Genomic DNA, 69282 nt, shown 5'->3' on the forward strand with positions numbered 1-69282 from the left:
CAGGGGGTGACGGGAAGGCGAGGCATCAGGCCAAGGCACGAGCTCATTAGGAGTCAGGCTCAGGGTTCACTCACTCTGAGACTGTGAATCAGTCAAGACCAAGACGGAGTAACATCCTTCATTCATCTTCTTTTCTCTCTCCACAAATCTAGGGCGACTCAGGAGGCCCTCTAATGTGTGCTGGGGTAGCCCAGGGTGTCGTGTCCTATGTACGGCTGGATGGCAAGCCCCCTGCTGTCTTCACCCGCATCTCCCATTACCGAGCCTGGATCAATAAGATCCTTAAGGAGAATCAACCCAGGAGCCTGGACCAGCCCAGAGGAACCTGAATCTGACCCTGAGCAGGTTTTCTGCACATGCACATCAGAGTTAGCCATCTGACCTTTAAATGAAATGCTGCCACATCCCTAAGCTTCAAAAAGATTTCTCCACAGAGATGCTTCCTAAATGTCAATAAAGACCCAGCTTCATATTTGAATGTGTCTCCTCTTCCTGTTACTTCTTAGCCCAGGCAGCTTGTGAGCATTTAATGGTGTGGTCTGGTGTGGTGTGGTGTGGTGTGGCGTGGCGTGGCGTGGCGTGGCGTGGCGTGGCGTGGTGTGTGTGTGTGTGTGTGTGTGTGTGTGTAAGAGAAAGGAAAATTGAAGAAAATGGAAAAGGAAGAAAAGAAAGGATTTCCTTGGAGAATTAGTTTTCATATTGACATTTCAAATAAGGAATCAACTTTGAATTTTGGTCCATACTCCCAGATAAAGAATTAGGGAAAATTGTTATGCATGTACAAACTATGGTACTTACTGTTGAATGTAAAACATTAATTTCCCAATAAAAAAAAAGGAAAAAAAAAGAATTAGGGAAATAGGTGGGGATAGATAGCATAACGGTTATGCAAAGATACTCTCATGCCTGAGGCTCCATAGTCCCAGGTTCAATCCCCACACCACCATAAGCCAGAGCTAAGCAGTGCTCTGGTAGACAATACAAAATAAAAGTTAAAAAAAAGAAAAAAGAATTAGGGAAACTTTCAATGGACGGATGGGACATGGAACTCTAGTGGTGGGAAATATGAAATACCCCTATTATCTTACAATCCTACAATCTTGTTAATCATTATTAAATCACGATTAAAATTGTTTAAGACATCAACTTTGATTTATCTCTAGTAATATTCAAAATCACAGAGAGAATTTTATTTTATTTTTACTGGCACCGCAGTCCACCACTCCCAGTGGCCACTTTCCCTTCTTTCCCCCCATCTTTGTGATATAACAGAAAAAAAGTTGAGAGAGGAGGGGAAGAGAGAAGGACAAAGAAAAAAAGACGCCTGCAGGACTGCTTACAACTGGAGAAGTGCCCCCACACACACCAGAGCTGGGGGCTGTGGGCCTGAACCCAAGTTCATGTGTGTTCAACTGAGAGAGCCACCACACGACTCCCTAAGGACATTTTAAGTGGCTAACAAGATATAGGATGTTTACAGCACCTCTGGCCTCTCCCACTATCTATCAGTGCCAACAACCCCTTTCCACCACCAAGCTCAGGTAATAAAAAAAGGTACTCAGACAGTGCTAAATGTTCCCCCTCCGGGTAACAGTTGAGAACCACTGGTTTAGAAACAAGAGAGAGAGGCCACTGATACCACACAAGGCCCTCCTCATTTGTGCAGCTTGATCTGAGATCAGAAAAGAACTTGTTACAAAACAGGTACCTGGAGGAGATACGTGGTAAGGTGGCTAGCAGCTCACACACCTACTCCCACTCCCACTCCCACCATAAGGGGGAGCAGCACCCAGCAGGCAGTCAGCTGTGCCGGCTCAGCAAAAAGGCTGCCACTGGGCTGTGAGGAGGAGGCTGCACAGGGGCAGGGGCAGGGGCAGGGGCAGGGATAGGAGAAGCCATAACTGAAAACACCCTTTCCTTCTTGGGTAAGTGAACCCCAGAAATCAGATGAGCACTCTCCAGGATTCATCTCTAAAAAAAGAACTTGAGATACATACAAACATTCATGTGTAGGGCAGGAGAGATAGCATAATGGTTATGTAAAAAGACTCTTGTGCCAGAGGCTCTGAGGTCCCAGGTTCAACTCCCTCACCATTATAAGCCAAAGCTGAGCAGTGCTCTGGGGGAGGAGGTGATGTATGTATAAATAGCTTAATCTCAGGTTTTTAACAATAATAAAAAATTAGAATGTCAGACTAGGAACTAATTCTAGTAGTACGCATATGAGTCACTATTTTAAAATCTTTTAAAAATGCCTTTTCAAAAACATTTAGTCAGGTGATAAAAACTGATATAATGTAGCGCCTTCTAAAAACAATCTAGGACGGGGGGGGGGGGGGGGGGGGGGGGTCGGGCGGTAACTCCCCGGGTAAGCGCATGTGGAAAAGCGCAAGGACCCGAGGAAGGATCTCAGTTCGAGCCCCCGGCTCCCCAACTGCAGGGGACTCGCTTCACAAGCAGTGAAGCAGGTCTACAGGTGTCTCTCTTTCTCTTCCCCTCCACTCTCCATTTCTCCCTGTCCTATCCAACAATGATGACATTAACAACAACAACAATAAAACAAGGGCAACAAAAGGAAAAATAAATAATTTTTTTTTAAATCTAGGACCAGCAGACTAGCTCTCTTGGATAGTGTACTTCTTTGCCATGGGCACAGCCCAGGTTCAAGCCTGGCCTCCATGGCTTTGAAGGAAGCTTTGGTAGCATGGCGCCCTCCCCCTTTCTCCCTCTCTCTTTCCCTCTCCCTCTCTCTCTTCTATCTAAAAAACTTAAAAATTAAAGCATAAACTTGGGAAAATAAAAGAGAAGCAAGTAAACTATAAGGCTTGTGTAAACTATGATAGTTGAAAATCATATAAATAAGGGCAGGGGATAGATAGCATAATGGTTATGCAGAGAGACTCTCATGCCTGAGGTTCCAAAGTCCCAGGTTCAATCCCCTGTACCACCATAAGCCAGAGCTGAGCAGTACTCTGGTTTAAAAAATTTTATATAAATTATACATTATTTTTTAAAAATACTAAAAATAGGACAGATATCTCTATGTGTTCCTTGAAGGTCATGATTATATATTGTTTCACACATAATTTTCATCAGTAAAATATTGCTTATAATTTTGAGAGGGTTTTTTTATTAGTGATTTAATATTGATTTACAAATTTATAAGATAACAGGGGTATAATTCCACTTTGTTCCCACCACCAGAGCTTAGTGTCTCCATTGGGATGCATTGGATCGACCTTCCCGTGGTGCATCCCGGGAGTACCCATTCATTGGGGAAACTGACGATCCTTCCTAGCCACATGGATCCCAGTCACTTTCAAAGCCAGCAACAAGCTCCTGACAGCTTTCAAGCTGTTGGTCCTGCTCTTCGAGTCCACCCTGTCCAACGTTTGACGTCTCGTCATCCAATCTGGTCTCCTACGCCTACACTGAACTTCTCTGTTCCAGACTCTTGGAAACAGAGTTGGCAGTCAGCTGAGGTAAAGAACAAACACCTCATCACAGACCCCTGCAAGCGTCAACCCGGCTTTGACCTAGCACGTTATGATTGGGCCCTCCTCAATCGCTATGGAACAGGCCATGGCCGGTGCGCCGCTATGTTCCATCGCTGGAGAGCCAGAGACAACCCGAACTGCCCCTGCGGCTACAGACAGACTATGACCCACATAGTCAATGACTGCCACCTCTCCAGATTCAAAGGAGGTCTTTACATCAGGCTCAACCTGACGCTGTTGACTGGCTACGGAAGAAGGGCAAACGCTATAAGAAGTGTCTCCATTCCCTCCACTAGTTCCCCAGGGTTACAGATATGGGTTGACTTATTTCTATATCTATCTATATTTTTATATATTTGTCTATTTATTCTATGTTCCTGCCTTTTCTTCCTGTCTAAGTCAAACTTAAACCTATTACTACTTCCAAATATCCTCCTTTTTTTTCTCTTCTCTATCAAGGTCTTGATGGAATTGGAGTTCAGAGGTCTCTGGTCATCTTCCCCTTAACATTTCTCCCCCTCTAGGAGTAAGGACCAAAATTCTTTATGGGGTGCAGAAAGTGGGTGTTCTAGTTTCTGTAAATGCTTCTCTGCTGAACATGGATATTGGCAGGTCGATCCATACCCCCAGCCTGTTTCTATCTTTCCCTAGTGGGGCAGGGCTCTGGAGAGGTGTTGGGCCTGGTGGTGGCCGGGTATTTATAACTATGGGAATGATAGGAACAGGGAAATCAAGCCGACTGATCCACAGACAGATTTCCCACCTAAAGTGAACCTTCACCTGTCTCCTGTCCCCCTATATACTTTGTACCTTCATTATCTAGCTTTGTATGAAGAATCCGAGCACTGGAGAAGATTTAAGGTCTTCTTGATGAAGATCTTAAATGTTGCAAACGACTTTCAAGTGGTTATAAGTAAATGATTACCAAAACAGTGTTTAATAAAAATGAAGTCCCTACCACAAGAGCCTATATATAGCATAACACTAGAATATTCAAGAATATTTTACTCTTATAAATACTAAGCAGGGGGTGGTGGGGGTGCAGATGGTGGTGTACTGGATAGAGCACACACATTACCATGCATGAGGACCCTGTTTGAATTCCCAGTTACCACCTACAGAGGGGATAAGCTTCACGAGCAATGAAGCAGTGTTGCAGGTGGCTCTTTATATCTCCTGTTCTATCTCCCCCCTTCCCTTTCAATTTCTGTCTCTATAAAAAATGAGTATATTAAGCTCTAATTGCTGCACAGTATTTCTCCCTCAATATACAACCTACATCACTTGAATTCCACTCAGCATCTGTCCTCTAAGAAAACTGAGAAATGTTAGACATGTACAAACTATTGTATTTACTGTCAACCATAAAGCATTAGTCCCCCAATAAAGAAATTTTAAAAAATGACTGCCGTTGCAAGTTCTTATAAGTGGAAAGCTGTCTCTCAGCAGTGGGCATTTGATGAACTAGTCAACCAAGTACAAAAAAAAAAAGTTTATGGAAGTATAGTAAAAATAGTGCAAAATATAGCACAGGCAAGCCGCTATATTTATCTATAAAATGCAAAAGGAAAGTACAAGTCAACAGCAAAAAAAAAAAGAATTAAAATTAATAACTGATTATAAATGAGCTAAAAACTTGAACTTACGTTGTTTTATAAAGGACCTGCAAACGACCAATCAATACACAAAACGCACAACACCACTAATCGTCAGCAAAATGTAAATCAATATAACAGTGAGATCTCATTTCATACATCTTAAGATGGCAAGTGGGGGGGGGGGGAAGTGTGACTGCAGAGGTAAAAAAAAAAAAAAGGGAGTCGGGCTGTAGCGCAGCGGGTTAAGCGCAGGTGGCGCAAAGCACAAGGACCGGCAGAAGGATCCCGGTTCGAACCCCGGCTCCCCACCTGCAGGGGAGTCGCTTCACAGGCGGTGAAGCAGGTCTGCAGGTGTCTATCTTTCTCTCCTCCTCTCTGTCTTCCCCTCCTCTCTCCATTTCTCTCTGTCCTATCCAACAACGACGACATCAATAACAACTACAACAATAAAACAACAAGGGCAACAAAAGGGAATAAATAAATATAAAAAAAAAAAAAAACAGCAGTGGACTGTAAAACTTACATGTGTGAGGTCCCAGAAGCACTCGCTGTGTATACCAGAGCTAAACTCCGGTTTTTCTTACTCTTGCATGTGTTCTCACACCCTCTCCCTCTCCTCTATATATATAGATGATAGATAGATAGATAGATAGATAGATAGATAGATAGATAGATAGATAGATAGATATACAGATAGATACCAATATATAGTTAATAAAGCTTTTCAAAAATCATGCAACTGAAAAGTTGGTCATCGGGTAAAACACATGACTTGCATGTTCTAATAGCTCACACCACATATGCCACATCCTCTGCTCTACCGTCTTTTTCTCTCATGAAACAAAATTAATCTGTTTTAAAATAAAAGATGAGTAAAGGGATAGAGTTGAAACGCTCACACTTATCATTAGACAGTAAGATGAAGCAGTTAAGTGTACCCACTCTAGAATTGACTGTCTGGGTTCATTTATATCCCGACACTACCACTGATTAGCTGTGAGACCTTGAGCAAAATATTTTAACATTTTTTTGTGCTTCCGTTTCTTTTTCTTTTCAGTGGTTATATTTTTTTCATTTTTTATTTATGATTAATAGAGGGTCACAAGATTGTAAAACTGCCTACAGGGTATACTTCCACACTGCACCTACCTCCAAGGTTCTGGGTCCCCACCCTCTCATCTCCCAAAGATGATAGATAACCACCACAGTTCTCACAAACTCTTAAAAATGGTTTTTTTTTTTAATTAGGCCTTACAAAATAATAGGGGTACAATTCCACATGGTTGCCACCACCAGAGTTCTGTGTCCCTGTTCCCTCCATTGAAACTGCTCTCTCATCGCCACAGATGTGGGTTTACTATTATTTCTGTATCTATCTATAGCTATCTATTTTTCCCCATTTTTTTCTACACTCCTGCCTTCTCTTCCTTTTTAAGTCACAACCTACATATATTGCTACTTCCAATGTCCTCCCTTTCTTCCTCTTCTCTCTCTGGGTCCAGATGGAATTGGGGTTTCAGAGCCCTCTCTCTCTCTTTTCATTTTTTATTTGTGATTAATAGTGGCTTGAAAGGTTGTAAAATTAGAGTATAACTGGGCACCACACCCACCACCAGAGTTCTGTGTCCCCACTCTCTCACCTCCCAAAGATAACCACCAAAGTTCTTACAAGTCTGAGAAACAGTTTGCTTGCTTCCAGTTCCCATGGCCTCCCCCAAGCTCATGTGTATCAGTTCTCGAGAGAGAATCAGCAGCTCTTGAAGAGAGGCTAGGAGTTGCCTATTGATCAACTGCTCCAAGTAGCTTCTATTTCAGGAGCTCGAGGGGGCCAGCCACAGTGTCTGCAGTGTCTCAGATTCTGTGTGTGAGAATTACTTGCAGTGCTGCCATGCAGACTCTGAGGGGGGGGATGCTGAAAGCCTGGCCTCCTGCACCTTGGTCACACTGGTGTAGCCCTAGCTGGCTTCCCCTGGATATCGCCTGGGGGTCTTCACAAGGTCCTAACTCTTAGGCCTCACTCCTAGAAGTGCTGATTGCATTAGCCCAGGTGCAAATTGGGCATTGGGCTTTTTTTTTTTTTTGTAGATAATTCTACTTTTATTAATTTCAAGGTTAAAGTTTTTTTAATTTATCAGCTTTCATAGATTTTTTTTTCCCCCCTCTTCTCTCTCTGGGTCCTGATGGAATTGGAGTTCAGTGCCTTCTGGTCATCTTCTCCTAACATTTACCCTTCTGGAAGTATAACCAAAATTCTTTATGAGGTGCAGATAGTGAGAGTTCTGGCTTTTGTGATTGTTTCTCCACTGGACATGGGCATTGCCAAGAAACAGTTGTGATGCCAGGGGTCAAAACCACATGCAAAGTAGGTGCTCTGCCTCTGATTCCAGTCTGACTGGGTGCTTTCTCTGTAACATCTGCAGAAGAGTTCACAAAGTAAACTGAGAGGGCACCTACACCAGAAAGACTTTCTTTTTTTTTTGGTTTTTATTCTCTTATATTTATGATGAAAATCTATGATAGATGAAACTTCAAGTTTCTTAGCACAAGTTATGTAAGGGGAACTAAACTGGACTGGGTCACAGGATTCTTTTTTTTCTTTATTGGGGAATTAATGTTTTACATTCAACAGTAAATACAATAGTTTGTACATGCATAACATTCCCCAGATTCCCATTTAACAATACAACCCCCACTATGTCATTTATCATCCTTCATGGACCTGTATTCTCCCCACCCACCCACCCCAGAGTCTTTTACTTCGGTGCAATACGCCAATTCCATTTCAGGTTCGACTTGTGTTTTCTTTTTTTTTTTTTAAGTCATCCCATAGGACTCTGTTGTTGTTTTCAGCATCTCTTTTTTTTTTATTATTTTTTTTATTTAAGAAAGGATTAATTAACAAAACCATAGGGTAGGAGGGGTACAACTCCACACAATTCCCACCGCCCAATCTCCATATCCCACCCCCTCCCCCGATAGCTTTCCCATTCTCTATCCCTCTGGGAGCATGGACCCAGGGTCATTGAGGGTTGCAGAAGGTAGAAGGTCTGGCTTCTGTAATTGCTTCCTCGCTGAACATGGGCGTTGACTGGTCGGTCCATACTCCCAGTCTGCCTCTCTCTTTCCCTAGTAGGATGGGTCTCTGGGGAAGCTGAGCTCCAGGACACATTGGTGGTGTCTTCAATCCAGGGAAGTCTGGCCGGCATCCTGATGACACCTGGAACCTGGTGACTGAAAAGAGAGTTAACATACAAAGCCAAACAAATTGTTGAGCAATCATGGACCCAAAGCTTGGGAAAGTGGAGAGGAAGTATTAGGGAGGTACTCACTGCAAACTCTAGTATACTTCTGCTTTCTTACTTTGGTGCCATACTCCAAACTCAGTCAATTTCTGCTTTGCGTTTCTACTTCTTTTTTTTTTTTTTTTACATGCATAACATTCCCCAGATTCCCATTTAGCAATACAACCCCCACTATTTCATTCATCATTTTTCATGGACCTGTATTCTCCCCACCCACCCACCCACCCCAGAGTCTTTTACTTTGGTGTAATACTCCAATTCCATTTTAGGTTCGACTTGTGTTTTCTTTTCTGATCTTGTTTTTCAACTTCTGCCTGAGAGTGAGATCATCCCATATTCATCCTTCTGTTTCTGACTTATTTCACTCAACATGATTTTTTCAAGGTCCATCCAAGATCGGCTGAAAACAGTGAAGTCACCATTTTTTTACAGCTGAGTAGTATTCCATTGCGTATATATACCACAACTTGCTCAGCCACTCATCAGAAAGACTTTCATTTAGACTGTGGAACTAGAGCACGTAGGGTCAGATCCCTAGGCCAGAAGAGCAGGAGAGACCTGTGACTTTGCAGACTCAGCACTGGACAGCCACTCATGGCAGCAGCTATAAGTTTGACCTGCCAAACCCTGCCACCCAGTGCCCAATGCCCTGATTTAGTCCATTGGCCACAACCCCATCAAACAAACTTTTTTTAAAAAATTTTTTTAATCTTTATTTATTTATTGACTAGAAACAGTCAGAAATCGAGAGTCAAGAGGGAGATCGAAAGGGAGAGAAGCATGCAGCACTGCTTTACCACTCTCAAAGCTTTCCCCCTGCAGGTGGGGACTGGGGGGAGGGGAGCTCAAGCCCGGATCCTTGTGCATGGTAACATGTGCACTCAACCAGGTGTGCCACTACCCAGACCCTCAAACAAACTTCAGGTGACCCCATGACCAGGAAAAGCAAGAGCAGCAGCAGCAGAGACGTGATCAGAAGCTGGTTGTACCTGTTGCTTGCTTCTGCCTTACTAGTGCTAAGAGACAGCAATAAGGAATGTGTGAGACTTACGCTTCAGAACATATCACATGGAGCTCAGTCTGTGGGAAACTGACACCCCAGGGCCACACAGGCACGGACCCAGATGAGTTCCCAAAGATAAAGAAAAGGAGAAAGAAGATACCACTGCTGAAGTCAAAACCCACTATCTGCACACAGGCAGTGTGTCAAAGCAGAAGAGTGTGCATGCAATCAAAGGGGTGTGTGTTAGTATGGGGGTTCTGAGGTCTTTCCTGGCAGATCCTAGCCTTTTCCTCTCCTCACAGAAAATACCTCTTTACTAAACATTCCATCTCAGCCCACCAGGCCAGAAAGAAGATGAGAAGCTAACAGATCTCTGTCCAGATTATATGATTTGTAGCCAGAATCATTATTTACAACATCTATGTCCTTTTGATTAAATGGTTAAAGACTGCCTGTCTTCACTCAACGTTTCAGTTGTTTCAACTTGTCTGGCTCGTTTACATGTTTGGCTTTTTCAGATTCTGCCTTTGTTGCATGACTTGAGGGCTATCAAACACAATGGCTCCCATAAAGTGGAGTTAGCTAGATGGTTTAGGGGTCACTTCCCCATCAATATATCAGGCACAAAAGCAAGAAGTTTTTCGCAATTTTCACGATAGTTTTCCCTGATGAATATCTTCCTCCACGTTTATCACGCACACGATCTTATCTTTGCTGCCTCTGAACCGGGTACCATGACCACAGCCAAAATTGCATGCGACTCATTACAATCCCACCTCTGGGCCTCCAGATAATCACATCAGCCTGTTCTTTGGGCATTTAGCCTCAGTTTACTGACAGGCGACAACAGAAAACAGTACCCCAAAAGTTCAGTGGACAACTACTTGCAACAGGGCAGGGCTACAGCCAATCAGTAGAGGGTGGAGATGGCTGCAGAGCTGCCAAGAGCAAGAAGCCAGACTGCCCCTCACCATGAACAGGACCTGCATCCAAGTCCTCCGGTCCCTACCAAAGGGGGTATTTACAAGTGGTGAAGCAGCGCTTCAGGTGTCTCTCTTTCTCGCTCCCTCTCTATCCCCCCTTCCCTCTCAATCTTCCTCTGCTCTAGAAAATTTTTTTTTTTTAAATCGGGAGTCCGGTGGTAGCACAGTGGGTTAAGTACACATGGAGCAAAGCGCAAGGACCGGCATAAGGATCCCAGTTTGAGCCCTGGCTCCCCACCTGCAGGGGAGTCACTTCCCAGCTGAAGCAGGTCTGCAGGTGTCTATCTTTCTCTCCCCCTCTGTCTTCTCCTCTCCATTTCTCTGTCCTATCCAACAACAAACAACATCAATCACAACAACAGTATAACTACAACAATAAAACAAGGGCAACAAAAGGGAATAAATAAATAAAATATTTTTTAAATATTTTAAAAGATCACTGAAAGAGAGCTAAAGCTGCACCTCTGTTAGGGTGAGTTGTAGCTGCAGGGCAGGAGTTGCAGGATCCCTGCGGGCCCAGGTTAAGCGCACATATTACAGTATGCAAGGACCCAGGTTCAAGTTCCTGGTCCCCAGCTACAGGAAAGAAACTTCACAAGTGGTGAAGTAAAGCTGCAGGTGTCTCTCCGTCTCTTTCCCTCTCTATCTCCCCCTCCCCTGTCAATTTCTGTCTCTCTCTAATAATAAATAAATGATAGGGAGCCAGGTGGTGGTGCACCTAGTTAAGTGCACAGGAACAGGGTTCGAGCCCCTGGCTCCCCACCTGCAGCAGGAATGCTTCATGAGTGGTGAAACAAGTCTGCAGGTGTCTATCTTTCTCCGTCTCTATCTCCCCTCCCCTCTCAAGTTCTTTCTGTTCTATCCAATAAAATAGGGAAGGAAAAAAAAGATGAAGAAGAAGAGAAAAGAAAAAGGGGGGGAAATGCTGCCAGGCATAATGGATTTGTAGGGCTGGCACCGAGCCCCAACAACTGGAGGCAAAATAAATTTTAAAAATAATTAAAATTTTAGCACAGCTATATACAAGATGCTGGGTATTATACCCCAAACCCTATCAAAGGGGCTTTGCAAAGTTAACCCTATCACCAAATAATGTGACGATAACAATAACTATCCATTGTCTTCTTGAACCCTAAGACAATAGGAACTTCACATTTCCACTATAGAGCCTGTATTCCCCCAGTCCCGGAACCTTAGGGTGGGGCCCACTTCTCTGCATGCTGCTCTCAATTCAAATCAAATAATATTGCATCCGCGGATCGCAACCTAATCAATGCAATGAGTGCCACCCCAGCATGCTTCACTTCAGACTGTGACCAGAGACTTCAGGTGTGGAACGACAACCCTTCAGCTTCATCACTCAGGTGAGACCTTTCCTTTCATAGTATTCTCTAATTCCATTCCAGGTGGTCCACTCCCCAATAAAGTCCCCAAACCTAGATATAGTCCAGGTCCCCTGAGATAGAGCATAGGTTCACCCGTGCCCATAAACTAGGGGAAAAATATATACCTGAAAGCAGAAGTACACAAGAGCATGCAGGGAATACCCCCAACACTTCATCTGCACTATTACAGTCTTGTTAAACAATTTGTTTGGCTTTGTATGTTAACTCTCTTTTCAGCCACCAGGTTCCGGATGCCGGCAAGATGCTGACCAGAATTCCCTGGACAGATGACCCCATCAATATGTCCTGGAGCTCCACTTCCTCAGAGCCCCACCCTACTAGGGAAAGAGAGAGGCAGACTGGGAGTATGGATCGACCAGTTAACGCCCATGTTCAGCGGGGAAGCAATTACAGAAGCCAGACCTTCCACCCTCTGCATCCCACAATGACCCTGGGTCCATGCTCCCAGAGGGATAGAGAATGGGAAAGCTATCAGGGGAGGGGATGGGATATGGAGATCAGGTTATGGGAATTGTGTGGAATTGTACCCCTCTTATTCTATGGCCTTGTTAATGTCTCCTTTCTTAAATAAAAAAAAATAATAATAATTAAAATTTACTTTAAAAAAATATAGAAAGGGCCCCTGTACAGCCAAGTGACGGCCTGTTCAGAGGAGACTGTGAACAGCTGCATCATCTCATTCTCCACCTGCTCTCCAACCCCTACTAGGGCTGCTGCTGACCTCGTGCTCTGAAAGCCAGAGACTATTGAAACAGCCCACAAAAATAAGCCTAGAACAGGGGGGAAAGAAGGTCTGAAAGGGCGAGTGAAAAATAATGTCACAGGACCTTTTTCCTCCATCTAACCCTCCACAGAGTCCCCTGACCTGTTCTCGCTCCCATGAATTTGGTTCAAACACCTACAGTCATGCCCTATTCTATTCACAACAGACAAGGACAGAGGAAGGACAAGGTCCCACCACATCACAGGGTCATTTGAGCCTCAGATATTCCCAAGACTGTGCTAAGTATCTGGAGCAGGAGAGTTAACGAACCTCCTCTGGTCCTGTTACAAACCATTTCTACACAGGAGGCAAAAAGTCTGCTTTTTTGGAGGCAAACAAACACCAGAAGAGGGAGATCTGGTGTTTGGTTTTCTGTTTTGTTTCCACCAGGATTATCACTGGAACTTGGGGCCTGCACAACTCTACCATTTCCTGGTAGTATTTTTTTTTTCTTTTTTTGTTAGAGGATAAGAGGCAGAGAGAGAGGGAGTCGGATAGTAGCACAGCAGGTTAAGTGCACGTGCTGCAAAGCACAAGGACTGGCATAAGGATCCTGGTTCAAGCCCCCGGCTCCCCACCTGCAGTGGGGTCGCTTCACAGGTGGTGAAGCAGGTCTGCTGGTGTCTATCTTTCTCTCCCCTATCTGTCTTTCCCTCTTCTCTCCATTTCTCTCTGTCCTAACCAACAATGACAACAACAATAATAACTACAGCAATAAAACAAGGACAACAAAAGGGAAAATAAATATTAAAAAAAGAGGCAGAGAGAGAGAGAGAAAGAAAAAGCGAAAGACAGGGGCCAGGCAGTGGCACACCTGGTTAAATGCTCACATTACAGTGCGCAAGGACCCAGGTTCAAGCCCCTGGTCCCCACCTACAGGGGAAAAGCTTCACAAGTGGTGAAGCAGGGCTGCAGGTGTCTGTCTCTCTCCCTCTCTATCTCCTCCTCCTTCCTCAATTTCTGTCTGTCTCTGTCCAATAATAAATTAATTTAAATATTTTTAAAAAGAAAGAAAAAGAGAATGACAGAGACAGTGAGACACCTGCAAAGCATTACGCCCCCCCCCCACTCACACAGCTTCCCCTCTGCAGGTGGTGATAGGGGCTTGAATCCTATGCCCAGTCCCTTAAGCATACTAATATGTGTGCTCCACTGAGCACACCACCACCTGTTGTCCTGTATGTCAAAGCAGGACATGCCTAGATCAGCATGGCCTCCAGTGAATGTGGGTTTGGATCAGGCAGATGTGTCTTTTCAGCTTCCATCAAGAAGGATCAAAGTAGTCTGTACTCAACTGTCTCATCTCAGGATTATGTCCACCCTCCTGTTCTCTCATAACATGAGCCCTCTGACCTTTTTGTCTGGGCCCATCATCATGGCCCATTATGCTGACTGCACAGACCACTAAGAGGAATAGGGTTTGATAGGCTTCTTTAAAGACAGCATATAAATAAATACCTGCCCTTGTGCTGCTCTGGCCCATTTATTAAGTGTCTCAGAAAATCCATGCCAGTTTTGAGGGAAAGTCTCCCAAAATAACAGGCTCTCGAGAAGATTCCGGTGGCTGTATAAGCAACCCCCAGCACTTGGCCCTATGACCCAGCAGGTCTGTGAGAGCTGAGGTTGGGCACCTTGTGAAGTGACTAATGAGCCTCACTCAGCGAATCACAGCACAGACCTCCACCGGTGCTTGGTAAAGTCTACTGTAGCACCGAACTAGTTACCATTTAAAGACCAGCTTGTAGGAAGCACTGAGTGTCTGACCATGGGATATGGTGTTAGCATGTGGAAGAGCTGTCCACGATGAGCTGACTATTATCAGAACTCATGTCAGAGTTCTAGTCACCCACTGGAAACATTTGCTTTTCTGTCTTCACATTGGTAGGTACCCCTGGATTAAAGACCCTGGAGACTGGGCGCAGAGCAGGGGATTCACTACCATCAGGGTCCAAGATAAAATAAGGGCAGTGCTAAATCTAAAGCTATGGCCAAACATCAAAGCTGCCAAATATCAAGTCGAGTTTGCCCTGAGCATAGAGCTGTAGGCAACAGTGAAGTAATCTTATTGGCAGAGGTAACTGACTCTGGCTATCATGCGAAGATAGAATTGTTGCCACATTATAAGGACAGGAAGGAGTGTGGGAAGTTTCTTGGTATTTAAAAGCCTAGTAGTAACTGTAATGTGCAAATTCAGCAACCACACCCTGAAAAGAACAAGATAAATTTAGAGATAATGGTCTGGATTACCATTTTGTGAAAGCAAACAAAACCAAAAGAATTGCTTGCCAAGGGGCAGGGCAAGTGCTTAGGAAGGAAGACAACAGTTAAGATTAACCCAGGGACCAAATGCAACAATATAAGGTTTAGAGCTTGTCCCAAGAGCATTCTTTTAATGTGATTAACACGGAGACCCTAAGTAAACCTCCATAATGCAGGCAGAACTCAGTTGAAAACTTTAACACTGACTTTCCCTGAAGTAATAGGAATTCTCAAGACTAGAAAATAGAAACCTTAGGTCCTAGAACATGATGACAGAGGACCTAGTGGGGGTTGTATTGTTATGTGGAAAACTGGGAAATGTTATGCATGTACAAATTATTGTATTTACTATTAACTGTGAAACATTAATCCCCCAATAAAGAAATGTATATAAAAAGTATATATATATAGGGAGCCAGGTGGTGGCACATCGGGTTAAGCTCACATGGCAGAAAAAAAATATATATATAATAAAATAGGTTAGAAACCTTGCTTGTTTCCAGCTTTCTGCCCTGCAGAATTCAAGCTCAAGACTGTCAACAATCCTTAACTGAATATGCAGGTTGCTGGCTTGCCCTTCAGATTTCAGACTTGCCAGCTCTCTGGCACTTGCTTATCCCCTCTCTCTGCTCTCACCAAAAAAATAAGGGAAGGGAAGGGAAGGGAAGGGAAGGGAAGGGAAGGGAAGGGAAGGGAAGGGAAGGGAAGGGAAGGGAAGGGAAGGGAAGGGAAGGGAAGGGAAGGGAAGGGAAGGGAAGGGAAGGGAAGGGAAGGGAAGGGAAGGGAAGGGAAGGGAAGGGAAAAGAAGGGAAGGCAGGAAGGAAGGAAGGCAGGAAGGAAGGAAGGAAGGAAGGAAGGAAGGAAGGAAGGAAGGAAGGAAGGAAGGAAGAAAATAGCTAACACTCTAGCTACTGTGTCACTTCCCAGGCTGCACTTTGAATGCTAACTTGAATGCACTTTTTTGTTTTTTTAACTTTAGAGCTTTATTGAGTAATGGTTTGCAGTAGTCTTTTTTTTCACCACTCCCATCACCAAAGCACTGCATCCCCACCCCCACCCCCATAGATAACCACTATAGTTCTCCCACAATCTTAGATATAGGTTGACTTTTTTTTTTCACATTCGTATGTTCAATTCTCTATATTCTCTATAAACCATTCTGCAGTTGTCCTTCACCTCTTTTTTCACTTTACTTGCTTCACTAAGCATCATCTTCTCCAATTCCAACCACTTTATCCCAAAGGACACAATATCATTTTTTTATTGCTGAGTATATGTTTCAACATTTTTTTTATTTATTCCCTTGTTGTTTTATTGTTGTAGTTATTATTGATGTTGTTGTTGTTGGAGAGAAATCGAGAGAAGAGGGGAAGACAGAGAGGGGGAGAGAAAGATAGACACCTGCAGACCTGCTTCACCGCCTGTGAAGCGACTCCCCTGCAGGTGGGGAGCTGGGGGCTCGAACCGGGATCCCTACGCCGGTCCTTGCGCTTTGTGCCACCTGCGCTTAACCCACTGTGCACCTGCGCTTAACCCACTGTGCCACTGCCTGACTCCTCCATAACATTTTTATCCAGTCATCTGTCGAAGGGCATTTTGGTTGTTTCCAGGTTTTTGCTATTGTGAATAAAATGGCTTTGAACATGAGGGTACATATGTCCATTCGAGTCAGTGTTATTATATATTTTGGGTATATGTCCAGCAGTGGAATTGCTGGATCATAAGGTATTTCCATTTGTATTTGTTTAGGGATTATCCATACTGTATTCCATAGTGGTGACACCAGTTCACATTCCCACCAGCAGTGGAGTAGAGCTCCTCTCTCTCCACATGCTCTCCAGCACTTACCTTCTCTTATTTTATTGATGGAACCCATTCTCAGAGTTGTGAGGTGGAATCTCACTGTGGTTTTAATTTGCATCTGTCTAATGATGAGTGAATCGGAGTATTTCCAACTATGTCTGTGGGCCATATGTGTCTCTTCTTTAGAGAACTGCCTATTCATATCTTCTGCCTACTTTTTATTGGGCTGTTCTTTCTCTTTTTGTTGAGCTGTATGAGTTCTTTATAGATGTTTGCTATCAACTGCTTGCCTGAAGTGTGATGTGCAAATATTTTTTTCCTATTTGGTGGGTTTCCTGTTTATTCTTATGGAATTTTCTTTTGACGTGTAGAAGCTTTTTAATGAGACCAGAAATAGCTCCTAATGCAGCTTCAACTTTTAGTGAATGGAAATTGGTGATCAAAGGGGCCAGGTACTGGTGGTGCACCTGGTTAAGCACACGTTACAGTGCACAAGGACCCAGGTTCAAGTCCCAGTCCCTACCTGCAAGGAGGAAGCTCACAAGTGGTGAAGCAGGGCTGCAGGCGTCTCTCTGTCTCTCTCCTTATCTCCCTGCCCCTCTCAATATCTCTCCATCTCTACCCAAATAAATAAATAAATAAAATACTTTAAAATGTTTCTCTATAAAAAATTGGTGATCAGGGAGTCGGGTGGTGGCGCAGTGGGTTAGGCGCACGTGGCGCAAAGCGCGGGGACTGGCGTGGGGATCCCGGTTCGAGCCCCTGGCTCCCCACCTGCAGGGGAGTCGCTTCACGGGCGGTGAAGCAGGTCTGCAGGTGTCTATCTTTCTCTCCCCTCTCTCTGTCTTCCCCTCCTCTCTCCATTTCTCTCTGTCCTATCCAACAACAAAGCAACGTCAACAATGGCAATAATAACCGCAATGAGGCTGCAACAACTAGGGCAACAAAAGGGGGGGGAAATGGCCTCCAGGAGCGGTGGATTCATGGTGCAGGCACCGAGCCCAGCAATAACCCTGGAGGAAAAAAAAAATTGGTGATAAAATATTATTCTAGTAATGCTAGTCTGAAGCATCTCCCAAAAGTCCCAACTGAGGGCAAATAAGATAGCTCATCTGGGAAATCACCTGCTCTAACAAGCTTGTGGCCCAGGTTCAAGTCCAGCCCCCACTACATTGGGGGATGCCTCAGTTTTAGGGGAACCCAATCAAAAGATTCCCAAACACCAACATTTATCTAAAACTACTATAGTTTTACAATTTGATATTAGTGCAATGACAGTCAACTACAGCAACAAAACAGAATGAAGCCCAGAAACAGGTATCCATCCATGGAAACTTGGGTTTATAGCAAAGAAAGAACTGCAGACAGTGGGGAGAAAAGACATCTCTGTACATATTGCTCAGCCAAGTGAATATTCGTGGAGGGGGAATGATATTTAACTTGTAATTTCCACTCTGAGATGCTTCTTACTCTTTGTCTCCTCAAATAGTTATATTTGTATTAAATTACTAGTTTCTCTGACCTCACTTTATACCCTTTAGTCTGGTCAGATGGCCCACAATAGTGTCCTGTCTTTTTATGTTCACATTTTACTTTTATCTATTTGATTTTTTTTTTTTAATCAGAGCACTGCTTATAGTATTGTGGGGGACTGAACCTGAGAACTCTGATGCTTCAGGCATGAAAGTAGTTTGCATCACCATTATGCTATCACCGTTCCACACTAGATCTTGAATAATAAGAGTGCTCTTTGCTTCTCATCACCTTGCCTACTCACTACTCAAAAGCTTCAAAAAATGATGCCAAATAAACCTAGTAGGGCAATGAATATGTAAGTTTTGTTCATATGGCAATGTTTGTTCTCTAGAACAATTTACAAGGATATCCTATTATAAAATCAAAGAACACTTCATTGTATATGAATGTGATTTTGAGAATCACACAAGAATATGATTCCTCTCATATTGTCAATTTGCACCAGAATGCCATTTTTTCTTCCTCATAAAAACTTGTCTTTCATCTACCTACCCACATCTTTTTCATTTTTCTTTTTTCTGATGTGCTGAAGTCTTTTGCATGAGTGATGAGTGATTACACCACTCCCAGGTAACTTCTTCATTCAAAATGAAACAGAGAGGGAGAGAGACCACAGCACCATAGGTGCCCCCCGTGTTGTGCCATTCCCACATGGTGCCAGGACCTGAGCTGTCGGGGTCTCTGGCGGGGTGATCTCCAGGAGAAAGGTAACGGACTGGTTCTTTCTCGCTCGCGCAAGGGAGGACACAAAGTAAAGACACTGGGGAGACCTGCAGCGTGCTCAGATCTCAGGTCTCGTTTATTAGCAGGTGGACATGAGTTAAATAGGAAACCAAACAAAGAACATTATTCAAATATGTCAGAAATTACAAGTTTCTTAAAGGTCAGCTTGCCCCTATGGTAGGGGGCTGGTTATGACAGGAATTTGATGAGATACATACAGGTCAAGATAATTAGTCTCCTGATGCAGGCATTTGATTACCCAAAGGCATTTGAGGGGAGGAGAGGGGTTGAACCAGTTAAGGCAAGATAGAGAGAAGATAAGCAAATTAAGGACATCAAAGGGCACTGCTAGGAGTGTATGATAAGGTGTGTTCTCCTCTGTGAACTTTGAGTAAGTGAATCTTAAAGTAGGCGGCCATATGGCCTGCAGTTAATGGAGAGAAATGTTGAGGTCTCTGTGGGCTTGAGAGACTAACAAGGCAAGCTTAGTCTTGGAGACTTTTTCCCTCTTGGCTCACCTTTATGATGAGAGAGACTTACAAGCAGGGTGTCTATCCAGACCTCCACCCAAGGATGGGAGAGCTCCCGTATGCTCTACCAAGCTAACACATAGTCCCACACTGAGCCAGGGCCATGGCCATGGCAATGCAGACGCCCTACCCAGTGAGATATTCCTCTAGCCCCACATCCTGTCAGTCTGGAATCACATCCCACTGGTTACCTTCTCATTACCCCCAAGTGCCCAGATAAACCCTCATACGCCACTATGGATCTCAAATCTCCTGTTTAATGACTTACAATCCAGCTATAAACTAAAAGGACCATTTCTCCTCCTGGGTAGGCTTAACTTTCCCTAAGTGCCTCTAGGCTACACTGCTGGTCCATGGAAAGCCTTCTCGTGACTCTTTTCCAGCCCATAGACAGAAGCTCAGCAAAAACCTGCAATCCTGTTTCTCTTCTTCAGAGTAGACAGGAAATGGAATTTCTGGGCTAGTGGGACCTCTGGTGGTGTAAGAGTTGCTTATGTTGAACATTTTCCCTCAGTCTCACGGAAGACTGATAAGGGTGTGTGTGTGTGTGTGTGTGTGTGTGTGTGTGTGTATCTTACACACACATGCCAGAAATAACAGCGCACACAGGAGAGCAATCCTTAGCACTGTTCTCACTTACTGCTCTGCAGACTGAAAGCACAAGAGATTTCAGGGGCAGTTGGTCTTCATGGCAAGAACAGGCCAAGCATAGGAGATGGGACTGATGCCAGAGGTGTGAAGGAATCTACTACTGATTCAGACCACACTGGAAATGGATGTTTGCATAGTGCTTAAGTGAGAGAGATGGCATCTACAAGTATCTGTAGCACAGAGAAAAGAGAAGGTGCAGCCCAGGGAGAAGAGCTGGCATCTCCACAAGGGGCAAGCCCTAGGGAACCTGCTTTCATCACCACAAAGTCTTGAGATCAGAGGAGATACCTTAAAAAGGAAGGGAAACGGCTCTAGGATCCTTTGTCTGTTGTATTTCCAGTATAAAGATTTGGGTTAGCTCTGCCATAATTTATTTACAAACTGAAAGGATGATGTGAGTAGCATTTACTAGAAAGATGTGAATTAACATCAGAGAGAGGACTGGAGAAGGACTGCAAAAAATAAATCCCAGACAAATGAAGCAGCATGTATTCGTATAGAGTCGGAATTTGGGGCAAGAGCAGAGACTTCCATCACCAGCAGGCCCCTGTCCCCCCCTGTCCCAGCCTATGTGAATGGGAGCAGCCTGGATGACTCCTGGCATCCTGACTTCTTGTCTGGTCCCCACAGCAACGGCCTGAGCACCCAGAGGGGCTGTGCTCAGTTCCTTTCACTGTTTCAAGAAGCAGCTGTGAGGGAAATCATCCTGTTTCAATGAATGAAATCCTGTGGCAGCTGCAGATTGCACAGGAGGGACCCTTATCTCTCTGAAGGGCATACCAGTTGTACTCATCCCATGTCCTGATGTACAAACAGAAACTTTTAGTGCCGTGCTGTCTGGTTCGGAGATGGATGCTTTAACTGCTGAATTATCCACTGGACTATGAGAACCGCAGTTGAATTTGACTGATTCAGTTACTAAAGTAGGGACTGAAAAGGAAGGGAGGGGGAAGATCTACCTATCCCCAAAACCTAGAAGAAGAAGAAAAAAAAAAGGATCTGAGGGGAAGCTGAGTACATTCAGGCAGAGCCTAATCTCCACCCATCCCTTGGAGATGGGAGACAGGTATTTCAGGGCACAGAGTTCTGAAAAAGTTCACCTCCACAATGATATTAACAGACCTCCACCTTCCTAATGTATGGACTAAAAGCTATCTAATTTAGCAGAATCTCTTTTCTCCATACCACCATCCCTGTTCAGTGGATGAAAAAACAGATCCAGGAGGAAAAAAAAAAAAAAAAAGAAAAAAGAAGGGGCTGTCATCAACTACAGTAAAGCTGAAAAGGGAGTGAGCCCCTTGAAATCTCAGAGATCTGGCTGGGGTTCCAAACTGAAGGAAGGTGAATGAGAACCCTCTTCCACCATTGGTCCAGCAGTAGATATAAGTGCTCTGTCTGGCCAGTCAAAATACTCTGTACTTGCCTGCCAAAATGGATGGTTCAAAGATGGACACAAGAACCAATCAACTGAATGAAAATCAACTCTTAGATTCCCCCCCCCCCCATAATTAGAAGCCAAGAATTCATCCTTAAGGTGGGATGGGGTGGGGGGTGGGAACAATCTTCCTGAAATGAAGTCAAACCAAAAAAAAAAAAAAAGGCTGAGAACTAGAAAGATGTGGATTATTGAAGATACTGTGACATTGTGTGAGCATTAGCCATGTACAAAGTCATTATTTTTTTAAATATCACACAATATATCTTCCTTTCTCAGTACTTTCTTTTCTTTTTTAAAAATATTTTTATTATTTTTTAATATTCATTTATTCATTCCCTTTTGTTGTCCTTGTTGTAGTTATTATTGTTGTTGGATAGGACAGAGAGAAATGGAGGAGGGGAAGACAGAAAGATCTCTTACTTCTTTTTTAGTGGTCTCTAATTCATCCTCAATCTTGCTAATTCTGTCTTCAGCCTCATTGATTTTATTCTCTCTGCCCTCTAATGTTTTCTGGAGTTCATCTATTTTGTTACCCTGTTCTGATACTGTTTTAGCTTTTTCAGCTAGCTGTGTTCTTAGCTCAGCTATTTCAGCTTTCAGCTCTCTAATAACCTTGAGATAGTTAGTGTTTTCTTCCAGAGTCTCATTTGTTGTTCCTGTATTTCTGATTACAATTCTTTCAAACTCTTTACTCACTCCTGTGATTATTTGCTTAGTTAATGTTTGGATGTTGAACTCGTTATTTTGTGCTTCACCCTTTGGGGTGCTTTCTGGACTGTTGTCCTGGTTCATTTCTCCAATGTTTCTTCTTGTTGGTTTACCCATTTTATATATTATGTTATGAGTTCCCTCTCTTAGTTTTTCAAATTACTGATCACTATTGCCTGGATTGACTTGTGTCTAAGTAAGGTAATTAAAGGGTTCACAGTGGTGGAAGTTAACAGTTGTTTCAATAGTATTTTAATCCCTGAGTTGGAGCTGAGTGATTTAAAAGCCTCTTTTTTTTTTCATCTCTGTAGGCTATGGGAGCCTAAGGACTTCTAAACTATAAGTAGGCTTCTTAGCTTAATCACTGACTCCTAACCAAGAGATAAGGCAGGGTGTGGCAGAGATAGTCCAGTGGTTATGCAAAGAGACTTTCACAGCCCCACAGCTATGCCATGGAGGTATAGGTCTTCTCCTGAGTTTCCTGGTTAGATCTCTGTCCCCCGGTGTCCCTCCCTGCCGCTGCTCCAGATTCTGAGGGCAGTAGCAATGGAGACTCAGAGTTGCACTTGGTGAGTCTCTGGGGAGTCCTCTCCTCCCTTCAGCTGTCCCCTTGTTGGTGGAACAGACTGGAGGTGGTGTCTCTACTGATAGACTGTCGGACCGTTAGCAGCCACTTAGTCTCTCCCTAGGCTCCTCTCTGTCACCAGCCACGTGTATTTGCACTCACCGGTGATTTGGTGGGTTCCTGTCTTGTTTCGGTCCCAGGTGGTCTCCTTTGGTATTCCCAGTTGATCTGGGAGAGGAGAGGAGAGAAACAGATCTGCTGCTGCTCATAGGCCCGCCTCTGGAAGTCTCCCAGGAAGACAGAGAGAGGGAGAGAAAGACAGACATCTGCAGACCTGCTTCACCACTTGTGAGCGGCTCCCCTACAAGTGGGGAGACGGGGGCTCAAACCAGGATCCTTATGCCAGTCCTTAACCCACTGTGCTTAACCCACTGTGCTACCACCTGACTCCCAGTACTCTATTTTCTATCTGCAGCATAAAGGACCAAAAAAGATGAGGCTTAGCTTTGAATCTCAAAATAAAGGCATCTTACCTCACATTTAAATAGCCTCATAATAGGAAAAATAGCATAATAATTATACAAAAGACTTTTATACTTGAGGCTCCCAAGTCCCAGGTTCAATCCCTTACACTACCATATGCCACAGTGAGCAGTGTTCTTTTAAAAATAAATAAATAAACATATGCCTGGAGGTTAGGTGTACAAACATAACTCATCAAGTACAATGTACACCTACCACCTATGAGGTCCCTGAATCAACTCTTAGCATCACTTGGGAAGACAACCAAGGACAACAGCACTAAAGAGAACTTCATGGGTAGTGGAATAGTGCTTTGAGGTCCCTCACTCTCTTAGTTTCTGTCTGGCCATCTCCCTGCTCCCCCTCTAAGCAAACAGCAATTGAAAAATTGGGACCAGGAAGGTCATTCGACAAAATCACACATGTTGTGAAGTCTTTGGTTTTCCTCTAGTGCCTCACAGAAAAATAAAATTAAATAAAATAGCCTAGAAAGTAGAAGATTCACTTGCAAGAGTAAAGTTTTACTGAGAGAATATTAGGTGTTCAAATATTGGGAGGATTGGGCCAAGAGTGTTCCCCACAAAGAACTGAGGAGAAAGCATGATTTTTTTTTTCAGGAATTTTAAACTATATTCAGGAGAATTGAGAACAACCACATGTTGGAGTACACATGGGTTGAGAGAATAAGGGAGAGGAGAAAAAGAAGCAAGAGAGCCACTTACTCTGTATTGGCAAGCCCACCTTGGCAGAGACCCCCAACTATCCAAGACCCACCTTCACCTCCATTCTAAGCCACGCCCACACCTATTGCCACTCCCACTTCCTGTGTAACAGGATTGCCTGGGGAACATGTGTTCTGGTAGTGCAGCAGTATCTGTGCTCCCCCAGGTACTTCCTGTCATTTCTGATCTCAACTTTCAGACGAGCTAGATCTTAAAAGACTGAACACAGAAAAAGAGGACTCCTAGGCATACATCCAAAGGACATGAAAATACTAATCTGAAACAATATACATACCTCGATGTTCATAGCCACACTATTCAGTAATAGCCAAAGCATGTCAGCAAACTATTTATTGATAAATGCCCAACTAGATGAAGGGATATATATTCAAAGGAACATTACACAACAACAACAAAAAAGTGATTGTGTCATTTGGAACACAATGGATGGAACTAGAGGTGATTAAGCTGATAAACACACGAACTTGCAAAAATAAAAGCAATAAAATGGTAAACTGTTTCTTGGATTCTGTGAGAACTCTGGTGGTTGGAGGGGACACAGAACTTAAGTGAAAGGTGTGGTGACAACATATGATTGTTAAATTCTACCCCTGAAATCTTATGATTTTGCAAAACACAGCTAATTCACTAATATAAAATGGAGGGAAGCATTCATATGTTATAATAAAATTTTACAAATGTGGGTGGGTGGGTGGGAGAATACAGGTCCATGAAAGATGATGAATGACATAGTGGGGGTTGTATTGTTAAATGGGAATCTGGGGAATGTTATGCATGTACAAACTATTGTATTTACTGTTGAATGTAAAACATTAATTCCCCAATAAAGAAATAAATTATAAAAAAATTACAAGTAAGAAACAATAATAAAATGTCTACAAATCTGATATTCTTCCCTTCAACATTTGGAGCAATAAACGGACCTAGGAGATATTTGTAAATAACAGGATGTCAGGACTCAGGATGGGATGTCTAGTGGGGAAGGTTTTATATTAAATAGGAGTTTGGAAGAGAGAATCAAATTGCACAGATCTCAGAAATGTTTAAAACATTGGTAACTGGGGCCCAGGTAGTGGTGCAGAGCTAAGTACACATGATATCGAGGTTTAAACCCCCCCCCCAGTCCCCACCTGTAGGGGGGAGCTTCTCAAGCAGTGAAGCAGGTTCTATAAATGTCTCCCTTCGTTCTCAATTTCCCTGTCACATCAAGTAAAAAGAAAAGAAAAAATAGCAGCCACGAGCAGGTTAGTAAACACCAAACCCCAGGGATAACCCTTCGGCAATAAAAACAAACAAACAAAAAAACAAATAAATAAATTGAAGCACTGGTAACTGGATAGGAGATAGATCAGATCACCCAGTAAAGTACACACTTTACCGAGCTTGAGGAACCAGATTCAAGCACCTGGCTACTACGTAGAAGCACCTGCACAGGAAAAGCCTCATGAGTGACATAGCATTCTGTGGTATCAACAAAACAAAAAGTGTGGGGAGAGGGGCGTCAAGGACAGCACAGTGTTTATTCAAAATTTTTTTATTCCTGAGGCTCAGAGGTCCCATGATAAGACAGAGCAAAGCAGTGCTCTGGTGTGTGTGGGGGCAGGGGCGGGCGTGGGGTGGGGGAGTCTGCCATTGAGGATATGGTGCAGTGGTTAATGGATTGGACTTCCAAGCAGGAGCTCACAAGTTAAATTGTGGACACCACATTAAGAAATAAGTATTTTTTATTAGTTTTTTTTTTTCCTTTGAGAGGCAGACCAGAACACTGCTCAGCTCTGACTGTTGGTGCTGGGGAACTGATCTTAGGACATATAAGCCTCAGGCACACTAATACTGTACTTTTTTAAAAAAAAAAATTATATTTATTTTCCCTTTTGTTGCCCTTGTTTTTTAAAAGATTTTTTAAATATTTCATTTTTGTTACCCTGGTTGTTTTATTGTTGTAGATACTGTTGTTATGGATGTCGTTGTTGTTAGATAGGACAGAGAGAAATGGAGAGAGGGAGAGAAGACAGAGGGAGAGAGAAAGATAGACACCTGCAGACCTGCTTCATCACTTGTGAAGCAACTCCCCTACAGGTGAGGAGCCGGGGGCTCGAACCAGGATCCTTACTCCGGTCCTTGCGCTTTGTGTCACCTGCACTGAACCTGCTGCGCTAACGCCCGACTCCCTAATACTGTACTGTTAACACACCGAGTTGTTCCTCCCAGACCTAATAAATCAGGGAGAGGAAGAGGGAGACAGAGTGATAAGACTGTGAGCAGTGGAATTGTGCTGGTGTGAAACCCTGGAGAACAAAACAGTCAAACCACTGATAACTGAATTCAACTACACAGATATTTGGGGGGGGGGGAGCAGTAAGGAGTCCTCTGACCCAGTTCTGAGGAATATAAACATTTGAAGACACTAGAGGGCTGGGTGGTGGTGCACCCGGCTAAATGCACACATTACCAAGCACAAGAATGCAGGTTCCAGCCCCTGGCTCCCCACCTGCAGCAGGGAGGCTTCACGAGCGGTCAAACAGGTCTGCAGGTGTCTGTCTCCCCCACTTCTCTCAATTTCCCTCTGTCCTAGCTAACAAAAATTAAAGAAAAAAAAAAAAAAAACTCCAGAGGAGCTGTTTCCTGAGAAGCTGGGCCCTGGTGAAGTGCAAATTTATTCTATGAAGTTCCAGTGTTGCGGAATCTCTTGCCCTCCGCCTCTATGACTTAAAAAATGAAATCGCACGTGTCCCCGAGGGTCTGGCTCCACCACTTTGCATAAATAAATTATCCAGCAAGAAATGCATCATACCAGTGGGCAGGTTCTCTTGAATAACTGACTCACCAAAATGAACAGACACCGAGATTCAGAAAAGCTTAGAGTTTAAGGTCAACGTTTTTGTCTTTGTTTTTGTTTTTGTTTCACTGCATTAAAATCTCAAGCCTTCCCATACTTCCCCACCCTTTCAATCTATTCCCGCCTACCAATCTCACTTCCGGTACCACGGATCCCAGCCGCCTGCCCCATAAAAACTTCCGGGTCAAGCAGAGAGGTCAGTTCCAATTCAGACTGTGCTTGTATCAGGCGAGAGTCTCGAAAGACGCATGCGCTGACAGGGGGCAGTGGTGTTTTGAGTGGAAAAGGGGCTGTGTGTGTGAAATAAATCCTGCGCAGGCGCGTTGGGCCCGATCACTATGCGGGTGCTTGTGGGTGAGGGAGACCAAAGTGGTAAAGTGAGGGGCGGGCGTACGGACAACTCGGGCTTCTAGGAGAAACTAGGAGGCGGTTTCCAAGGGAGGGCGGTCTCGAGCACCTAACCCGAGAAACAGATATGTCCCGGATCCTGGGGGCCATCCTGGGGAAGGGCCTGGGGGTGGGGGGGAAGCTGCACGCAGTCAGGTGGGAAGGCCCGAGAGGAGGGGGGCCCCCGGGAAGATAAACGCCCCGTATTTCCGGATCAGGTGGAGGGACGGGCTTCATCGGGACAGCCCTAAGCCAGCTGCTGAGAGCCAGGGGACATGAAGTGACGCTGGTGTCCCGGAAGCCTGGGCCGGGCCGCATCACGTGGGTAGGTGCAGCCGGGGAGGGGAGGGGAGGGGAGGGGCGGGGCTGGGGTGGAGGGGCGGGGCCGGAGGGGCGGGGCTGGGGCGCCGTGTCCAGCGCATCTTCCCCGCCGCAGGAGGAGCTCGCCGCGTCCGGGCTGCCCCGCTGTGATGCTGTGGTCAACCTGGCCGGGGAGAACATCCTCAACCCTCTGCGCAGGTCAGCCGGGCCCTATCTTTGAGCTCTTTCCAGCAGAGGTGGGAGAAGGGCAACCCTGATGCGAACATGTGATTGGAGCAGCCCAAACAAAACAACCTGCACCCCCTACATAGCCAAAGCTGATTTGGGCTCTCATTTATAACTCACGATGCCCCCCCCCCCCAAGGGCATGCTTTTCCCCCAGGTGGGACATATGGACCTTATTTTTAAAACTTTTAAATTTCTATTTATTGGATGAGACAGCCAGAAATGGAGAGGGGAGGGGGTGATAGAGAGGGAGAGAGACACCTACAGCACTGCTTCACCACTCGCAAAGCATTCCCCCTGCAGGTGGGGACTGGGGCACGAACCTGCGTCCTTGCGCGTTGTAATAGGTGCGCTCAACGAGGTGCGCCACCATCCGGCCCCCATATGGACCATTTCTCAAAGCAGAGTTTTGTTGGAAATGGATATGGATGAACTCCAAAGAAAGAAAAGTAGTGATGTGTATTTTCCCGATGTTCCCAGTGTTTCTTACTGTCCTTATTTTCTCTTGCAGGTGGAATGAAACCTTTCAAAAAGAGGTTCTTAGCAGCCGCCTGGAAACCACCCAGTTACTGGCTGGAGCCATCACCAAGGCCCCACAGCCCCCACAAGCCTGGGTTTTAGTCACTGGTGTGGGTATGCACCAAATCACAACTCCTAATGTTGGTCAGAGGGGTGTAGATCAAGAGTAGCTCAGGCTGTACATGCCCAGAGTACTGGTCTTTCCAAGCATAGGATCTTCCTAGGCAGTCGGTCTATACATGTATCTCCTTACTTTTACTGGGAAGTCTCCATGGTGAGGGGAAGGGGGGAGGTCAGGTAGCAGGTACTGCTTCCAGTGCCAGGGAAAATTCCACTTACTGCCACGTCCCTTACTTTTCACAGCAAAGTTCTTTAGCAACAGAATTCCTGTCTTTTTCCTTTATATTTTAATTAACAAATACTTTCATTTTTATTTACTTAATGACACGAAACTGTGTGAGAGAAAACCAGGGCATCTCTAGCACATGGGAATCTATACTTCCAATTCCAGCACCCTATTCACTGTGCCACCTCCCAGGCCCTCTTATATATACACATATTATGAGAGAGGAGAAATAGAGGACCAGAGCACTATTCCGCTCTGGCATGAGTTGGTGTCGGAGGTTGAACTTACACCCTCTGAGGCTTCTAGCATACAAGCTGGTGCTCTAGTAGGCTGAGCTACTACTCCAGCCCAATTTTTAATAGGGTATCTGGGAATGAACCCAGCTGAGTGGCCACTCTGGACCAACTTTTCCATTCTTTAGAGAGAGAGAAGATACCACAGCTGTTCGACCACCCATGGAGCTACTCTGGTGCTGTCCCATCAGAAGATTTCCATATGGTGCCAGCACTAAAATCCAGGACCTCATAGATAAGACCTCTGCTTTGCTGGGCAAACTGTCTCCTAAGCCCCAACTATTTCTGGTTCTTCTATTTTACCCTTGAGGCCAAATAATTGCAAACCATTGTAGCATGTATACCCACCACTAGTTTAAGTGTTTTACATTCTTCTGCCTTTAATCCTCAAACAAGAAGGCTGGAAGTTGAGTGCTAATGTTATTCCCATTTTAAAGATGGAAAAATACTGCTCAGAGGGGGTCAGGCGGTAGCACACCAGGTTAGGCGCACATACACGAAGCGCAGGGACCGGTGTGAGGGTCCCAGTTCAGGTCCCTAGCTCCCCCACCTGCATACTGCTCAGAGGGGGGTCGCTTCATAGGCAGTAGAGCAGATCTACAGGTGTCTATTTCTCCTCCTATCTTCCCTCCCCTCTCAATTTCTCTCTGCCCTATCCAAAAAGAAAAAAATGGCCTCCAGGAGTTGTGTATTAGTGGAGCTGGGGCACCGAGCCCCAACAATAACCCTGGAGGCAAAAGAAGAAAAAAAAAGAAAATGTAACTTGCTTAGATCATAAAACCAATAAAAGATGGATTAAAACAGGCAACCTGATACCCAAGTCTTTGCTCTTAACAGTTGCTCTCTGGAAGCCTCAACTTAACCTGTCCTTTGCTCGTGGAAGAGCTCACAAGAAGAGTATATCCATGGCTCCATCTTCCTGTGTCTGGAGGTGGGGGTGGGAGTGGAGGAAGATCCCAGAGGCCAACAAGGGGCCCGTCTCCAGAGGGTGAGGCAGAACCGAGAACAAATACATGCCGTTCCACTGCAGCTTACTACCAGCCCAGCCTGACAGCCGAGTACGATGAGGACAGCCCTGGCGGGAATTTTGACTTTTTCTCCAACCTGGTAACCAAATGGGAGGCAGCAGCCAGGCTTCCAGGAGATTCTACACGCCAGGTGGTGGTGCGCTCAGGTGAGAACCAGGGCCCTCCGCCCCTTCCCCCTCCATCAGATTGGGGCCACTTGGGGATTGGGGGAAAAGACTGGGAGGGGAGCTAAACTAAAAGACAGTAGTTGGATGCCCCCCCCCCCCGCCCACTTTCTGATCAGCCTAAAGTTGGAACAAAAGGAAGTCTCCCAAAAACAACACCCCTCAGCTCTGCTACACCAGTTGGGGTGGGGTGGGGGGATGTAATAAAGACGATGTAAGAAGAGTGGGGCTACCTGAAGGTGTAGGCGTACACACCACACCGTTCCATTCTCTTGCCCACCTTAGGGGTTGTCCTGGGCCGAGGGGGCGGTGCCATTGGTCACATGTTGCTGCCCTTCCGCCTGGGTCTAGGTGGCCCCATCGGTTCAGGCCACCAATTCTTCCCCTGGATTCACGTCGGGGACCTGGCAGGAATCCTGGCCCACGCCCTTGAAGCAAGCCACGTGCAGGGTGTCCTGAACGGAGTGGCTCCTGCCTCTGCCACTACAAATGCTGAGTTTGCCCAGGCCTTGGGTGCTGCCCTGGGCCGCCCCGCCTTCATCCCTCTCCCCAGTGCCGTGGTGCAAGCAGTCTTTGGGAGGGAGCGTGCAGTCATGCTGCTGGAGGGCCAGAAGGTGGTCCCACGGCGGACACTGGCGGCTGGCTATCGATATTCCTTCCCAGAGCTCAGAGCTGCCTTGAGGGAAGTTGTGGCCTAAGTGGGGAGACACACTGCAGGATGCAAGGCCAGTCCCTCAGTAGAGGCTTCCTGACTAGAGACTGAATAGACTCAGATACTCCTCCTTGAGGCTTATAAGTATCTGCTTCTTAGGGACTCCTCGCTGTCTTCTTTCCTCATTCTGTTGCTTCACTTTAACTGAGGCTGCCCACTTTCTCAAGATGGCAACCTCATCAGGTTCAGACTTTAACCTCTCTGACTCCTGATAATAAAAATTCCCACTTCGGTTTCTCTACATGTGCTGTTCCTGCCCCCTTTACACCTCAGCACCATGTAGAGAGAATGCTCTGCTGTTTAGTCAATAAAAAGTAAATTCTCTCTAGCTTCTTTGACTCATCACTTCAGCTGACGTCCTCCCAAAACTCATTTTAAGGACTGTCACCTTACATGACTCTCCATGGGGTCGTGGAAGGGACATTGTGCAGAGCCTCCCTTCTTGGTCTCTCCATTGCCAAGAGTTGGTGACATCTGTGGGGCATGGGGTTAAGATAGGCTGGCCGGTAAGATATAGCAACCCACTTCTCCGTGTTCAGCCTGCACATTCATCTAGCCAATGCTGTTAGGGAGCCAGAAGGGGAAGAACTGAGGCTTGAGTGTCACTGAATGCCAGCGAGTTAGCACAGCAAGCCCACACGGTACCAAATCAAGCTACAGCAGGGCAAAGCCAACAGCGCTAAGAAGCTTCACACTCGGCTCTCCCCTGACAGAAGCCAACCAGGGTACCCAGACAAAAGAGCAGATACTCCTGCCCTCCTGCACAAAATGCAAGGTGTCCCCTCAAACACTATAAGCACCCCCATCAGGTAAACAGCCCTAAGTACTCATGTAGGTTCCTCCCCATGTTATCAAACTTAGGATCTGCCACTACTTGACCCAAAGTCACTCCCCTAAGCCCCCATTCTGGCCACTGTAAACTCTTCTAAGTGCCATCCCTGAGTCACTCACCTTGCTGGTTGGCTTCTCTCTAGCACACCTGCCCCCAACCTAGGTCAACAGCGTCTAGCTGGAAACACCCCCAATGGGTAGGGAGGATACAGACCCAATGGCCATCACCCTCATTCTGCTACCCCTTCTAGTTGCTGGAACAGGGTGGGGGTGGGGGTGGGGTGACGACAGCAGTGTTCAGCTCCCTGTGCTGTCAGGTTGGGAAGGATCATATCCAGATGCCTAGTGCAGAGCCCTGGGACACCTATTCTGTTCTATCAGAACTTGGGAGTCTGAGAGATTGACTGTCATCCTGAGGGAATGGCTGCCCTTGAAGGTAGAAGCGTAGTGAGAGCTGCGTGAAAGGTAGGCCTCAGGGCACCACAGGTGGGATGTGCTTCTGTAGAATCATGCAGTACAGGGCAGTGGCCTGTGGGAATCAAGGGGAACATGCCCTGATCTGATAGCAATTGGCCTAGTGGCCAGGCAGGTAGTTACTATCAGATTCATACTCCTTGGTTTTCATGTACTAGGTAACTGACCCACTGAGATCCACCCTCCGGTTCACACACACACAAATACACAAAGCAGAAGTTGGCCTTTATGTGACACATATGTTCTGCAGAGAAATGCTGGGGACAGATCACATTAACATTGTCATTGCAGAGCACGGCCTCATTAGTTTGGTGAATGCTCAACACGTGAGCAAGTGCATTTAACCAGGAACTTTCTGGCACATTCATTCATCTGTAAACACGTGAATGCAACAGGGAAGCTGCCATGTGTAGGAACCCTGAGTATTACGATAATGCAAACAGTCCCCTTCTAACTAACGCATTTGCAAATATGGGCTAGGGGCATTGCATGGTAGGAATGCAGCTATGACAGGGCATGTGGTATGAGGATGCAGTGTTAAAATCTAGGGCAAAGGCCCTGGGGACAGACCCCTCAGCTCTCTGGAAGGGAAGTTTTGGTTAGGAAGCCTGTGCTGCCGTAGATACACCTGAGACTTGGTATGAGTATCCTACCTCCACCCCCAGAGTTCTCCTTTGCCTTCTCATCTCTCTGCTTTACAGGCAGAAGGAAAAGACTTAAAAGCTCACTCAAGGTCAGACAGGGAAAGCTGATACCAGAAGCCAAGTCTTCCTCTGCTTTCTCCACTGGCTCACTGATAGGCATGACCCAGGCCCAGTAACATTAAGTGGCTCCAAGGTCCAGAATCCCCCTCAGTGACTCTGGGAACCTAGCCAAGCCTTCAAATCACCCTGTGCTCTGACCATTATAAGCAACAGCCAGGGGAAAGGAAAGTCTTGGCTTCCTTGCCACCTGTTCCTTCCCCTCCCACACAGCCTGGCCCCCATCCCAGCTCAGGATGAGGGGACGGAGGCTCACCCAGTCTCAAGGACTCCCCTATCCAGCAGCCCCTGCTCTCTCCAGAGACCTTGTGCCAAGGTCAAGGGTTAAGGCTGAGCAGCTAGCTGAGGTCCTGACTTGAGAAGAGGTCAGGTCACTTTATGGACCTGTCCCCAAAGTGCTCCAGGCCCCGTACTTGAATGCTCTTGCTCAGTGGTCAGCTGGGGGAGCTTCAGGGCTGCTCTCCAGAGTCTGGGTGGGCAAAGGAATTCACTGGGAGCAGAGGCTCCCTTACCCAAAGCACCAACTCCGAGGAGGTCCAGGTCAGGGTTCAAGCAGCACAGGGATCCTCACAGAAGGGACTAAGTTGGGCGAGGCTGGGGCTGCCACTGGCAGCTGCTCAGGTAGGTGAGACTCAGAAGTTCAGGCTGAGCAGAGCCTCCGAGAGCTGGTTTATGTCGCGACAGTAGGGGTCCCGCTGCAGGATGAAGTCCACTTTGTGGTCCTGACCCCAAAATACTTCCAGCAGCTGGCGCCGGAGCCGCTCTGTCTCCCGGGTCTTCCGAATGCCGCCACTACCTTTTTCCTCGTCTTTCCCCTGTGGCTGATTGCCATGCTCTGTCAGGGCCCTGGTTAGAGGCTGAGCCTTGGAAGGCCCCTCACTCCTCAGAAGAAGCAGAGAGAAAAGAGTTGACACGTTTCCCAGAAGGAAATTGGAGCTCTGTGGGTCACCGGCACAGTTCTGTACAGCAGTTTAACTGTAAGCCTTTTCCTGGCTCTTGAGCAGCACTTGGGCAATTCCCCATGCTGACCACTGAGTGGCAGTACCAACCCACTTTTGAAGGAATAAAGAGAGTCCTCCAAAAGCAGGAAGGTGAGCCTTGCCACAACTATAAATGGTGCAGCCGAGGGCAGGCTGAATACAACAGGCTCTAAGTAAAAGCACCCCTCTTCCAATGAATTGAATCAAGCACATTAACTAGAGGAAACAAGAAGCAGATGCTTCCCTATCAGCCAACTAGTTGTGTAAGGAATTCCCTCCCCCCGCCCAAAAAAAAAGGTAAAGGGGCAAAAGCTAGCTCAGTCTGTCAGAGCACCAGTCTGCATGCCTGAGGAATCAGGCAGCGGCAAAGCCAGTTGAGCGCACACATGACAGTGTACAAGGACCTGGCTTCAAGCCCCCGGTCCCCACCTGCAGGTGGAAGCAGATTTTCATGGATGCTGAAACTGCTGTAGAGCTATAGGTGTCTCTCTTCTCTTTCCCTCTCTATCTCCCCCTTCCCTCTCAGTGTCTCCATCCAAAATAAATAAAAATAAAATAATTTAAAACAATAATTGTGCAAAAGATTTTCACGTGAGGCCCTGAGGTCCCAATTTAATCCCCAGAACCACTATAAACCAGAGCTGAGCGGTGCTCTGGTAAAATAAATATTTTTCAATTAAAAAATAACACCCAGCATGTACAAACTATTGTATTTACTGTTGAATGTAAAACATTAATTCCCCAATAAATAAATAAATAATAACACCCAGTAGAGTGCACACGTTAGCATATAGCATGAACAAGGACTCAGGTTCAAGTCTCTGCTCCCCACGTGCAGGGGGAAAGCTTATGGTCAATGGAGCAATGCTACAGATCTATCTCTACCTTTATAACCCCTTTCCCTCTCAATTTCTCTATCAAAAAAGAAAAATAGTTGCCTCCAGGAACCATGGATTCTTTGTGCAGACACCAAGCCTATCAATACCCTTGGTGGCAATTAAAAAAAAAAAATAGAAGCAAAAAAAAAAAAAAAAGTCAGGCTATGGTGATTGAAGCTGCTACTTTCCCCAGGCCTCCAGGTGTACAAAGCCCTTGCAGAGGCAGGGGGGGGGGAAGGGGGGGGCGCTGCCTAGAAGAGTGTGGGACTTTACCTGACAGGCTTCTTCAGGAACTCATCCAGTGTGGGGCCATTTCGCCCTAATGGGTCATCAGGGACCATGAATAGGTTCCCCACAAAGGTGAAGGGCAGAAGCCTAGATGGACACAGAGAATGTGTGGTCACCCAAGTGCCCTCACCCGCCTCCCAGGCAGCTGAATCCAAAGCCAGCAGAAGCTGCAGGCTACCTTCCATCTAGGCAGCATCCAGCCCCTTCCCAGAGCCCTTACCAGTGGCAGAGGTAGCTTTAGAGAAAGGTCTGAGTCCACGCCCTAGTCTCAGGGAAGGGCTTCCTCACCGCTCTCTGATGATGGCCATCCACTTCTCGGACTCCTCTGCCAGATCCCGGAACTGGTCATTGGAGACAATGATTCCATTGGTCTCTTCAGCCAGCTTTACCATAAACCTGTCTCGGAAACCATGGCAACCATTCTGGGATCCTCCAAGGCCCCAACCCCAAAAAGCATTGTCAACTCCCCTGACCCACTTCTGGTGGGAGAGCTCTAACCCCCTTCTCCCCCCACTCCCCACTCCCCGCCACACACACACATACACAACCTTACTTTGGCTCAGCCACCAGATTCACGGTTCATGAGTCAGAGAAGAACAAAGACAAAATCCTATGTGGTCTCCCAAGAACACCCCTTCAATCACCACAGACCTCCACCCAACACTGTGCTCCTGTCAAGAGGACAGATCTGCCTCTGGCTTCCTCCACTTTACCATGCCAACCAGTCACGAATCCGTGATCTCCTCCAAATAGTCTTCCACTCTGCCCCTTTCTCTCCACTCCCACCATCACCATGTTATCTAACCAGACACTGCCTCCTAATATGGAGGTCTTCTGGCCCCAGCTAGCCGTCCCCTAAAAGAACAAGGTCTTCCCCATCAAACTCGCCCAGGGCTACCCTTTATCTACAGATAAAGTCCATATGCCTGGCAGCTAAGGTCTTCCAGAATCCAGCTCAAGCTACCTTTATGTCCTTACCTCACCCAGTACCCCCAATGTCCCCTCAATTTCTGCCCAAGTCAGTGATCAGATTACACTCAGTTCTCCAAACAAGCTCTGTGCTATTTGACCTTGGTGTTTCTCAAACTATTCCCTCCATCTGGCAGTGTTTCCTAAACCTTACTCAGGAACACCAGGAGAACTTCAGAAAAAGAGATGCCCAGCTTCCACTTGTAGTCACTCTGATGCCACAGGCTTAGGGAAGGACCCACGAGGTGGTTAAGTGGAGATCTTTTTGAACAGGTTTAGAAACTAAGAGGTCCAGTCCAGTCCATGGCCTTTTCCATTAACAAAAACCTCACAGATGCCTCCCTCCCTCCCCCACAAAACCCAAGGCAAAGGGGGACTCCCTCCCTCTCCCAGAAGTATTTGATTTATAGTCTCTTTCAGCTCTTTGAAGTCAAGAAGCAGCTCCGCCCAGACTCCCAGCATTCCTGCCTCCTGCACAGGCCATGCCCACTACTGAGGGGTAAACCGCAGGTGACAGCCCTGCTGTCAGGATTAGGAGGGATTAGTGGCTCTCTGTTGCTGTCTGGGGAACAAACTAAGGGGATGACATGCATCTGGTACCATATATTTATAGAACATATCTGTAGGTTGAATATATTTTACTATCATCATGCTGTTCAGCAGGCCTATGCCATAGCAACTACCGAAAATTCCAAATTAGTATTTATTTATTTATTTATTTAGGCAAAGCACACCTCAACTCTGGCTCACTGTGGTGCCAGGAACTGAATCTGGGGCCTTTGGAATCTCAGGGAAAAAAAAAAAAAAGTCATTTTGTATAACCATTCTATCTCCCCACCCTCAAGTTTATATTATACCATCTGCTGGCCAGGAACTATACAGTAGTATGGATGTGTGCCTTTTAAATGGACTACAACTGGCTTGATCTTCATTTGCAATTCTGTGTCGATGATAGTTTGGAAAGAATGTTCCATTATCTTGGATAATCTGTGGCATCTAAGACATAAAACTGAATAGCTTGGGGAGAATATGCACTGTCTGTTTGTAGAATGTCATTTACTTCTTAGGGAGTAAAAGTTAAGTGTTTAAGAAGATGAAAGAAGAGTCCTAGAGACAGCCTAGCAGTAGAGAACAAGACTTGCAAAAGCCTGAGGCCCCAGGTTCAATGCCCAACACCACACATGTGAAGACTTAAATCGTGCTGTAGTCCTTTTCTCTCTTATAAAAATAAGTAAATATGTTTTGTAAAAAAGACAAAATATGGGGCAGAGGAGACAGCATAATGGTTATGCAAACCTCTTATTCCTGAGATTCCAAGGTCCCAGGTTCAATCCCCTCACCACCTTAAGCCAGAGTTAAGCAATGCTCTCATAAAATAATAATAATAATAATGTAAATAATAATATATAGTATAGCAATTTTAGTTTAGATATTAGTCTTTTATTTAAAGACTTAAGTATCTATTTTATAAGTGCAAATAAAATTGCTCACATATTTGGTCATATGTAGTAAGGGAGGATTGAACCCAGGGCCTAAGGACTGCAAGGTGTGCATTCTACCCACTAAGCCATCTCCCCAACCTTCCAATTCAAACTGAAAGTCCAAGCTGGAGAGACAGCATAATGGTTACAAAAAAGACTTTCATGCCAGAGGCTCTGAGGTCCCAGATTCAATCCCCAATACCATCATAGACAGAACTAAGCAATGTTCTGGTTTTTCTCTCTGTACCTCCTCTCTCTGCTTAAAATAAAATAAATATTTAAAAAATAAAATAATAAGTCTTTTGGAGGCTGGGTGGTGGCACAGCCAGTAAAGTGAATAATTTGCCATGTTTGATAAACTGGGATTGAGTCCCAGGTCCCCACCTACAGGAAGAAAGCTTCACAAGCAATGGGACAGGCTCAGGTGTCTCTCTTTCCCTCTCCTTATCTCTCCCCCTCTCTCACCTTATTTCTCTGTCTCTATCATAATGAAAAGAAGGAAAGGAGAGAGGGAGGGAGGGAGAGGGGGGAGGGAAAAATAAAAAGGAAAAAATGGCCTCCAGGAGCAGTGAATTTGTCATGCAGACACCAACCCCCAGCAATAACCTGGTGGCAAAAAAAATAAAGGGACCAGGCAATGTTGCACCTGGTTGAGCACACACATTACAATGCGCTGTCTGGGTTTAAGCTCCGGTCTCCACCTGCAGGGGAAAGCTTCACGAGCAATAAGGCAGCATGGCAAGTGTCGCTCTCTTTATCTCCCCCTTCTCTCTCCATTTCTGTCTCTAGCCAAGATAAATAAAAATATTTTTTTAAAAAAGAGCATTATAAAAATTATTATTATTATTATTAAATAATAATAGAAAAGTAAAAGAAAAGAAAGTCCTGGGGCCAGGGAGGTGGTCAGCAGTAGAGCACCTATTTACAGGTTGAGGCTCTGGGTATGATCCCCTGACACCATTATATCAGGAAAGAGCAAAGACAAAACAAGTGGAACTCCATGAATGATGATCTCTCTCTTTCTCTCAAAATTAAGTTAAAAAATTGGACCAGGGAAGCGTCTCAACATTAGAACATGAGACCCTGAGTTCAAACTCTGGCACCACCTTTATTTAAAAAACAAAAAACTGGGAGTTGGGCAGCAGGTTAAGCGCAGGTGGCATGAAGTACAAGGACCAGCATAAGGATCCCGGTTTGAGGCCCCCAGCTCCCTATCTGCAGGGGAGTCGCTTCACAGGCAGTGAAGCAGGTCTGCAGGTGTCTATCTTTCTCCCCCCCCCCCCAGTCTTCACCTCCTCTCCATTTCTCGCTGTCCTATCCGACAACAACGACATCAATAACAACGATAACTACAACAGCAATAAAATAAACCCAAGGGCAACAAAAGGAGAAAATAAGTAAATAAATATATTTTTTAAAATACAATAATAAAACACAAGGGCAAAAAAAGGGAAAAAAATATTTTTAAAAAACTGAAAATATCAAAGAACTTGTAGTTGTAAGAAAAAAAACAAAAGCTGATTGATGAATGAGTGTTTAAAGCTGTCCACTTCCCACACCGTGTGCACACACTGGAGAGGGAATGTGCCCTGTGTTTTTCATTTAAACCATCTGGCAGCTTGAAGTCCTGGTTTTCCCTTTCCTGCTTAGCAACCTTTGCCAAGAGAATTACCAGTCCTGCATTCTCTCTCCACAGCCATACACAGAAATAAGACCCTCTGTCACACTTGACTGGGGCCACAGAAAGTTAAAAACATCACTGTATTCTTGTCTTGAGTGAGGCCAACACGAACCTGATTTTTTGATATTCACCAGGAGGTGAGTGAATGGAAGGAGACCCTGGAACAAAGACTAATTCACTAAGAGACACGAAGTCAGTGAGTGGGACAAACTGAGGCTCAAAGACACAGCTTCAAATTCTAAGTGTAGAGCTGATGGGGGTTGAGCGGTGGCACACCCAGCTAAGTGCACATAATTCTAAGCGCAAAGACCTACACAAGGACCCAGGGTCGAGCCCCAGCTCCCCACATGCAGCGAGGACACTTTACAAGCAGTGAAGCAGGTCTGCAGCTGTCTTTCTCTCTTCCTCTCCTTTTTTTTTTTTTTTTGTTTAATCTTTTTTATGGACAGACAGTCAGAAATCGAGAGGGCAGGGAAGATGGACCACTGCAGCCCTGCTTCATCACTTGCAAAGCTTTCCCCCTACAGGTGGGGACCAGGGACTCAAACTCAGGTCCTTGCACATTGTAACGTGCGCTCAACTAGGTGTGCCACCTCCCGGCCCCTCTCTATATCCCTTGCTCCTCTCTATCCTATAGAATAAAAAGGCAAAAAAAATGGCGTGGTCTGGGAGGTGGCACAGTGGATAAAGCATTGAATTCTCAAGCATGAAGTCCTGAGTTCAATCCCCAGCAGCACATATACCAGAGTGATGTCTGGTTCTCTCTCTCTCTCCCCTTCTATCTTCATAAACAAAAAACAGAAAACAAAAAAAAAAAGAAAATCTTAAAAAAAAAAAAAAAAAAAAAAAAAAGGCCACCAGGAGCGGTACATTCGTAGTCTCAGCACCAAGGCCCAGTGATAACCCTACCCTGGTGACAATAAAATAAGAAATATAAATAAATAAATAAGTAGAGAGCTGGCAAAATAGCTCACGTGGATACTGTGTTGCTTTGCCATGTGCACAACCCAGATTTGAGCCTAGCCCCCACTGCACTGAAGGGAGATTTAGTGCTGGAGTTCCTCTCTTGCTTGTTCTTACTCACTCTCTGCCTTCTCTGCCTCTTTATAAAACAATTAAAATCTAAGTGCAGTGATCTTTCTACTATACCACATTTCAAACAGTCTAATTATATATAAACTATGTTTCTTCATCTGACTTACTCTGAACATTTACTGTGGTAAATGTTTCCAGGATGCTAGGGGAACTTCTCTACCTGTTTGGGAACTTAGAGCAGAAGAAGGCATTTGTCAGTAATTCACATCATCAACTCTCTCATCTTTCTATTGGGCATGTATTTTCTAGACAGGTGAGACTATATGAATCAGAGGCATCATTTACCTTGATGAATGACTAATGGGCAAACACAGATGTTTACCTTCCACCTCACTTCACCTGCAGGGCAGTTAGTTCCCTGTCCCTTTACACGGGCACAAGAGGAAAGACTAGCCCTCATCCCACAGACCGGGCTTAGAGACAGTGAAAAGCTCAGGATCTCCTTCAATATGGAGCTGGACAGCCAGAGAGAAGAAGCACATACCTGTCATCATAGGAGGAGATTCTCTTGCCATCCATGACTCGGGATGGGGTGAGGGAGAGCAGGCTGAGGGAGTACAGCTTTTGCAGGAAGTGACCCTCTAGAGAAAGAGAAACCCAATAGCATTATCCTCAAGGTGAAAACAGGGCTTGTCCCAGGATCCAAGAGACCACGACCAACTCACAACTCACCTCTGACCCTGGAATCCTTACTGAAGCGCCACTGTGGCACAAAGACGGTGATATCCCGATGGCCACGGTCCCAGAAGTACTGCACAGCAATGGCAATGCCCCGGCTAGAGAAGTACTGTTGGAGGCCATGCCTGCAATGAGCGGGATGTGGTCAGCACACAGGTCCCAGAAGAGGGGCAGCGCCTCAGCACATGGCCCAAGGTGAGTAAAACTGCCCATCTCAGCACCACCACCCCAGCCATGCCAGCTACTCACACCATGGCCACGTTGCTGCCGTCGATGACAATATGGCGGAGATCCGGTTGCCCAGGCACATTGGCAAGGCACAGGGTGAAAGGGTCCTGCAGGGCCTCCTGAAAACGCTGTGTTCCCGTCACCAGGTTGCCTCCCCGGGTGCTTCGCTTTGACGGTGACCCTCGACCTCGAGCCACAACCTGCTGCCTGTCTCCCCTGTCCCCTCGGTCCCCATAGTACCACAGAGGCTCGGGGGCAGGTGGGGGACTAGGGACTCTTGGAGGGGAGGTCTTCCCATTGTGGAGCCGCTGGAGGAGGGAGGCTCCCCGGGGTTGAGAGGCTTTTGGGCAGGGACCACAGGCCCCCACAGGTTCAGCCTGAACACTGTGCCCCCCTCCCCTTTGCTGCGGAAGCCCCACCTTCCCCAGGGCCTTCCCCTTTGGGGGCCCTACTTCTTCTCCCAACTGAGACCTGAAAACTACATCCCTCTGCCAGGCTTCTTCCCCAGAGACCGGGTCCATTCCCCTGGGACCAACCTGCTTCCCTCCCTCCTTCTCCATAGCACCTCTTTCTCCCTTAGACTCCTGCTGTTCCAGGAGAGAACCACTGGCCAGGGAGCCCCTGCTTTGACTCAGGGGAGTTGTGCCACCCTGGTGCTGAGCACCTAGCAAACCTGGGCTCCCAAACTGCCCAGAGGAAAATGCCTGTGGCCCCTGCCCTCTGTCTGCCTCCTGCACCAGGCTCAACAGTTCCTCCTGCACAGCCAGGGGCAGCCTCAGCAAGGCCTCTCTGTGGGCCTCACCACGGGGCTGCAGTAGAGCCGAGAAGTCTCTCAGCACTCCAGCACAGGGAGAGGTTCCAGGGGAAGTTCCTGGCCAAACGTCCCAGCTCAGCCGCTCCACCAGCCCCTCCACACGGCTCTGAGCCATGACAAAGGCCTCAGTCAGGCCACTGATCATCAGTGAACCAGGTGCTCCTGGCACCAGATGTGCCATCGTGCTCCAGGCCAGGCAATCAAGGAAGAAGCCCTGGGCTCCCAGGAAGATGCAGTGAAGTTCAGGTGGATAGTGGATTTCATTCTGCAGCTCTGGGCTGCAGAGACCCTTCAGGTACTCCTGCAAGGAGGTGGAAGGGAAGAAGGAAAAAAGAAGACTGCTGGAACTCTAAGTGGCCCAGTATCACCTTCAGGCTCCTTGCTCTCCCGTGTTACCGTGCCTGGGAAGAGCAAGAGACCCAAGGATCCTGACAAAAGGAGGAACCAAAAAGGAGTAAAGCAGCACTTTTCCTTTGCAGACATTCTCTACCTAAGGTACTAATGTAACTCATTGCGACAAGGCTGACTCCTTCTGAATATACAGTTGACCCTTGAAAAACATGGGTTTGGACTGCACAGGTGAACCGAGACTCTGATTTTGTCCCTACCCACAAAGTCTATATGCATGGAGCCAAGTCCCCAGTCTGGGGACTTGGGTTTTCCTCGGGGCTACTGAAACCAATTCCCCTCAAGTATCAAGGGACACTGTAGCTAGGATAGGGGAGGGGAAACCAAAAGTTATATGTGATGGCCTGGGAGATAAGGTGCTGGCTCAGACATAAGGACCTGAGTTTAATCCCCAACATTGCACATGCTAGACTGATGTTCTGATTCTCTCTCCTCTTCTCTTACAAATAACTAAGTTCTATGTGGCAGCCCAGGAGGTAACACAGCGGCTATAGTGCTGGACTTAGACCCATGAGGCCCCACGTTCTAGCCTCAATAATGGCATGTGCCACAATGATGCTTCTTTCTCTTTCTCACTAATAAGTCTAAAAAAGAAAAATTCTCTGTGGATCTTCCAGTACACAGAGTTGGCACCTGTAATCCCCACCCACCATTTGTCTTTTAATTATCTTTATTTATTGGACAGAGACAGCTAGATATCAAGAGAGAAGGGGAAGATACAGAGGGAGACAGACATCTGCAGCACTGCTTCACGACTTAGAAAGTTTTCTCCCTGCAGGTGGGGACCAGAGGCTAGAAGCTGGATCCTTGCTCATCTTAACACTTGGGCTTAACCATGTCCACCCACATTGTCCAAAGGTCAGCTGTACCTATGAGCATGTGTGTTGTATAGTTCCACAGTGACTGGCACTGCTAAAGCTACCTGAACTCATGGTTTACCATATTTACAACAAACCCAAAGAGGTGGATATTGCTATGATTCCCATTTCACAGACCAATAAAATGATGCCCAGGTTACCCACTTGTAGGTAACTGGACTGACTCCAAGAGGAAGTAACTGTGGACCTGCTCTCACCAGGCACAGTGAATTTCTCCTTCGCCCACCTCCCCCCATGGCCCAACCAGATCGCCTCTACTCTCCCAAAGACCACTGATTTGAATGGACTCAGTAGTCTCCATCTCCTAGCAGAATTGGGGCCACCTGGGTCTTTACAGGCAGAAACGAAACCAAAACTCTAGAACAAACACAAAAACTAGGGAGTCCTCAAATCTCAGTCACTGAGGTGGCCGGAGAGCCCTTCCAGGAGCAGAGATGCTCTCCAGCGGGTTCCTGACCGCCACCACCCTCGCCACCACCCCCGCCGTTTCTGAGAAGGGGCAGGGGAGGGGCATTCACCTTGGCCCTACGGGCGTTCTCCAGGGGGCCTTCCAGCTGCAGCCAGATGTGAGGGTTCTCGGGACAGTCCTTCGGGAGGACACTCATGCTCACGCTGAAGATGCGCTCCACGTGGGGCTGCTGGTCCCGCACTTTGGCCTCGGTCCCCGCAGACACCGCAAAGCGGTCGGGGCCGGGACAGCCAGCTCCACACGTCGGCATGGCGGCCGGGCCCCGGGACCTGCGGGCGGGGGAGGCAGCTCAGGGCGGGCGGCCTGCGGCTCCCACCAGGCCTCCCGCCCGCGCCAGCTCTCAACAGGTCGCACCTAGTTACCGAACTGGGAAACACCCCAGGACTCAGCACGCACCCCGCTCCATCTTGGGGGGCGGGAGACTATGTCAGATTCTCGGGATAAACTAGACTGCGCCCCCCGGGGGACGGAGGGGGTCGCCCCGCCTTTAGGAAATGACCTCAGCCCAGAGCAGGAACCGGAGAGGGGAGGTGGCGGGGGTGGGGGTGGGGGCAGACGAGCGAGAGGGTCCCCACCACGTCCCTCTCCTCTAAGGGACCCTGCAATCTCCGCGTCCAACACGGGCCTTTCCTTCTGGATAAGCCGCCCCGGGGCTTAGGCAGGCCTGTGCTCAGGGTCCCCCACAGCCATCCCCAAGCCTCCCCCCGCGGCCCCCCAAGTCGCGCCCCAGCGGCCCCGCCGCCCCGCACCCCCGCCGCCCCGCCCGGGACAGGAGGGGGCGCCTACTCGCTCGCTCCCGCCGGCGCCGCTCGGGGCCCAACCCAGCTTCACCCGCGCCCCCAGCCCCTGGGAGAAGGGCGGGTTGGGGGGTGCAATCTGGCGGGCCTTCCTGGATTCTTCACCCTAAGGGGAACTCCCTCCTCCACACCTCCAACTGGTTGTTGTTGTGTGTGTGTGAGTGTTTTCTTTTTCGGTCACTTCCTGGCTCGGGGAGGAGTCAGCCTGGCCCCGCCCGCCGCCTCCCCGCAGCCCTCGGGGGTGGTAGCTGGCCCGGCGCCTCTGCTTCCTCTTCGCCCCGCCGCAGCTGTTTGTCCAGGACTGGGACCCACTCCCTAAGAGTGGAAGTGAAGAAGGCCTTAAAGGAACGAGTCCAGTCTCTTCAGATGAAGAGAGAACTGGGAAGGAAAGAGACCGACTCAGTGTCTCTAGATAATGACACTGACAGTCGGAGCTCTTCCCAAACACAAGAAGGGGGGGGGGGGCGTTAAGGACACCCCTTTCCTTCCAACAGTGGGAAATATGCCACAGAGAGGGCTGCTGACTTGGAAAGGGGCTTGGAAGAAAGGAAGAAGCTTTCTCTCTTTTTCTAGGCCGCCCATTTCCAGCCCCCCAAAGAGGCTGCCCTGGGATCCGGGCTGAAATCCTCCTAGTTCATTGCTCCATCCCTTGCCCGCCCAGAGCCTACCTGCTGTCACTCTGTGCCCTGCCAAGGAGGAGGGACTGAGGTGATAGCAGGGGTGAGAGGCAGGACAGAGCTGTGGGGCACAGAGAGGTGTGGAAAGGGACATGCACACACCAGGTGACTGAGACCCAGAGTGGGGGCCGAGGAGCAGACTGAGGGCAGTGGGAGCCCCCCAAGGGGAGGAAGGCAAAGCTAGAATTTGTGATCACAGAGCTACTCAGGCATGCTGGGAGTACAGGGACACTGGCTGGCGGGACCTCCACCCAGCCCCTGTCTGCCCTTGGCCCTAATGCTCTTGGCCCTGGGGTATGGGAGGGCCCAGGAAGGGGCAGAGCCAGTCCTCCTGGAGGGTGAGTGCCTGGTGGTCTGCGAGCCTGGGAGGGCAGCCGAAGGGGGACCTGGAGGAGCAGCCTTGGGAGAAGCACCCCCAGGAAGAGTGGCATTTGCTGCTGTCCGAAGCCACCATCATGAGCCAGCCGGGGAGATCAACAACGGCACCAGTGGGGCCATCTACTTTGACCAGGTAATCCCTGACCTGTGAGGGCCTGGAGTCAACTGTCCAGGTCCAGTCTGCTGTCCCTGGACAGCATTGGATCTGCTCCTGATGGATCTTTCTGCACTGCCTGACTCCCTCTCCTGCACCGCACCATTTCTTTTAGGGCTGTATTCGGCCAGTTCCCTTCCACTTGCCTCCCTGCCCCTTCTCTTCCTTATGCACTGCCCTTTGCCCCAGCCAGGTGAGTTCTGAAGTCCCATGCCCCCTCAGCAGACTCTGCCTCCCCCCAGGTCCTGGTGAATGAGGGTGGCGGCTTTGACCGGGCCTCGGGCTCCTTCGTGGCCCCAGTCAGGGGTGTCTACAGCTTCCGGTTCCATGTGGTGAAGGTGTACAACCGCCAGACCGTCCAGGTGACCAAAGGGCCCTGTCCCCAGCTTGGGAGGGGAAGGGGAATAATGGAACCCCAGTGATCCCTGGCAGTCAGTCGGTCTCTCTCTCCCTCTCCTTCTCTCTTTTTCTCCTTCTCAACCTTTTTGTTTGTTTTGTTTTGTTTTTATTTTATTTTATCAGAGCACTGCTCAGCTCTGGCTTACGGTGTTGCTGGGAATAGAATCTGTACCTTTTGATGCCTCTTGGGGATAGACGTCTTTTTGCATAACCATTATGCTACCTCCCTACCCCTCCCCATCTTTTTTTTTTTTTTTTTTTTAAGCTTTTTAAGACTTACTTTACTGGAGACAGGAGGTAGGGTGTACGCGCACCAGGCAGGAGGACCTGGGTTCTGGTCACCCTCAGCACCACACAGGAGCCCCGTGCATGTCAGATATGTTTTTGTTTTCTTTTTTACCAGAACACTACTCAGCTCTGGTTTCTAGTGGTGCTGGGGATTGAACACAGGACCTCAGAGTCTCAGGCATGAGAGTATTTTTGCATAACCATTATGCTGTCTTCCCAGCCCTAGACGCTAGTGTTTGAATGATGGAGCTGTGTCATGGTCTCTTCCCTCTCTCACCCTTGTCTTTATCTGAGTTAAAAAGGGAGATTATGTTAGGAGACTAAAATTGAGTAGGCACGTAGCCCCAACATCAGGGGAAAAAAAAACTTTTTATTTTTATTTATTTCACAAGATAGGTAATTAAGGAGAGAGAGAAAGATGCACAGACCAGAGCAGCACTTTGGCCTGTGTGGTGATGGGAACAGAATTCAGGACCTCAAACATGCAAGTCCAGACCTCTACTCACTGCACTCCCTCCAGACCGCAGGCCCTCTCTTGACCTGTGTACTAGAGGCCAGAAATGAAGGAGGAAAAGGCCGGCCTAGCAGAGGCCAGTAGTGGTCACCCTCAGCCCACAGGCTCCCAGGACCCCCAAGTATCCCTCTGGGGCAAGAGAGAAAGAAAGTGAGGGTCCTGGGACAAACATGGGGCAGAGGTGCTAACTGGGTGCCCCTCCCCAGGTGAGCCTGATGCTGAACACATGGCCTGTCATCTCAGCATTTGCCAATGACCCTGATGTGACCCGAGAGGCAGCCACCAGCTCTGTGCTCCTGCCCCTGGACCCTGGGGACAGGGTGTCCCTGCGCCTGCGCCGGGGGAACCTTCTGGGTGGCTGGAAATATTCTAGCTTCTCTGGCTTCCTCATTTTCCCACTGTGAGGACTCAGGTCTTTCAAGGACAAGAATCTTACCCCGACCTTTCCCCCTTGCCCTCTTCTGTCCCAGAGGCCATATCTTTGAGACAGGAGAGGGTCTCCCTCTGATCACCTTGCATGGGACCCCGTGCCAGAAGCCAAAAGTGAAAAAAGCAGAGCTGTGGAATCTCGGGGTCTGGTCCCTTTCCACCCCCAGCCTCTCCCAGCCTCCGCTCCTCCTGCCTCCTCCTCTGTCCCTCTCCCCAGCTTCCTGCTCAGTGCTGTTTGGGGACAGGTGGGGCAGGTGAGCCTACCAGGCCCCCACAGGGACCCAGATGGACCAGCCTCAGTACCCTACAGGCTCCTTCCTGTGAGCAGTGCCAGCATCAGGGACTTCCGCCAGCGCGTGGGTGGGTGGGGACAGGAGGCTTGGAAGGGCCAGGGAACTGCATGGAGACTACAGCTGGTGCTCCAGAAAGTGGGCCTGTACCCAGCCTGGATGTGTAATTGGGGAGCTAGCAGGCACTGAACCTAGTGTCCATCTGCGCCAGCTCTCAGGTGGACCTTGGCCCTCACTTCCACACCCAAGACTTGGAGTATGTATGCTTGTCTACCCGAGAGCAGATGTGCAGAGCTTCCTTGGACAGCTGGGGGTGGGAGAGAAGGCCACACTCCAGGATGGGACACACTGATGACCCTGATCCCCTGCTTGCCTTAGTCATGTGAACTTCTGTCACTCCAGGCTTAAACTGCCATCTCACCCCCAACTCTTGGCCTTCACTGTACCTATCCCGAACTATCTCTTTTTACCCTGATTCGTGCCATCTTACCCTTCTTAAGCTTCACATCACCTTGGATTCCAAGATTCATCTCTCAACCACTCTCCTGCCAGTACTATAAACTGTCTCACCTTGATGTCCTATTGGCCCGGCATGATGAATTGATCAATAAAGTAACTAGAGAATGGTGAAAGACGGAAGCTGCCATTATGGTTATAATCAAACTAGGGGGTACATGACACAAGCTGGTATGTTGTGGAGAAAATGAGTGTAAAGCAGTGTATTAGAGTAAAAAAAAAAAGGGGGATTAACAATGGCCTAGTTAAATAGGAAATAGCATTTCAAAAAAAAATAGCTTTTTCAAGTTTGAAAACTAACATAGGATAGAAATTTCAGGGAACTGGGAGTATGGACTGACCAGTCAACGCCCATGTTCAGCGCGGAAGCAATTACAGAAGCCAGACCTTCCACCTTCTGCAACCCACAGTGACCCTGGGTCCATGCTCCCAGAGGGATAGAGAATGAGAAAGCTATCAGGGGAGGGGGTGGGATATGGAGATTGGGTGGTGGGAATTGTGTGGAGTTGTACCCCTCCTACCCTATGGTTTTGTTAATTTATCCTTTCTTTGTCGTATGCTTTACATTGGTTTGTTCTAGCCCTCCCCCGCCAAGAGAATTGGATCAGTCCAGTTAATTTCCCGGGCAGCTTGGCCCCGCCCCAAGGAACCCAGACAGAGAGTTCCTGAGTTCGAGAGTTGGAGAGTGACAGAGTTAGAGAGTCCCAGAGTTGGAGGGTTCCTGAGTTCGAGAGTAAGAGAGAGTGCTTGTGCCGCCGCAAAGAGACAGCAGAGTTCTGTTTGGTGATTAGTTTGTCTTAGTTTATGAATCGTTGTTCCTGAATAAAGAAATACAGCTTCCCTGCCCAGCCGTTGTCTCTGCGTCTCTGTTACCCGCCCGTGAAGCCAACCCGGCCAGCTGGAGCCGTCCGAAATTTTAACAACATTTCTTAAATTAAAAAAAAAGAAAAAGAAAAAAAAAAGAAAGAAATTTCAGGGGAAAAAAATGCATTCTTAGCCCCTGGACATTTGTCTCAAATGTAATTCACCTTTATAAAGGACTCAGACAGGGCCAGATGGTGGCGTACTTGGTTGAGCACACATGTTACAATACACAAGGACCTGGGTTCAAGCCCACAGTCCCCCATCTGCAGGGGAACACTTCATGCGTGGTGAAGCAGTGTTACAAGTGTTTCTCTCTCCCTCTCCCTCTCTATCTCCCCCTTCCCTATTGATTTCTCTCTGTTTCTACCTAATAAATTAAGTATATTTTGTAAAAAAAAAAAAAAAAAAAAAAAGCAAAACAAAACAAAACTCGGGGTTCCTTGAAAAATAGATCTCTTAATTCTAGACCTACAACATGTTCTTGGTAACAAAGTGGGAGGGGGGATGCTTTTAAAAATATATAGGACACTTGAAACAAAATGAATATGTAAAAAAAAAAAAAAAAAGTCACACAGCTCTTGGCCAGGAAAACAATTCAGTGGTAGCTCATGGGACTTGCAGGCAAGTGGCTGCAGGTTTGAGTCCCAGCACCAACAATAGCCAGAGCTGAGTGGTGCTTTGGTCAAATAAGTAAAGCAAAAGATTATAAAATAGAGGATTTTGCTAATGGTTCACAAAAGAAGAAGCTGGGAGTCGGGCGGTGGCGCAGTTGGTTAAGCGCACGTGGCGCAAAGCGCAGGGACCGGCGTAAGGACCCCGGTTCGAGCCCCCAGCTCCCCACCTGCAGGGGAGTCGCTTCACTGGCGGTGAAGCAGGTCTGCAGGTGTCTATCTTTCTCTCCCCCTCTGTCTTCCCCTCCTCTCTCCATTTCTCTCTGTCCTATCCAACAACAAAGCAACGTCAACAATGGCAATAATAACCGCAACGAGGCTGCAACAACTAGGGCAACAAAAGGGGAAAAATGGCCTCCAGGAGCGGTGGATTCATGGTGCAGGCACCGAGCCCAGCAATAACCCTGGAGGGGAAAAAAAAAAAAAAAGAAGCTATTACAAATAATGTAAAAAGATAGCTAGTACGCTGAGTAAAGAAGAGTGTCTAAGGGACCAGGTGGTGGCGCACCCATTTTAGTGTACATGGATGCAAGGACCCACATAAGGATCTGGGTTCGAGCCCCCGGCTCCCCACCTGCAGGGGAGTCACTTCACAGGCGGTGAAGCAGGTCTACAGGTGTCTGTCTTTCCTCCTCTCTGTCTTCCCCTCCTTTCTCCATTTCTCTCTGTCCTATCCAACAACAACAACAATAATAATAACTACAACAATAAAGCAACAAGGGCAACAAAAGGAAAATAAATAAATAAATAAAATTTACCCAAGAAGGATGACAGAGGACCTAATGGGGGTTGTATTGTTATATGGAAAACTGGGAAATGTTATGCATGTACAAACTATTGTATTTACTGTTGAATGTAAAACATTAATTCCCCAATAAATAAATAAAATAGTTCATGGTTGTTTATTTATGTATTTGATAGAGACAGAGAGAACTCAAGAGGGAAGGGGTAGATAGGGAGAGGGACACCTGCAACATTGCTTCACCACTTGTGAAGCATTTCTCCCCTGCAGGTGGCGAGCAGAGTCTTGAACCTGGATCCTAGTGCATAATCACGTGAGCTCAACCAGGTGTGCCACATCCTGGCACCCAATTCAACATTTTTGACTGATTGTATTTCATCAACTAGCATTTAGTTACAACTGGACATGGTATGAAGTTAAGAAATAGTATCCAGGAGTCGGGTGGTAGCACAGCGGGTTAAGCGCACATGGCGCAAAGCACAAGGATGGGCATAAGGATCCTGTTTCGAGCCCCCGGCTCCCCACCTACAGGGGAGTCGCTTCACAGGTGGTGAAGCAGGTCTGCAGGTGTCTATCTCTCTCTCCCCCTCTTTGTCTTCCCCTCCTCTCTCCATTTCTCTCTGTCCTATCCAACAACAATGACATCAATAACAACAATAATAACTACAACAATAAAACAACAAGGGCAACAAAAGGGAATATAATACATATAAAAATTATAAAAATATAAAAATTATAAATAAATATATAAATAACAAACTTATAAATAAAATAAAATTTATAAATTAAAATAAAATTATAAAGAAATATAAAATCATAAAAATAAATAATAAATATTAAAAGATTTTAAAAAATAGTATTTATGGAGGTTGGAAAATGGTGCACCTGGTAGCATGCACAAGGACCCAGGTTCAAGTCCCTGGTCCCCGCTGGCGGGGGTGGGGGGGAGCTTCACAAATGGTGAAGCTCTCAATTTTTATTTTATTTTCTGTTTTTAGATAGAGACAGAGAGGCAGAGAAATAATGAAAGAGACAACAGAACCAAAGCTTCTTTCAGTGACATGGGGCCATATTCAAACCTGGGCCATGCACATGACAAAGCAGCAGACTGTCCACGTCAGCTATTTTGCTAGCCCCTGCTCCCGCTTTCCTCTCAATTTCTGTGTCTCTCTAAGGGGGTGGGGAGAAAGGAAAGGATGAAGATGGAGAGGAAGAGGGAGAAGGAAGGAGAAGGAAGGAAAGAAAAAGAAGTCCACTGGGAGCATCTTTTTTCTTTGGATTCATTGTGCAGGTGATGAAACTTAGTAATAAAAAAGAAGGAAGGAGGAGGGAGGGGAGAGAGAGAGAGAGAGAGAGAGGGGAGTCAGGTGGTAGCACACCTGGGTAAGGGCACACACTATAGTGTTCAAGGACCCAGGTTCAAGCCCCTGGTCCCCATCTGCAGGGGGAAATCTTCACAAGTGGTGAAAAGGGGCTGCAGGTGTTTTTCTGTCTATTTCTTTTTAAAAAAATATTTATTTGTTTATTCCCTTTTGTTGCCCTTGTTGTTTTATTGTTGTAGTTATTATCGTTGTTATTGATGTCGTCGTTGTTGGATAGGACAGAGAGAAATGGAGAGAGGAGGGGAAGACAGAGGGGGGGAGAGAAAGACAGACACCTGCAGACCTGCTTCACCGCTTGTGAAGCAACTTCCCTGCAGGTGGGGAGCGGGGGGCTCGAACCGGGATCCTTATACCAGTCCTTGCGCTTGGCACCACATGCGCTTAGCCCACTGTGCTACCGTCCGACTCCCCTATCTCTCTTTTATTTCACCCCCAGGGTTATCACTGCAGGGTTTGGTGCCTGCACTACGAATCCCCTGCTCCTGAAGTCAATTTTTCCCCTTTTGTTTCCTGTGTTGTTTATTATTATTGTTGTTGTTATTGTTATCATTGTTTTTCAATAGGACAGAGAGAAATCGAGAGAGGATGGGAAGACAGAGAGGGGGAGAGAAAGATAGACACCTGCCGACCTGCTTCACCGTTTGTGTAAAAACCCACCATGCAGGTGGGGAGCCAGGGGCTCAAACTGGGCTCCTTATGCCAATCCTTGCGCTTCGTGCCATGTCCGCTTAACTTGGTGCACTACTGCCTGACCCCCTTTTTCTGTCTCTTTCTCTATCTCTCCTCCCCTCTCAATTTCTCTCTCTGTCTCTATCCAATAATAAGAAAGAAAAGAAGAAATGGGGAAATATGTATTTCAGACAGCCATGTCCAGCTCAAAGTGGGGGGGGGGGGATGCTTATTTCTGGCAGTGCTCAGCTCTGGCTAATGGTGGTACCAAGGACCAGACCTGGTACCAGGGATCAAAGTCCCATGCCCTACTCCTGCTGTACTCCACTGTCTTATTGGTTAGCTGTTCAAATTTTACTTACATAGTAAGATAAAGGCCAGAGCACTGCACTTCTATAGGCAATGCTAGAGCTCTCACCCAGGTTTTCCTACGTGCAAGGTATGAGCTACCTCCCCAGCCAGTGCAAGTCAGGAGTTTTATAATAAAGAAAGAGAATTTAAAAAAATAATAATAGTAAAAGAGAATCAAGGAAGATGCCTATAAGGTTTTGTTTAAAGCTACTTTTTAAATTTTATCATTTTAAATATTTGGTTTGTTTATTTATTTACTATATTTAATAGGACAGAGATAATAGGGAAGGGGAGATAGATAAACACATCTGCAGACCTGCTTCACTGCTCATGAAGCTTCCTCCCCTGCAGGTGGAGACCAAGGACTTGAACCAAGGTCCTTGTGCACAGTAATGGGTGTGCTCAACTGACTGCACTACTGCCTGACCCCTGAAAGCATTGAAAACATTTTTTTATTTATTTCATAATAGCTAGACTGAGCTTTACATTGAAAGAGCTAGAGAAGCTAAAGCACTACTCCACACGTGTGGTACCAGATCTCAAATCAGGAGCCTCAGGCACAAGAGTCCTACACTTGACCAGCTGAGTTCTCTAGATGTTTGTAACCGTGCAGATAGCCTAGGTAAGTCTAGTGATCCTATTGGTTTTCTATTGCTGCGTTAACAAATGACTCCACACTGAACACCTAACACAACACCTACTTATGATCTCATAGTCTCTATAGGTCAGAAGTCCAGATCCCATGACTGGGTTCTCAGTTCAGGGTTGCGTTAGGTCAAAGGTTAGGTGTTGTAGACAGGGTGATTTCCCTCCCAAAAGAGGAAGAATCCACAACCAGGTTAATTCAGAAATTGTTTCCTATGGACTGGAATTCCTAGGACTGGAATCTCCAGCCCCTCTCCATCTTTATGACAGTAAGGGCCAAATCCTTATGTTCTGAGTCTCTGGACAACCCTTCCACCCTGTGACTGACTTCAGTAGAGGGAGTCCTCGGATTTTCAGGGCACGTGCTATTAGATTGGACCCTCCAAGTAAATCAAAATAACCTCTCTACTTTAAGACCATTATCTTAGTGACCTAGGAAAAGTCCCTTTTGCTAGGAAGTTTTACATATTCAGAGGCTTCTTGGGTTTATCCATGGTTGGAATTTCTGCATACCAATGACCTAAATACTTGGAAACGGTGCAAACTTGAAACACTTCTACCATAGATCCTGAGATAATACTGGCTAGAGCTCTAATTATCTGAGGAAGTGAACGAGTTCCCAGATTCCAGTGATTAGATTAGTAATCCAAACTTTATCTGCACAGAGATAATGCTCTCTCTTTTTTTTGGTGGGGGGGATCACTGAAGCTTATCTCAGTGTGGTGGGGGCTGGAGTCACGACGACATCAATAACAACCACAATAATAACTACAACAATAAAACAAAAGGGAATAAATACTAAAGAAAAAGAAATATGTAGGAGAGGGTCAGCAAAATACGTCACCTATCCTGGATAGGGTCCTGCTTTGTCATATATACCACCCAGGTGACCCCAGCCCCCACCACACTGAAATAAGCTTCGGTTCTGTGACTTTATCTTTATTTGTTATTGCCTCCAGGGTTATCGCTGGGGCTAGGTGCCCCCACTATGAATTCATTGCTCCCAGGAGCCATTTTTTCCCTTCCCCCTCTTCTATTTTTATTAGAACAGAGAGAAATTGAGAGAGGAAAGGGAGACAGAGAGGGAGAAAGACAGACACAGACAGACCTGCTTCGCCCTGCAGGTGGAGAGTGGGGACTTGAACTGGGGTCCTTGCGCATTTATGATGTTTTTCCCATTCTCTCTTTCTCTGATTCTCTGTTTCTACCTCCCTGTCTCTATCTGAAAAAGTCAACCCAGAGTAATAAAGTCTCAGTGATGAAAAAAAGAAATAGGTAGATGGATTTCAGTTTGCAGTGAGTCCTTAAAATTTGATTTATGAGATATGTATATTTTGATTTGTTAGTCATGCACAGTGTCTCCTGGAAGACCTACCTTCCTTCCTTCCTTCCTTCCTTCCTTCCTTCCTCCCTCCCTCCCTTCCTTCCTTCCTTCCTTTCTTTTTTTCTTTTCAGATAGAGAGTAAAAGACAGGGAGAAAGAAGCATTGTATGGAGCTTCCACATGGAGATGCAAGTGCTCCACAGCTCCAGGTTGATTGTTTTCAGAGAAAAAGAAGTGGGAAGAGGGGGAGAGGAAGAAGAAAAAGGAGAAGAAGAAAGAGGTAACTGGGAGATCGCTCACCCAGCAAAGCACACACCTTGTCATTTGAAAGTGGTAAGTAATAAAAAGCAGGTCACAAATGGTGGTTAGTGTTCCACTCCAGGTACAAAAATTCTAAGAAGGGGCCCGGTGGTGGCGCACCCAGTGAAGCAAACACAGTACTAAGCGCAAAGACCATGCAAGGATTCAGGTTTGAGTCCCTGGCTCCCCACCCACAGCAGGAACGCCTCATGAGCAGTGAAGCAGGTCTACAGGTGTCTCTTTCTCTCTCCCTCTCTATCAACCTGCCCCCTCTCAATTTCTCTCTGTCTTATCCAATTAAAAAAAAAAAAAGGAAAATAATGGCCACCATAAACAGTGGATTTGTAGTGCCAGCAGCTAGCTCCAGCCATAACCCTGGAGGCAAATAAATAAATAAAACAAAAATCCTAAGAATAGAATCCAACTGTCCTTCCCTTCACCATGGAACATCTCTAGCCAATCCCTACAGAGAAAAGTCTAGCTCTGAAGCATTTGCTGTGGTTTTTTAGCCAGACGTGGCCCCCCACACCCTCAAGCCCCTGCTTCTATGGTTTTCTTGGCCCCAACCCCAACTCTTTGCCCAGTGTCAACACCAAAGTGCTTCACTAAAAAGACAGAAACACCAGGCAGGAATCCTCACCGCCACAAAGACAAACTCACCTTCCTCCACAGGTCTTCTTCTGGTCTGGCTCAGGTGGTGGTACAGCCCTCCTTCTGCCAAGGCAGCCAGGGGCCTCAGTGCCACCAAACATTCTCTTCTTTTTTCCTCTCTCCTCTATCCCCCCAACCCCCATCTCTGGCCTCTGTCTCTCTCTATGGCCTCTCTCTTTTCCACTCCCTCTTCCTTTCCTTCCCTTCAGCAGGTAAATTGACTCGAATCTCTTAAATCTAAAAGAGGAAAGGGTGGCCTGACAGCAGTTGTGAAGTGGTGGTTATCCTCAGCTCCATCTGCCACCGCAGCTAGATAATGTCACCTCTCCCCTTCCTCAGAGCCAAATATCTGTGCTCACTGGTTGCTTGCCTCTTAAGCCAACTGTGGACTCTGCTGCTCCCCCTAAAATGCCCTTCTCTGGTCACTCACTACTTCCACTTCCATGTGCCTAATGTCAGCGAACATTTTCTCGTCCTGATACTCAGACCCTCCCTATCCTTGGGTGTTGAAGCGCCCATTACATTGTCCCTTCATTTCTACCTATGTCCCTTTTTCTTCCTCCTTTCCTTTCTTTTGTTTCTTTTCTTCTCTGTCTTTCTTTTTTTTTCCCCAGAGCACTGTTCAACTGTGCTTTATGGTGATGCTGGAGATTAAACCTGGGACTTTCAGTGCCTCAGATATGAAAGTCTTTTTGCATAATTATGCTATCTCCCCAGTCCTTTCTTTCTTGAGATTTATTTATTTATTTAATTATTTGAAAGGAGAGAGAGAACCAGAGCTTCACTTTGGTTCAGGTAATGCCAGAGCTCGCACTCAGGACCTAGTGCTTCAGAGTCCAGTGTCATATCTACTCTGCTGCCTCCTGGGCTGCACACGGGTTTCTTTCTGCAGGCTACTCAAATCTGTCCACATAGTAAATGCTGGGTTTCACATATCTCCCTTCTTTCCTTCCTTCATTCCTTCCTTCCTTCCTTTTTTTCTTTATATATATATTTTTTAATTTTTTTTAAATATTTTTTTATTTTATTTATTTATTCCCTTTTGTTGCCCTTGTTGTTTTATTGTTGTAGTTATTATTGTTGTTGTCGTCGTTGTTGGATAGGACAGAGAGAAACGGAGAGAGGAGGGGAAGACAGAGAGGGGGAGAGAAAGAGAGACACCTGCAGACCTGCTTCACCGCCTGTGAAGCGACTCCCCTGCAAGTGGGGAGCCGGGGTTCGAACCGGGATCCTTATGCTGGTCCTTGTGCTTTGTGCCACCTGCGCTTAACCCGCTGCGCTACAGCCCGACTCCCTATATATTTATTTTTTTAAGTGCCTACATAGTTTATTGAGAAATGTGACACTACCCAGAAGTATTTGTTTAGGAACAAAGGCTTTCTGTGCTTTAACAGTACTTTTTAATTTACTTTTATATTTTTAAATTATTATTATTACCAGAGCACTAATCAGCTCTGGCTTACAGTGGTGCAGGGGACTGAACCTGGGACTTCAGAGCCTCAGGTATGTAAGTCTCTTTGCATAACCATTATGCTGTTGACCCAGCCTGGTACTTTTTTAAAAACAGGTTAAATTATTATTTTATTTTATTTTATTTTTGCTTACTTAAAAACTTTATACAAATGACTCAAAGAAAAAAAATGAAAGAAGGAAGGAAGAGAGAAAGGCTACCTGAAGCACTGCTCCATCCCTTCATGAAGCTTCACCCCGGCAGGTGGGGACCAGAGGCTTAAGCCTGGGGCCTTGCACGTGGTAGCATGCACACTCTACTGTGTTCACTGCCAGCTAACCCCCTTAAACTATCTTTAAATTTTTTTTAATATTTATTTATTCCCTTTTTGTTGACCTTGTTTTATTATTGCAGTTATTACTGTTGTTATTGATGTCGTTGTTGGACAGGACAAAGAGAAATGGAGAGAGGAGGGGAAGACAGAGAGGAGAAGGGAAAGACAGACACCTGCAGTCCTGCTTCACTGCCTGTGAAGCGACTCCCCTGCAGGTGGGGAGCCAGCCGGGGCCTCTAACTGGGATCCTTAGGCCGGTCCTTGCGCTTTGCTCCATGTGTGTTTAACCTGCTGCGCTACCACCCGACTCCCTATTTAGAATTCTTGATCTGTCCTCTTTCTGTGAAAACTTTCCATTTCATGCAACCACTCACAACACTCCTGTCTCCTCTGTTAGCTGGGTGGGATGCTACTCTCCTCCCAGCCCTGCCCTAAGCCAGCCAAGGAGGAACCTAAAACATTTTATAGCCAGTCACTGGTCTCCTATAATGTAAGAGCCTAGGTCAGATGAACTTGAAAATATACTATCCAGATCTTCCGATCTGCAAGTAGGCTTGGGAAATGTGTCCTGCCCCATGTCTGCCCCTTCCTCCTCATTCATGTAATTGATTCTGAAGCTAAAAATACAGGGCCAGAGCATCCCAGAAGTGTTGTAGTGGTACAGCTCTTGCCAGCAAGAGGTCTTTAGTTCAATCCCTGGCATCACATATACCATATGGATACTCTCATCTCCCCCACTTCTATCTACCTAGCTTCTCAATTTTTTTTTTTTTTATGAGAGAGAGGCATGCTGACACACACGATGCTAGAGGTCAAGTTCAGGACCTGTAAGTCCATTGCCTTAGTCACTGAGCTGCCTCCTGGGCTACACTCTTATATCTTGTGAAATAAATAAAATACATCTTTTATTTAAAAAAAACCCAGGCATTGACTCTCTTTTGACACTTTTATTAACAAACCAAATGAAAAAGTCACACAGACAGGTATAAATCATACGTGTGATTAGCATGGGGGTAGGCCTAGCACCTGGGGGACATGGGGTAGAAGGAGACACAGAGAGGGGCTGGGCCTTACGTGGGGAGCAGGGAGAAGAGGAAAGAATGTGTCTGCTAAACACCTCACAGCTCAGGTTTCCACATTTCCACTGTCACCCAATCATTCTTTCCAGGACAGGATTAACACTTGGAAATTAGGGCCGACGAAATAGCTCACCTGGATAGTGTGCTATTTTTGCCATGCACTCGACCCAGGTTCAAGCCCAGCCCCCACAGCATTGAAGGAAGCTTTGGTCCCTTTCCCGTTTTGCTTGTTTGTTTGCCTCCAGGGTTGTCACTGGGGCTTGGTGCCAGCACTACAAATCCACAGCGCCTGGTGGCCATTTTTTCCATTTTATTGGATAAGACAGAGAGAAACTGAGAGGGGAGCTGAAGACAGAGAGGGAGACAGACACATGCAGACCTGCTTCATCACTTGTAAAGCATCCCTCCCTCCCCTCCCCCCCAAAGAGCTTGAACCCAGGCCCTTGCACTTAGTACTATGTGCACTTAACTAGGTGCACCAACACCCAGCCCCCTGGTCTCTTTCTCCAAAATAAACACATGGAAACAGCTTAAAAGCAACACCTAAGTAGCTTATCTACCAGCTTTGGGAGATGGGGAATTGAAGGGAATGGGAATATAGCTATTCTGAGAAATTCTAAGGCCTGTCAGCAGAACCTTGTGCATAGGACTAGGAACTAGGAAGCTTAATCTTGGTCCCAGTTCAGCCACAAACTCACTGTGTGACTTGGGATAAGTCACTTCCCTTCTCTGGGCCTCTCTTTTCTACTGTGAAACAAGTCTACTCCAGTTCTAGCAATGCCAAGTGTTTAGACCAGAAAACTGACTTAGCTTTGGAGAAATGAAACTACTCAGAGTGCCTGGGTGCTGGCTTTCACCTGCACCCCCCCCCCCCATGGGTGGGACAGCAGTAGCAGTGATTCAGAGGGTAGATACAGCAGGCATATACCCAGGAGTGACTCATCCTCCCAGCTCTGAGGGAGCTCAGGCTTTGCTACACAAAGGGGGAAGGTCTGGTATGTGTGTGGGGGGGGGGGGGGAGAGTGGGGGAAACAGGAGCTGGTCCAAACAAGGCAGTCACACAGTATGGGGGGAAGGTCTGGGGACTTGAGGTACAACAGAGGGGGAAGGGTAGATGGAGGCGCTTGGGGAGCGTCAGAAGGAAAAGCCTGGCCAGCACCTCTCCATATACCAAACTACTCATTTCAGAACCACCCAACTCCCACCTCCACCCCCCCCCCCATCCCCACTAAAACAGAGGCCAAGGCCCCTGGTCTAGATAAAGCAGCTCTTCAGGTAAAGATGCCACACTTTGGCATTGAGATCCTTGATTCCTGTGGGGTCGATGCCATGGAAACGGGGTGGAGGTGTTGTCTCCATGGGCTGGAGTCAAATGAGGTAGCTGACTCAGTTTTGAGCCCTCTCTCCACGCCAGTAAGCAGGACACACATACTGTGGCTGTCCCTCCTGAGACTGCCGGCCCTTCTGTGACAGCTGGGCGTCTGCCCTCACAGCCTGCATGGATGTGTCAGCTGAGACAAGTTTAAGGGCAAAGGGTGTCTAGGTGAGCAGGTTGGGACAAATCCACAATTGAGGTTTCTATAGGAGGGGAATGTGGCCTGGAGCCACATGAGTAAGGTAGGTGTGTGTGTGTGTGTGTGTGTGTGTGTGTGTGTGTGTGTGTGTGTGTGTGTGTGTTAGCCCTCATGTGACAGAGCAAAGGGGTTACTCTAAGGGAAAGACATTGAGCCTCACATACTTTAGCAAAGGAGCTTTCCACTCCCCAAGATGAAATCACCAGAGGACTGTCATCTAACAACTTTTGGCAGATTCTTCCAATACTTCAAACAGGGGGCACTTCCATCGAGACCCTGGCCTCTAATTCAAGGCAATTTAGCAAAGCTTTGTGAGGCAAGTTCTCTACAAAAGGCACAAGTAAGGGCCCCTAGAGGGCTATGCAAACATGATTTGGGAGGGACAGGGGCTCCACTCCACTGCCTCCTCAAACTTCCCCTGCTCTCCCCAGCTCCAGCTCATTCCTCCAAGGCCTTGAAGGACAGGGGAAGGTCATTCTTGGCAAAGACCCTCATCAGACCGCTGGGGTAGATGCACCCAAGCTTCTCTGGACTTGGGAAGCCCCAGACCCTGTAAAGAGAGAAACTCAGCCGGTCTCCAATGTAGAAGGGCCCCACCCACTTGGCGCTGGTGCCATTCCTGGGGAGGGACAGCAGGAGGACCTGGTCACCCATGCTCCACTCTCTCTCTTGGCTCTCACGCCTGAAGCGCCTGTTCTCCGCCTTCTCAACTGCTTTGTCAGCCACCCGCCAGTGGAGCTCCAGCACCTCCCGGGTCAGCTGCACCAGAAACAGGTCCATCTTCAGCCCCTCCAGATTGGCGCTGCTCATCTCCCACCACAGGGGCTCTGGCAGCTTGAGCTCATCACCCGTCAGGATCTGGAAGGGGGTGGCGTGGGAGGACGAGGCCCTAAAGGCCAGGTGCAGCAGGGGCAGGGAGGCCGCCCACCGCTTGCCATGCAGGAAGATGAACTCCTTGAGAGCCCTCTTGAATTCCCAGTAGGCCTCTGAGCTCAGCAGGCTGGGGAACTGGAGGTTTTTGCTCAGGATGGCCACCTGGACCCCCAGGGCCAGCCCGCAGCTCACCAGGACGTGCCGGGCGAACTGCGGGCCCTGGGCGGCCTCCAGCCGGATGGGAACCCCCCAGCGGGCGAACACGTGCTGCAGCAGCACCTGGGCCACAGCCATGTGTGTGTAGGGCTTCAGGGGGAAGGCCTCCACCCACCTGGTGTTGGGGTCGGCCACGATCAGCACGTGCTTGTGGCCTTCCTCGCTGGCGGTGACGGGACCCACCACCTCCATCTGCAGGTTGGCCCAGGGCGCGGTGGAGCGCAGAGGCCACAGGGACTCGATGACCTTGAGCTCGCCACCCGGCAGGTGACGCGGGAGGCAGAACAGGCAGCTCCTGCAGTAATCACGCAAGTGCTCCTGCATCCCCGGCCACCACCCCAGCAGCCGCAGCTTTTTGTAGGTCTCCTCCGGCTTCTGGTGGCCTCCCACGGGCAGGTTGTGCACGGAGAAGATCAGGTCCCTCCGGAGCTGCTTTGGGACCACCCAGACACTGGGCCGTTTTTTCTCAGACTTAAACATGAGCAGGCCACTCTCTTTGTCAATGCAGAGAGCGTTAAAGACGGGGCTGAAGGGGGAGGAGTTGGGGGGGCGCTGGCCAGTCTGCAGCTTGGCCCTGATGTCCACCAGCACACTATCACTCAGCTGCAACGCCAGCAGGTTGGGCCTCTTGCCCAGGCGGTAGGGAGACATGACAGGGGCTGGGACATCTGTGGGCAAGCTCCAACGCTGCCCACCCCCCTGGGCACCCTGCTTGGCCAGCGAGTCCACTGTCACAGCAAACAGGGAGCCCCGGTAGGAGGTCCGGTAGATAAACGGGAGGACTGAGAAGCTGGAGGTAAGGGAGATGATGTAGGAGAGGAGGCTGGGGTGAGGTAGTGGAATCCCTTCCGAGGACAGGAAGCCCCGGGCTCCCCAGAGGGGCAGCAGCTCCCAGAGGAGGCTGAAGATCCAGTGGCAGTGTGTGAGGAAAACCACAGGCAGCTGGGACCGGCCAAAGCGCTCTAAGCCACAGGCCACAGCCGCCAGGTGGGCATAGGTTGGGGTGTAAGGGGGGCAGGAGAAGGAGAGAGAGACTGGGGCACTGCTGGGAGACAGGATGTACAGCCCAAAGCCGGAACTTGGCTCATCCTCATGGTCAGCGGAGTAGCCTGACACGTGGATGCAGATGAAAGTGGACAGATCAGACAAATGGGGCAGAGCCTGGAAGCAGCGTGGCATGGCGGCCTCAGGAGTCAGCATGCGGTTCTTCCCCAGCAGGCCCTGCGGGAGGGCCAGCTCCAGGGCCCTCTTGCCTTTGTCCTGCACCAAAAGCGACCATCGGAGCAACCAAGCTTTGGAGACCCTGTGGTCCTCCTGTGTCTTGGGGTCCACCGTGGCCCGGCAGGCATAGGACATGTCTAGTATCACCGGGGTATCTCCAATGCAGCGGGAGAAATGCTTGAGGGCCCAGGCCACGGCGTAGGGGCTGTCTCCCCCAGAATGGGGGCCCTGGCTCTCCTCATCAGGGAGCAGGGGCTTTGAGGTATAGGCAGTGGGGTGCTTCCTCCCCAAGTGCTCCTGGTAGACCATGGCCGTCAGGGCTACCTGGCTGACCATCACCTCCATGCGGAAGGGCAGCTGGGGGTCAGGGGGTGTCAGGCAGAGGGCAGACACCAGAGCTCGCTTGAGCGCCAGGAAGGCCGTCTCGTGCTCCCGCTGCCACTGCCAGTCTGTCTTCTGCCTGAGGAGGCTGTGCAGGGGCCCCATGAGGGCCTCATAGTCAGTGATGGCATCCCGGTGGGAGTCCACGAACCCCACAAAGAAGGAGAGAGCAGTGAAGTTGCTGGGCACAGTCATCTGGGCCAGGTGGGCAAGGACCTGCTGGCAGGGGGCCTTGCCATCCCAAGGGACACCCTGGGAGGCAGAAGGTGCAACCGGCATGAGATCAATGTCCAAGGCCTCATCTTGGGGTCTGTGGAGGCTTAGGCACCGGAGGATTTCCTCCGAGAGCAAGGGGCAGTCATCACTGAACACCGACTCCAGTGAGGACTCCTGGCCCTCCTCCTCTGCCAGCTCCGGCTCCGGCTCCGGCTCCGGCTCCGGCATCCCCTGCTCCTCTTCCTGCTGCTGACTCTGCCTCTCCTCCTTCTCCTCTCTCACTTCCTCCACCTTCTGTGGACCCTCTGGGGGCGCAGGGGCAATGCTATTACTTGGCACTGAGCTGGTCAAGTTGGGAGGGAGAGTCTTCCACACCTTTAGGAAGTTGCCAATGTCGGTATCCAGCCTACACCCAAACCACAGAACAGAGGGGTCAGAGGCCAGAGGTCAACTCCAGGGAGCCTCCAAGAGCCTCATCCCACTGCTGAAGGTCTTCAAGACTGAGACAAGTGCCCACTGACTCAGCTTTTTATCAAACTGGAGGAAATGACACTTGGAGGTCAGCCTGGGAAACTGTCCCCTGCTGGGTCCAGGGAACTGGGAGCCAGGGAAATTAAGGGGACAGAGAGAGGATGCAGACCAGAGGATCTGAGTCTCAGCAAACCAGTTCTACTGGCACCAGCCCAGTGACTCTGGGACATTGACTTGAGTGCATTCACTCAAGTGACTCACAAGAGCAGCCCAAGAGGCAGCACAGTGAGTAGAGCATTGAACTTGCAAGCGCGAGGTCCTAAATTCAGTCCTCAGTGTTGCACATATCAGTGTGATGCTCTGGTTGTCTCTCCCCCCTCTCTTTCTTTTTCTCTCATTAAATAAATCTTTAAAAATAAAACGAAGTTTCACTTGAAATAAATAAATAGTAAAAAAAAAATAAAGAAAAAAAAGAAAAACAAGAGGTGATTCAGAGGACAGTTGATGTGCTAGACCCTGGTTCAATCCCTGGCTCTGGTTTTCTCTCCATCTCTGTCCCCTTCTCTCTCATAACTTTAAAAAAATTATTTATCTATCTATCTATCTATTTATTTATTATCAGTTGCTGCTGAGTTCTACTCTGGTGTACAATGGTGCTTGGGCATGAAAGTCTTTTTGCATAACCACTATGCTATTTCCCCCCTGTAAATAAAACTTACCAAAAAAAAAAAAAAGGAGGAAGAGAAAGAGAGAGAAGAGGAAGGGAAGAAACAATGAAGCAAACAAACAAGCAACCAACCGACCACTGAACACAAATGCCAGTTGTGGAAGGATACATGTGGCATTAAAGTGTGTGTGTGTGTGTGTGTGTGTGTGTGTGTGTGTGTGTGTGTGTGTGTGGTGTGTGTGTGTGGTGTGTGTGTGTGTGTGTGTGTGTGTGTGGTGTGTGTGTGTGGTGTGTGTGTGTGTGTGGTGTGTGTGTGTGTGGTGTGTGTGTGTGTGTGTGTGTGTGGTGTGTGTTTGTGTGGTGTGTGTGTGTGTGTGTGGTGTGTGTGTGTGTGGTGTGTGTGTGTGTGTGTGGTGTGTGTGGTGTGTGTGGTGTGTGTGTGTGTGTGTGTGTGTGTGTGTGGTGTGTGTGGTGTGTGTGGTGTGTGTGTGTGTGTGGTGTGTGTGTGTGTGTGGTGTGTGTGTGTGTGTGGTGTGTGTGTGTGTGTGTGTGGTGTGTGTGTGTGTGGTGTGTGTGTGTGTGTGGTGTGTGTGTGTGTGTGTGTGTGGTGTGTGTGTGTGTGTGTGTGTGTAAGGCACTGAGAGTCTAACTCACACCTATGAAAATGATCTACATCATAAGAACAAGAAATGACAAGTGTTGTGGAGAGAAAGAGACTCTGCTCCACTGCTGGTGGGAATGCAAAGTGGTGCAGCCTCTTTGGAAGACTGTCTGGAGAGTCTTTAAACAAATAAAAATGGAATTACCTTGTGATCCAGCAATACCACTCTTAGGCATTTATCCAAACACTAAGCAAACACTAATTTAAAGGGACATGTGCATCCCTGTGTTCACAGTTGTTTTATTCAAAGACTAGAAACACATTAAATGCCTGTCAACAGATGACTGGCTAAAGAATTTATGGGATATATACTCCATGGAATACTACTCTGTCATCAAAAAAGATGATATTGAGTCCTTTGAGACAAAATGGGTGGAATTGGAGGTGATTATGCTTAGTGAAAAAAATAAAGAGATAAAAGACAATTACCAGATGGTTTCACTCATACGTTGAATCTAGAGAACAGATACACATGAACTGGCAAAAAAAATCAAACAAACAAACAAAAAACAGGAGCAAACAGTTCCTAAGACTTGTGAGAATTATGGTTATCTTTGGGAGGTGGGAGGGCAGACAGAGAACTTTGGTGGCGGCTGCAGTGTGAAACTATACTCTGTATATCTTACAATCTTGTAACCCACTGTTAATCACAATGTATACTCTGTATACCTTACAGTCTTGTGACCCACTGTTAATCACAATGAAAAACGGGGGGAGAGAGTGTGTAGGTAAGGGAGACAGCACAATGACAGAATATCAGACTTTGTATCTGAAGCTCCAGAGACGCCAGGTTCAAATCACTGTGCACCATAACCCACAGTTGAGCAGTGCTCTGATCCAAAGATACAGGGGGCAGGGGCGGGAGAATAAATACACAAATGATTAAAGTGTGTGTGGAATTGCAGAACCATGTTGTGAGTGCTTTCTGGACTCATAGTACGCAGCATCCATATAAAGACCTGAGTAAGTCAAATCCTCCTGGGCTAAGAGTCATTAGAAGAAAGGGCCAACTTCTGGTGAGTCACAGGAGGTAAGCGGCCCCTTACCTGTTTGGCTTCCTTAGAAACTCGTCCAGGGTGGGGCCATCACGGCCCAAGGGGTCGTCGGGCACCATGAAGAGATTCCCCGCAAAGGTAAAGGGCAGGAGACTGAGCAGGGAGAGGAGGCACATCACAAAGCAGGCCTGACCCACCCAGGCTCCACCGCATATCTCCCTCCATCAGGACTGTGCCCACTTCTCCTCCCAGCCTCTATACCCCTGCCAAGGGCTGCCTGATGCCCAAGGGAAGGGCCTGCTGGAACTCTGCCTCACCGATCTTTGACTGTCAGTTTCTTGGGATTGTTCACCAGGACGTGGAGCTGCTCATTGGTGACAATGATGCCGTCTGTCTCCTCTGCCAGCTTTACCATGAACCTACAGGGGGACAGGGGCCAGTTAACCACCCAGAAGCACCTCAGTGTCCCAGGGCTTTGAGAAAACCAATTTGCAGGTCAAGGGAGGAATGGCCTTGCTCAGCAGCAGAGTGCATGGGTGAGGCCCTGAGTGTGATCTCAGCTACCTAAAGAACAAAACAGCAAACAACAGTACCCAACAGGGCATTCTGAATAGAGCATTGGACCAGAAAACATGAGGTCCCAAGTTTGATCTCTAACATCACATATGCCAAGGTGATGATGTGGTGTTCTCTATTTCTTTAATGCATAGACTACAGTTCTGAGTATATATATTCCTTTAAGATTAAACACTTCCAGTTTCAAATTGGTGAACTGATTGAATTTTAACCCTGGGCTTGAATGGTTCATGCATTTCTAATAACTTTTGAAGGGAAATACATTTTTTAAAAAATTATAAAAATAAATAAATAACAAAAGAAATAAAAATGATTTTAAAATAAAAAGGCAGCCCTGGAGGTGGTATAGTGGATAAGGTGTTAGACGCTCGAGCGTGAGGTCCTGAATTTGATCCCCAGCAAAGCATGTGTCAGAGTGATGCCCTGGTTCTCTCACCCTCTTTTTTTCATTAATAAATAAATCTTTTAGAAAGAAACAAAAAGACAGGCTAGGAGGTTCTGCAGTCAGTAGAACACTAGATTTGCAAAGTTTACTTCTCAGCATCGCACATGCCAGAGTGATGTTCTTATTCTCTCATAAGTAATGCAAGCATGTATACTACAGGTGTACACATATCCATAAGCAAAGGGCAATTATATAGCTCAAAGTCTAAGTGCTCAATAATGGCTGAAGAGCCTAAAGAAGGCATCATAAATTCTCTAACTGATTGGACTTAGACCAAATTAGCTGGGCAGCCTAGCAGAAATGCCCAAAGAAGACAGATCCCCAAAACTTAACACTGGCTGGGCTCAACAAATGTTATTAAATATCTAAATAACTGAGAGAAAGTCTAAGATCATCAGATAAAGAGAGGACTACAAAAGTTGGGTAAAGGTGAGAGACTGGCCCACTTAATAATGGCCCTTTTGGTTAATATCACACCACCTCATTATCTTGGGCCCTAGTTAGGGAATCCTTGGATTCCCATATACATATGATGGGCCTTGACCTCTAAAGGATCCCTCTCTCCACCACCACTGGTCCCTTCCATAAGGAACAGCATCTTGTGGACCCTCCTAGGACTTTATCCTCACAATAAAGCAACAATGGTAGGGGTAACCCCAGTCTCCAAAGGGAGGGTGGTGGTATCCTGCCCTGCCACTCAAGAAAGACTGGTCCTGAAATGAGTGCAGCCTGCACAGTTCCCAGTTGTGACCATAAGCTGTAAGCTCAGACCAACAGGGACTTAGAGGTTACACAGGCTCTGGTGCTAAATATATATATATGCCCTGGATGAGGTAGATGGAGGTAAATAGTTAATTTTAGACACAGAAATTTTTTTTCAAGAATGGGAGCTATTCTCTGCCCTAATTCAACTTTCTAGCCCTTTTTCTCTACTCTGACACCACTCTCTCAGGAGATATTCTTATGCAATTTCAAGCTAGCTACCAAACTCAAGCAAAACTACCATAGTTGTTTGCCCCCAGGAACATACCTAAAATGGTTTCCCTAGCTTTCTTTTACCCTAAAATCCCTAAACTCATCTGCTCTAATCCTACTTTTTGGTTCCTGTTCATTAACCATTTTGTCTCAGCTTAGGTCATGCCACCTTCCAGACACCAAGTAATAGATGCTACCACGACTCTATCCCAACTTCTCTGGGCAGACAGCCTCATCAATGTGTCCTGAACGCTCGCATCTCCAGAGCTCTGGTCCACTAGGAAAAGATAGAAACAGCCTGGGGGTATGGATCGACCTGCCAACGCCCATGCTCAGCCGAGAAGCAGCTACAGAAGCCAGAACTCCTACCTTCCACTCCCCAAAAACAACCTTGATCCATACTCCCAGCAGGGGAGAAGTGATAGGCTGAAGATAAGAGGACTCTGCACTCCAGCTCCATCAGCACCCAGAGAGAGAAGGAAAAGGAGAGGGCCACATGGAGGTAGCTATGTTGTCATGAGTGGCTTGGAAGGGAAGAGAGGATTGAATCAGGAAAAAAAGGGGGCAATTAATGTATAAATGTGATCAGACAGTTGTAGAGATGATGATTGACCCATGTCCACAATCTTAGGGGAATTGTAATGGATTGCAGTGGTGAGAGTGAAGATTCAGAACTCTGGTGGTGGGGCTGGTGTGGATTTAAATCCCTGTTGACATGTAATTCTGTAATTAGAAAATAATTTAAAATAACAAAAATTAACTTTCAACTTCATATTGAGGAGCACATTTTAGTCCAAAAATGCTGTGCTTGGCTGCCAGGAGCTCAGCTCAAGGAGCCTGTCTGTCACCCGTACAGTCTTCTGGGGCCAGTTAGAGGGGCAGGCATGAGCTGGGATACACCCACCCAGCCGTTTACACAAACACAGACCCCTAGTATCACACTGGCATCCACATTCGTGTGCACAGACATGCACACAGAAACCTGTACCCCCTATCCATTCATACACACGTCATTTTTGTTGCTTCGGGCTCCAGCCACGTCTGTCATACAGACATAAAATAACTTCCCTAGGTGCCAGCTGATGGTGGGAGGAGTGGGCAGACACCTAGCATGAGGATAAACTGTGCTCATGTGACAATGTCTGTTTGTAAATTCAAATTTTCCCTCATAAAGTGATTTAAACTAAACTAAATCAAATAATCTTTCCATATATTGCTGTAAGGACTGAACTGAACAAGACAATGCATTCAAGTGTCTAGCTCAGAAACTACCACACAGCATACAAACAGTCCATTATGAGGCTTCACCTATGTACAACACACACACACAC

General features: G+C 47.2%; 5 protein-coding genes across 12 annotated transcripts in view; 3 read left to right on the forward strand and 2 right to left on the reverse strand.

Moving 5' to 3' along the window:
* Nucleotides 1-478, forward strand: part of LOC103126571 (chymase-like) — a 3473-nt gene extending 2995 nt beyond the window's left edge. The window contains exon 5 of the mRNA XM_007537491.2: nt 153-478. Within this exon, the coding sequence (XP_007537553.1) occupies nt 153-329 (177 nt within the window). The 3' untranslated portion in view covers nt 330-478. The remainder of the gene's footprint in view (nt 1-152) is intronic.
* Nucleotides 479-27090: 26612 nt separating this feature from the next.
* Nucleotides 27091-31188, forward strand: SDR39U1 (short chain dehydrogenase/reductase family 39U member 1). Of its 2 annotated transcripts, none has more exons than XM_060175274.1 (6): nt 27091-27223; nt 27475-27581; nt 27693-27775; nt 28314-28435; nt 29946-30134; nt 30438-31188. In XM_060175274.1, the coding sequence occupies exons 1-6, from the start codon at nt 27208-27210 to the stop codon at nt 30848-30850; spliced, it is 930 nt and encodes a 309-aa protein (XP_060031257.1). In that variant the 5' UTR covers nt 27091-27207; the 3' UTR covers nt 30851-31188. The 2 variants fall into 2 exon arrangements, with proteins under 2 accessions (XP_060031257.1, XP_007536199.1); XM_007536137.3 differs by having other exon boundaries at nt 27175-27223; nt 29991-30134.
* Nucleotides 31189-32373: 1185 nt separating this feature from the next.
* Nucleotides 32374-44718, reverse strand: KHNYN (KH and NYN domain containing). Of its 7 annotated transcripts, none has more exons than XM_060175269.1 (8): nt 44564-44718; nt 43827-44046; nt 41230-42323; nt 40975-41105; nt 40787-40883; nt 35365-35472; nt 35062-35163; nt 32374-33809 (listed from the first exon to the last, which is right to left on the reverse strand). In XM_060175269.1, exons 2-8 carry the CDS (start codon nt 44025-44027, stop codon nt 33563-33565), a joined length of 1980 nt encoding a protein of 659 aa, XP_060031252.1. In that variant the 5' UTR covers nt 44028-44046; nt 44564-44718; the 3' UTR covers nt 32374-33562. The 7 variants fall into 7 exon arrangements, 6 of the variants coding, with proteins under 6 accessions (XP_060031252.1, XP_060031251.1, XP_007536210.1 ...); XM_060175268.1 differs by having other exon boundaries at nt 32374-33812; XM_007536148.3 differs by lacking the exon at nt 44564-44718 and adding an exon at nt 44132-44514 and having other exon boundaries at nt 32374-33812.
* Nucleotides 44719-44803: 85 nt separating this feature from the next.
* On the forward strand, nt 44804-48338 carry CBLN3 (cerebellin 3 precursor). Its single transcript, XM_007536160.3, has 3 exons — nt 44804-45762; nt 46026-46145; nt 47191-48338. Exons 1-3 carry the CDS (start codon nt 45463-45465, stop codon nt 47386-47388), a joined length of 618 nt encoding a protein of 205 aa, XP_007536222.1. The 5' UTR covers nt 44804-45462; the 3' UTR covers nt 47389-48338.
* Nucleotides 48339-60123: 11785 nt separating this feature from the next.
* NYNRIN (NYN domain and retroviral integrase containing) overlaps nt 60124-69282 on the reverse strand; it is a 16539-nt gene continuing 7380 nt past the window's right edge. The window contains exons 5-7 of the mRNA XM_060175275.1: nt 66273-66374; nt 66007-66108; nt 60124-63567 (exon numbers count right to left, since the gene is read on the reverse strand). Of these exons, the coding sequence (XP_060031258.1) occupies nt 60693-63567; nt 66007-66108; nt 66273-66374 (3079 nt within the window). The 3' untranslated portion in view covers nt 60124-60692. The remainder of the gene's footprint in view (nt 63568-66006; nt 66109-66272; nt 66375-69282) is intronic.

Source organism: Erinaceus europaeus, chromosome 16, assembly GCF_950295315.1.
Source record: "Erinaceus europaeus chromosome 16, mEriEur2.1, whole genome shotgun sequence".
Taxonomy (NCBI): domain Eukaryota; kingdom Metazoa; phylum Chordata; class Mammalia; order Eulipotyphla; family Erinaceidae; genus Erinaceus; species Erinaceus europaeus.

Excerpts from the sequence above, each read along its gene's own strand:
- SDR39U1 (XM_060175274.1), top strand. Across the intron at positions 27,582-27,692 it reads GGCCGGGCCGCATCACGTGG|GAGGAGCTCGCCGCGTCCGG; the intron begins GTAGGTGCAGCC and ends TCCCCGCCGCAG. Across the intron at positions 30,135-30,437 it reads CCAGGTGGTGGTGCGCTCAG|GGGTTGTCCTGGGCCGAGGG; the intron begins GTGAGAACCAGG and ends TGCCCACCTTAG.
- KHNYN (XM_060175268.1), bottom strand. The coding sequence starts at position 44,027 with ATGCCGACGTGTGGAGCTGGCTGTCCCGGCCCCGACCGCTTTGCGGTG. Across the intron at positions 35,473-40,786 it reads ATCTCCTCCTATGATGACAG|GTTTATGGTAAAGCTGGCTG; the intron begins GTATGTGCTTCT and ends TTTCCGAGACAG. Across the intron at positions 33,813-35,061 it reads TTCCTGAAGAAGCCTGTCAG|GAGTGAGGGGCCTTCCAAGG; the intron begins GTAAAGTCCCAC and ends GCTTCTTCTGAG.
- CBLN3 (XM_007536160.3), top strand. The coding sequence starts at position 45,463 with ATGCTGGGAGTACAGGGACACTGGCTGGCGGGACCTCCACCCAGCCCC. Across the intron at positions 45,763-46,025 it reads GGGCCATCTACTTTGACCAG|GTCCTGGTGAATGAGGGTGG; the intron begins GTAATCCCTGAC and ends GCCTCCCCCCAG. Across the intron at positions 46,146-47,190 it reads ACAACCGCCAGACCGTCCAG|GTGAGCCTGATGCTGAACAC; the intron begins GTGACCAAAGGG and ends GCCCCTCCCCAG.